Source organism: Dipteris shenzhenensis, chromosome 30 (assembly GCF_047967505.1).
Source record: "Dipteris shenzhenensis isolate YYH24624 ecotype China chromosome 30, Dip_SZ_1.0, whole genome shotgun sequence".
Classification (NCBI taxonomy): Eukaryota; Viridiplantae; Streptophyta; class Polypodiopsida; order Gleicheniales; family Dipteridaceae; genus Dipteris; species Dipteris shenzhenensis.
Window position 1 is genome coordinate 897,911 of NC_141625.1, and position 72,089 is coordinate 969,999.

Genomic DNA, 72,089 nt, shown 5'->3' on the forward strand with positions numbered 1-72,089 from the left:
TCAAGGATCCAAAGAAAGGGTATGAGGTTGTAGCAACATGCACATATGACAGAGGCTTATTCAAGCTTGATGCTCAGCCTTATGATTAGAAGGTATTGGCTGTAGCAAACACTTCCCACGCTGATTTATGGCATGCCAGGTTTGGACATGTCCATCACAGGGCATTGTCCTACTGTACAACAATAATATGACTCAAGGAATGCTAAAATTACAGCAACCAGCAAATGAAGTGTGTGAGGGGTGTGCACTTGGCAAATTGCATCGCTTGCCATTCAGTAAACAAGGCAAGAATTGGGTCAAGCAGAGTGTTGCAGATAGTGCACAGTGATGTATGTGGCCCCATGACTATTCCCATGCATAGAGGAGCAAGGTACTTTGTGACCTTTATAGATGACTTCTCCAGGTTCACATGGCTTTTCCTCATGAAGGAAAAATCTGAGGTGTTCTATTGGTTTCATGAGTTCAAAGCTATGGCTAAGAACCAAACCACTTCTAGAATTGGAACACTCAACTCGGATAGAGGGAGAGAGTACATGTCACATGCATTCCAGGGTATTTTGAAGCAGCATGGGATTAAACATCACTTGACATGCCCTTACACACCACGGAAGAATCCACCCCCTGAGAGGAAGAATTGTACTCTCATGGAAATGACGAGATGCATGCTAAAATTCAAGAGAGTCTCAAAGGCTTTTTGGGGAGAAGCAGTTGTGACAGCCACTCATATTTAGAACAGATGCCCTACCAAAGCTTTGGTTCATGTGAGTCCATTTGAGGCTTTGTATGGCTTTAAGCCAAAGGATAGTCGTTTCAGAATTTTTGGCTCAGTGGCATATGCTTTGGTTCCAGATGCACATCGGACAAAGCTTGATGACAAGATTGTAAAATGCATTTTCGTGGGGTATAGCACTAAAAGAAGGGGATTTAGGCTTTATAATCCCACTACCAGGAAAGTAATAATCAGCAGAGATGTTCTCTTTGATGAGAATGAGTGCATGCAGCCCGCTAGTGTAGACTTGCCACCATACGATGACACCTCTTTGGACATCATCCAGTTTGAGGATGATGAGACGGAGTCTCCTGATGCTTCCCCTTCTGCTTCTCATAGTTCAGATGGCTTGCCACATGTTGAGGATGGCTCTCCCTCAAATGTTTCAGATTTGCAGCCAATTAATGAGAATAGAAAGCCTCATGTTTGGAGGCATTATCAACATCGTGAGGCCACTAAATATGTTGATGCAGCCCCGAGTGGTACAGCAGAGAAATCTATTCCACGTTGGGCAAGGTTGACCATTCAAGATGCTAAGGATCAGCCTACTTTGGGGAAAACCAGGGCCAACACTCAGAAAAATCAGCAAAAGGTCAATTTTGCTTTGATGACCTCAATGATGGAAGCTGAAAATGAGCCTCAGAGCTTCAAGGATGCTCAGTATAATCCGGCATGGCAGAAAGCTATGGAAGCTGAGATTAAATCCATTGAGAAGAATGCCACATGGGACTTGGTTGGTGCGCCCATTGGGAAAAATGTGGTTGGCACGAAATGGTGTTATAAGGTGAAATACCATTCAGATGGCACAATTGAGAAATACAATGCCCGTTTGGTTGCCAAGGGGTATACACAAGAGGAGGGGATAGATTATGAGGAGACATTTGCTCCAGTGGCCAAGATGACCACCATTCGTTCCATCATCTCTCTTGCTACATTTTATGGTTGGTCAGTGTACCAGATGGATGTCAAGACTGCTTTCCTCAATGGAGATCTTAAAGAGGAGGTCTATGTACATCAGCCCCAAGGTTTTGAGGTGAAGAGACAAGAGCATAAGGTATGCAAGCTCAGGAAGGCTCTATATGGGCTGAAGCAAACACCTCGTGCATGGTATCAGAAGATACATCAGTTTTTGCTGTCCCAGGGCTTTGTAAACACTCATACAGAGCCAAATCTGTATGTTTTGCATCAAAAATCAGAATTGGTCATGTTGGTACTATATGTGGATGACATCATACTCACTGGTAGTGATTTGCAGCAAATTACAGCAGTGCAGTCCGCTTTATGTCACAACTTTGACATGACAGATTTGGGCCTATTGCATTATTGTCTTGGCATCGAGTTTTGGCAGACCCATGATGGGATTTCTATGTCACAGACAAAGTATTCGAAGGGGTTGTTGCAGAAATTTAAAATGGAGAACTGTAAGCCTGTGGCTACTCCATTGGAAAAGGGACTCAAGCTGAGTAAGCATGATACTGCTGAAAAGTTTGATGGCACTTCGTACATGCAGTTGGTTGGCAGTTTGATATATCTATGCTCCACACGGCTTGATATTGCCTACGCAATAGGGCTTTTGAGCCAGTTCATGCATTGTCCCACGATCACACATTGGAATGCAGCAAAGAGGGTTCTTAGATATGTCCATGGCACTCTCTCTTGGCTTGCATTATGCTTCAGATTGTGATCTAAAGCTGAGTGGTTTCACTGACTCACATTGGTCAGGGGACATTGACAACAGACGGTCCACTACTGGCTATTGCTTCTCATTGGGTTTAGCCTGTATCTCATGGCTCAGTAAGAAGCAAGAGCGAGTCTCTCTTTCCTCCAGTGAAGCAGAGTACAAAGCTGCAAATTCAGCCACTACGGAGTTAATGTGGTTATGGAAGCTTTTGCACAGGATGGCGAAGCAAACTCTATCTTCTGTGACAGCCAACAATCCTGTCTTTCATGCTCGCATAAAACACATTGAAAATCATTATCATTATGTACAAGATTGTATTTCTGATGGCTTCAGTGATCTCATCTATTGTCCATCTGAGGACAATGTGGTGGATATCTTCACCAAATCCCTGTCAACAGATCTTTTCTTATGACATCGACATGGCTTGGGGATCAAAGACATTCTCACGAGGTCAAGGGGGGTTGTGAAGTGATTCACAATGACATTGTTTTCATGTACTCCCATAGGTTGCATATCCATCTGGATGAATTTGTGCAACCATGGTACTTTAGGTACTGCAAGGTACACCTGAGATGTTTCCAGGGTACTTTCAGCCGTATCTTTGAGGGGGGATTTGTAAGAGATTACAACGATATGGTGCTGTAGGCATAAAGTCAACCCTATAGTTGACCAGTAGTACTTGGGTACTACATATACCATGTATGAACATTTCTATTGGAGCTTTCTTGTGTCTGCACTCTTGCTCACTTGTGTTCACAACCTGTCTCCACTTTGTTCCTACACATACCCCCTACTATTGTGAATGCTTCAAAGCCACTGATCCTTTCTAATATTCCATCTCCACTACTTCTTGATCCCCCTTTGCTTCAGGCTCCTACGTCCAATCAGGTTGGGGCCCCATATTATTATCCTCTAGCAATATTATAAACCATGCCAACCACCTACTCCACGAGGTGGATATGGACCATACTACCTACATGGTCGATGTGATGGTTTTAGAGAGGTCAGGGAGGATCACTTAGACGGACCAACCTTAGAAGACACATCATGTTCTATAGACGTGGAGAGTATGGCCTACCAAGATGATTGTACACATCCGTTTAAGGGACCATCTTGCAGACTGCAACACCAATGGTCACTACAACAGAGACTATCCCAATGACAGGGGGGAACCAACATTGCAAGTCAATATCGTAGACACATATAATGATATGGTGGTGTAGGGCTAGGACTTAGTCTATTTTGAGGGCCCTCTCTCGTTTGTTGAGCTAGTTGGGTTGTTGTTACAGGAAGAGGATAGGGCCTCTAATTTTGCCTATTCTTCTTATCAAGGTGAGCAAGTAGGGACCCTAGAGAGTGAGAATGGATTGTTGCAGGAACCAAGAGAGGAGTCTTCCTTTCTTTGGCTACACGGTCAGTAATGCTAGAGGGTTCTAGATCAGTTGTAGAGATTGGAGACCTTCCAGAGTCCCTCATTGGGAGGGCTATCAGGTTTCAGCTGACCTGCAGAGATGTTTTTGGAGAAGGCTCTTGAAATCCCAAAGAAATAGAAAGATTACTTTATTTTTTTGGCTTTCTATATATGGAGGGATTGCTGTGAACAGGTGGAGATCCAGATTTGGGGCAGATTCCACTTGTCTGAAGTGCTCGTCTGCAGATGAGTTGGTTCATCATTGCTTATGGGACTGCAGACATGCGAGAGCCATTTGGATAGGGGCTACAGGCAGGAGAGAGAAGGTCCTTTGTACCACCAAGAGAGAGAAGGTCCATTTGTAAGGCAGGAGAGAAAAGGTCCTTTGTACCACCACCAAGTGAGAAGGTGTTCTATAGGTAGGAGAGAGAAGGTCCTTTGTACCACCAGGAGAGAGAAGGTGTTTCTACAGGTAGGAGAGAGAAGGTCTTGCAACAGGAGAGAGAAGGTCCTTTGTACCACTAGGAGAGAGAAGGTTCTTTTGCAAGGTAGGAGAGAGAAGGTCCTTTGTACCACCAGGAGAGAGAAGGCGTTTCTACAGATAGGAGAGAGAAGGTCCTTCTGCAGCAGGAGACAGAAGATCCTTTGTACCACCAAGAGAGAGAAGGTTCTTTTGTAAGGCACAGGTAGGAGAGACAAGGTCCTTCTGCAGTAGGAGAGAGAAGGTCCTTTGTACCACCAGGAGAGAGAAGGTTCTTTTGCAAGGCAAGAGAGAGAAGGTCTTTTGTACCACCAAAAGAGAGAAGGTGTTCTACAGGTAGGAGAGAGAAGGTCCTTTGTACCACCTGGAGGGAGAAGGTGGTTGTGCACCGGGGGAGAGAAGGGGGTTCTCCAAGAGAGAGAAGAGGGTTGTTCACTAGGAGAGAGAAAGTATTTGTGCACAGGAGAGAGAAGGTGGTTGTGCACTAGGAGAGAGAAGGGGGTTGTTCTCCAGGAGAGAGAAGAGGGTTATTCACCAGAAGAGAGAACATGTTTCTATAGGTAGGAGGGAGAAGGTCCTTCTACAGTAGGAGAGAGAAGGTCCTTTTGCAAGGTAGGAGAGAGAAGGTCCTTCTACAGTAGGAGAGAGAAGGTCCTTTTGCAAGGTAGGAGAGAGAAGGTTCTTTGTACCACCAGGAGAGAGAAGGTCTATTTATAAGGCAAAAGAGAGAAGGTCCTTTGCACCACCAGGTGAGAGAAGGTGTTCTATAGGCAGGAGAGAGAAGGCCCTTTTGCAACAGGAGAGAGAAGGTCCTTTGTACCACCAAGAGAGAGAAGGTGTTTCTACAGGTAGGAGAGAGAAGAACCTTCTGCAATAGGAGAGAGAAGGTCCTTTGTACCACTAGGAGAGAGAAGGTTCTTTTGCAAGGCAGGAGAGAGAAGGTCCTTTGTACCACCAGAAGAGAGAAGGTATTTCTACAGGTATCAGAGAGAAGGTCCTTCTACAGCAAGAGAGAGAAGATCCTTTATACCACCAAGAGAGAGAAGGTTCTTTTGTAAGGCACAGGTAGGAGAGAGGTGGTCCTTCTGCAACAGGAGAGAGAAGGTCCTTTATACCACTAGGAGAGAGAAGGTTCTTTTGCAAGGCAGTAGAGAGAAGGTCTGTTGTACCACCAAGAGAGAGAAGGTGTTTCTACAGGTAGGAGAGAGAAGGTCCTTCTATAGCAGGAGAGAGAAAGTCGTTTGTATCACTAGGAGAGAGAAGGTGGTTGTGCACTAGTGAAGAGAAGGGGGTTGTTCTCTAGGAGAGAGAAGAGAGTTGTTCACCAGGAGAGAGAAAGTGTTTGTGCACATGAGAGAGAGTGGTTGTGCACTAGGAGAGAGAAGAGGGTTATTCACTAGGAGAGATAAGGTGTTTGTGCATCAAGGGGGTTGTTCTCCAGGAGAGAGAAGAGGATTGTTCACCAAGAGTGAGAAGGTGTTTGTGCATAGAAGAGAGAAGGTGTTTGTGCACTAGGAGAGAGAAGGAGGTTGTTCTCGGGAGAGAGAACAGGGTTATTTACCAGGAGAGAGAAGGTGTTTGTGCACAAGGGGGTTGTTCTCTAGGAGAGAGAAGGGGATTATTCACCAGGAGAGAGGTGTTTGTGCACAAGAGAGAGAAGGTGGTAGAAGGAGGTTGTTCTCCAGGAGAGAGAAGAGGGTTATTCACTAGGAGAGAGAAGATGTTTGTGCACAAGGGGGTTGTTCTCCAGGAGAGAGAAGAGGGTTATTCACCAGGAGAGAGAAGGTGTTTGTGCACAGGAGAGAGAAGGTGGCTGTGCACTAGGAGAGAGAAGGGGGTTATTCTCTAGGAGAGAGAGAAGAGGGTTATTCACCAGGAGAGAGAATGTGTTTATGCACAAGAGAGAGAAGGTGGTTGTGCACTAGGAGAGAGAAGGAGGTTGTTCTCCAGGAGAGAGAAAAAGGTTATTCACCAGGAGAGAGAAGGTGTTTGTGCACAAGGGGGTTGTTCTCCAGGAGAGAGAAGAGGGTTGTTCTTGAGAAAAGAGAAGATGTTTGTGCACAAGGGGGTTGTTCTCCAGGAGAGAGAAGAGGGTTGTTCACCAGGAGAGAGAAGGTGTTTGTGCACAGGATAGAGAAGGTGTTTGTGCACAGGATAGAGAAGGTGTTTGTGCACATGAGAGAGAAGGTGGTTGTGCATTAGGAGAGAGAAGGGGTTGTGCACCAGGAGAGAGAAGAGGGTTGTTCACTAGGAGAGAGAAGGTGGCTATTCTATTTGTGCACCAGGAGAGAGAAGAGGGTTGTTCACCAGGAGAGAGAATGGGCCTATGCACTAGGTTGGCTTGTGGAGAGAGGGTGAGTCTAGAGAGAGAGTGCATTTAGAGAGAGAAAGAGAGAAAAGAGCTCTAGATAAATCACGTCTAGAGAGAGTGTGTGCCTAGTTAGAAAAGTGAGAAAAAGAGCTCTAGAGAGAGTGTGTATCTAGAGAGAGAAGGTGTGTCTAGAGAGATAAAATTGGAAAATTTCTCTAGACAAAAGTGTGTCTAGAGAGAGTGTGTGTCGAGAGAGAGGAAGTGAGAAGAGAGTGTGCGTTGAGAGAGAGTGTGTGTCTAGAGAGAGAAAGTGAGAAAAGTGAGGAAGTGTTGATACTACCACGCCCGTGTCTCTTTGAGTGTAGATGCGAGACATTGCTTGACTCGCATCATGTTCCAAGTGATGCGTGTTCCAATTCTTGTAGCCTTGTCCCAAGGGATTGAGTCCTTGTCCCAAATCATGAATCCTTGTTTCAAGTGATTGAGTCATGGTATGACCTATGACCCAAGTCTTGTAAGCATGAAGCAAGTAAAACATGCCTTCACCTGCTACAGACCTCTTGTGAAGCGTGAAAGGGAACCCTCTGACACCCCATGACATTCCATGAAGGGAATAAATGCCTTAAAAAAATATAGTGAGAAGGCCAAAGTGAACAACCAAACTTGTTTTTGTTTTCTTTTTGAAAAAGGTATATACAAACTCCTCTAGAAGAGTTTACGAAGGCTGATATTTCTTCACCCTAGAACCGTTCATTGGGGCTTGGTAGCGCCATACTGGTCAAAGTGGCCAAATACACACCGCCACTAGGCAGAAGTTTGGAGATGAAGTAAGGTCCCGTCCACCCGCTAACAAATTTAGGTTTATGCTTCAAAAACTTGCTAGAATACAAGAGAACCAAATCACCCACTTTAAACTCATGACAACGGAACCATGCCCTTTGTCTATTCTGCCAAACTTCCTGTGCAAGGATGGCCTCTCGTCGGTGCTCTTCGAAAGCTTCAAGATCCCACAGCCATTCAAGGGTGCAGGCCTCCAAGTTGTCCTCCAAGTTGTCATCCATCCCCTTATGAAGGAAAGTGAGGGAGTATTGGTTCTGAAACGTAACCAAGAGCTGAACATGGTAGTGATGGAGTTGATGGAACCAAGAGCAGAACATGGTCATCTACAACATGATGGATTCGACGCATCTGTGCATCCCGAGTAGCATACAAGCATGGCTACTTGACCCAACAAATCGGTCTGGGAAATGCACCAGCATCTTGGAACTCGGCCAGGCTTGATAACTCGAAACATCTATCCATCAAGACCAATACATGGTTCATCTATCCATCAAGACCAATACACGGTTCCCCAATACATCCCCCCCTGGCTTCATATCGGGAAACCGGGATGAAGTCACACACCACTCATAAAAGAAATAACATCAGTTTAGGAGGACTATCCAAGGTTGAGTACCTTATAGACTCAATGAAAAACAAAATACTCAATACATATCATTTTAGGGGGACTATCCAGGGTAGAGGACCCCAAAATAACATCAAGCATGTAGTAATAAAAAATAGATCTCTTAGGATAAGAGATGTCCTCGAAGTAGCCACTACACGTGTGCACATCCCTCTGAGACGATCACGATGTCGATGAAGCGCTAGGCAGGAATGCCCCAAAAGATGTGTCGGTGAAGTCCATGGGGTAGCTAAATGGAGCACTCACATAGTGACTCTCAAAATGGCTAAGGGAGAGTCACCGACGTCGCAGTAGAGGCTGGAGGTGTCACAAGCACTCGAAGAGTCGGTCAAAAGTGGAGCTCGGGCACCAAGGACAATCGGGGCGATAATCGGAGAAGTCAGGAAGTGTTTGGAGCTCACATCAAGCTCGGAGCAGCTTCACTTGTTGTTGACGGGATGTGGAGCAAGTGACGGGCAGAGAAAAGGGTCTGTTGCAGGTTTTGAGAAGAGCTGGAGATAGGTGGAATTTGTAGGCAAAGCTTCAGGCAAAAATTGGGTAGTTTACGTGGCTGTTTGCAGGCAGAATTTTCAGGTGTGAAGAGGTGACTCTTTGGAGCAGAATGGTGGGCATAGGAGTAGCAGCTTGGCAGCAATCCCGGGGGCAGCGTGAGCAGCAGATCCAAGGCTGATGGCAAGGGCGAGGCGATGACAATCCCAAGGGCTGGATCTAGAACTGCGTTGGCAGCAAGAGCAGCTTTGGGACAGAAATTATCAGAGATCGACAGCAGGTGGCTTGGCAAGGGAGAGAGGTTCAGAGTAGCAAAAAAAAGTCCAAGATGCATCATATTTGGTGCATGACGGGCTCAAGTAGAAGTGCCTTGAGAGAGACAAGAAATTGCGCATAGATTTGATGGTGGCGTCTTCAGCTGGAGCAGATCTTAGGCAGCAGCGTTGAAGCTTTCAAGAGGAGAATACAAAGATGGCATGTTGAAGATGGGCAGCATTCAGCTCACATTGATGAGCCTTGGGTAGGAGGAGAAGAGAGCTCAAGGAAGGAGAGAAAAGGGCAGCCTTACAAGGAGGAGGAGGGAGAGTAGCTTCATTGGCCTCCCTCACCTCAACCTCTTGGAAGGGAAAGGGAAAGGGAAAGAGAGAGCAGGGCTAGGAACATGGCTCTGATACCGCATGAAGGAACATATGGAAGGAGGGAATGCCAAGCTAGCTAACTAGGAATGGAATGGAAAGATGGAAAGCATAATGAAAGGCAAAATGAAATGAAATGAAAGTAGAAGTGCAAGAGAGAACCAAAGTACTCACAATGTATTGATAACTTGATGTTGACAACTCTGAAAAGACTCAAGACTAGTACAAGACTATATAGTGTGAGCCTCTAGACTCTAGAAAGTCACAATGCATATGGGATAATCTCCCATATGACACGTGGCACTGTCTAGGACTCACTAGACTATAAAATAAGTCCTAGGGACCTAGGACACACAAATACACTCACTTTGACTTCATATTCCAACAGTATCTCTTGCTCAGTAAGAAGCAAGACTAAGTCTCTCTTTCCTCTAGTGAAGCATAGTATAAAGCAACAAATGCAGCCACTATGGAGTGCATGTGGTTAAGGAAGCTTTTGCATGACTTTCATGCACAGGATGGTGAATCAATCTCTCCTTTGTGACAACCAGAGTTGCATTGCCATTGGCAACAATCTTGTCTTTAATGCTTGCATGAAACACATTGAAAATCATCATCACTACATATGGGATTGTATTTCAGATGGCTTCATTTACCTTATCTATCGTTCCACTGAGGACAATGTGATAGATATCTTCACCAAAATCTAGTCAGCACCTCTTTTCACACATCATCGACATGGCTTGGGGATCAGAGACATTAAAACAATGTCAAGGGGGGTTGTAAAATGACATTGTTTCTTTTGTACTCCCATAGGTTGCTATATCCACACATCGATGAATTTATGAAACCATGGTACTCTAGGTATAGCAGGTACTTCTGAGATCATTCCAAAGTACTTCAACCATATCATTGAGGGGGGATTTGTAGACACATACAATGATATGGTGGTGTAGGATAGACTAGGACTTAGTCTATTTTGGTGTATAGTACTTGTGTACTATATATACCAAGTACTTGTACTTCGTTTTCATTGAGCATTCTATTAGAGTTTCTGTGTGACCACTGTTATGGATAAAATTGTCTAAGGAAAAAGGCATTAATATGTATGTGTGTTTGTATATGTGGCAATAGTATAATAAAATATGGTGTGCATAGGGCCCAAGGTTGAGGTGGCAGGGCATGACCATGTGCCACCCTTCCATGTAAGAGGACCCATAAGGTGTGTTGTACATAATCCATGATAGTAATATTATAAAATGTAAGGTGGCATGGCTCCTCCATGTGCCACCCCTCCACCTAGGCTGCATTTAGTGAGATATGGCTCAAAGTCCATGGGAGAAGCAATATAAAATAGGTGGAAATGGATATTATATTGAGATATTCCCTCCATATGGGATAGGCTCATGTGGGGGAGGTATAGAAGGTCCAAGAGAGCAAGTTAAATAATGGGAAAAGTAGGATGAGGTGGCAAGATTCCTTGTGCCAACCCTCCACTTGTCCTCCTAAAGATTTGAACATATTATAAAATTGAAAAGAGACCAAGGGAGTATCATAGACTTGAGATATGGGGCTTGATTTATGTGAAAAATTGAGGCAAAGGGTTGTCGCACACAATTGAGAGTGCGTAACCGCCTAGCCCACATGGGAGACTTTTCCACACACACCATGCATGTGGGAGGATACATTAATGGGGAGAGACCCCCTCTTTTGGCTATAAAAGGAAGGGGCTATTCCTTGATGAGACACGCTCATTCTTGTAAAGCCACCTAGCTAGTATTTTGATATTTCCCTCTCATCCCTTCTTTCAAATAAAGTATGGTTCTCTTCCCTTGATGTATCCATCTCTACATTCCTCCTCCTATCATGTACATGCTTCTCTTCCCCCTCTCCTTTTCCCCTTGTGTCATAGTCTCCCTTTTCCTTCCCTCACTTCTAATTCCTTTTTCCCTCCTATGTCAATCGTTCACCCTCATGATCTCCTTTTCACTATGGCCCTTGAGCGTCGCCATGATTAGCCTCTAGCCTCTAGTCTCGCTTTCTTTTCCGGCTAATAGATTTGGTGTGGCTGCTGGGATACGAATCTCCACGGCTAGTGGCGAATCTTCTACTCGTACGGGTCACATCTACAAAACTATACCATCTGTGCTCTTTCTAAGCTACTGCGCGTGCATTCGATTCGCGCGTCTACTGTGTTTGACCGTGCCATAGTTTTATTGGCTGCTGCAACTTCTGGTCGCGGACTGTTTTCTCATTTCGCCCATCTACTGCGTTCACTCGTGCGACAGTCTTCTGGGCTGCTGCAACTTCTGGTTGCGGACAGTTTTCTGCGTTCACCTGCGCGACAGTTCTCTGGACTGCTGCGGCTTCTAGTCGCGGACAGTTTCCTGAGCTCCTGCAAAACTGTAACAGCAGATCCCGCGCCCCCCTCTCTCTTCTCTTTCTCTTTCTCTTTCTCTTCTCCTTCTCCTCTCCTCTCCTCTCTTTTTATTAAAGAGTAGGATTTGAACCCAAGACCTCCCCCTTCACAAAAGAAAGACTTATCATTGGGCCAACAAGTTGGAAGTGGTAAAAATGTAATGATTTTTGTTCATATATTGAAATTGCGGGAACTGTAGCTCTCTAACCGTAGGGAGCTTGCTCTTGCTGTAAAAAGCAAAAATACTTCATTTTATGTGCTCAACCCACATCTCCTGCTAGATCGCCGAATCAGAACTTCTCCAAGCTTACTTCACGGACGCACGCCACACGAGGAGAGTGGACATTTATGTCACTTCTCGACGTGTTTAAGGAATTGGTGCCTGGTCCTCCGCACCTTACGGCTACCAATGCACGAGATGTCTTCCTTGATCTTCATGTCGACCTTCAACGGCTGATTGTCCACCAGTGCATTGTTGAAGGAGATGACGGGTGGAATGATACACCGTGGATGATTCATGGTGAAGAACTACTGATACGCTGGGAGGATTTTGATTTTACTTCTACTCATTGTGCAGTGATCGAACTACTTGTTGCTTCAGAGGTAATTAAAACGGTGTCCTTCATCGAAGGGTGGGATGCTCCCCAAGCTTGGGGGGAGATTTGGCGCATCTGCTTGTTGATTCCTGTGGATAAGCTCGTCCTGAATGGTTTATTCACAATCTCACTACAAAGGTTTCTAGGCCTCGGCTATGGTTGGTAATGTTTCGACCAAGAAATCCATTTGTACCTAATCAACCTTTTGTGCCTCATTTCGAGCTTCAAGTTGTAATTCTTTTTTGTCTTAACATAAACTATCAACAAAGGATTGCAAGTTTATTTGGTGCTGAATGTTTGGCTCAAGTGTTGAATTCTCCCCACCCTCTCCTCCTACCTATCTTGGACTACCGAGAAACTTGGGATGTCCGAATTTTAGTCTTGGTGTGATGACATCTTGGATTCTTCAATTTGATGGAGCTTACAAACCTTCGACCAAGGCGTCTGGCATGGGTGTGAAGCTCACTTCACCGGGTGGTGAGGAGTATTGTTACAGCAAGTCTTCACCCGCAAGTACTTCCAATCAAGCTGAGTACTCGGCGCTCATTTTTGGGCTACAAAAGGCACAAGAACATCATGCCAAGCAATTGGAGGTGCAAGGAGATTCTCAACTAGTGTGTGAACAAGTTAGTGGAAGGTGGAAGGTGCGGAGCAAAGGCTTGGTTCCACGACATCAACAAGCATTGGAACTTTGCAACCAATTTGAAGAGGTAAAAATTCAGCATATTCCTCGAGCTCGAAATCTTGTTGCTGATTTCTTGGCACGTGAAGCTTGTACTTCAATCACGCATGACGCGAGTGGAAGCGCCACCCCAACAAAGCCGCAAGCCACGAAGGAGGGTGATCATTTGTAAGGAATGCAATGGTTGTGGTCATCATGAAACTAAGTGTTGGGCATACTTGATACGAATTCACCGACTTCGGAAGATCATCAGGAGGGTTCTCAAGGACATTGCTCAAAAGAAGGATGCCAGACCTTAGCATGGCGACTACAAGAACTGGAAGAAGCTGAAGGTGATGTGCAAGCTCTCCAACTGTTGACATTTGTCATGGCATTCTTGTTTGCCTTGATGAACAACCTCATGCAACGCCGCGCCTCTAACCCTCGCTTGTAAAGATCGATTTGATATCATGAGGGTTGGTCCTTTTAAGATTGTCTATGTGCTATTCTATGCTGAAGATTCTTCTCGTGTAGTATTTCACACTACACCAATCACACCCTACCCTGCCTATGTGTGCTTTGTGGATGTATCTTCACCCGATTTTCAGTTCAAGCTTCCTCTTACTATTGTTCATCCATAGATAAGCCTCTCTTTCCATCTTCCAAGCATGGCTGACATTCCCGTGTTTTATGGACGGGTGGAAGAAAATCCAAATGAGTATCTTGTGGCCTTCAAGCGCCGTTGTGTTTCTCTCAACTTCCTTACTGAAGACAGATGGCTATTGGTTCTTCCCACATTTCTAGAGGGTTTGGCTCAAGTGTGGTATGAGAAGCAAGCCGAAGACGTTCGCCAAAGCTGGCCAAGGTTGACAACAGCGATGATTGAGTATTTCGGCAAAGAAGAGGAGCCCGAGAATGTGTACCTGCAGGTGGCAAACTTGAAGCAGTCAGAAGGTGAGACGGCACGTCGATATGTGGATCGAGTGGCCGTGCTCCTGGACCGTTTGATTGCCACACAGGAGGACAATGTCGGATTTCGAGCTGGAATGACTCGGCATGTGCTGGGCTACCTTGTAGCAGGAGCGAGTGATGAATTCCGCCTCAAGCTTAAATGGGAGAATCCAGAAACTATGGTGCTAGCACATGAGATTGCTCAAAAGTTTGATAAAGTTCAGTCTGACCCCGCTTCAAAGAAGACGATTGTCCCTCCGCAACCCCCTCAATTCCTCCAACAACAACCTGGGGGGTCTAACTCAGGGGCATACTCCCACCCCTCATCAGGGATGTATCCACCGCCTCCACCTCAATTGTATGGTCCTCCCTTAGATGCTTACCCTCAACAAGGCGTATATCCTCACCCTCCGCCTCGAAGATTTCCCCAGCCTCGCCCACGAGCCCCCCTCCTCTCTACTCCCGTGGCCCCTCCAACTAAAGAGGCCTCCCCTGCAACAGAACCTGGAGTCAATGACCTAGCCAAGGCCCTGAATGATCTTTCGCTTGAGATGGTGGGCATCAGAAATCAAGCCAACCGCCCTCCAAGAGACCGTGCTAATGTTGTATGCTACGAGTGCCACCAGAAGGGTCATTATCGCACATAATGCCCCAATATTCCAAGGGTGAATCTTCTAAGTGAGTCGGGCACTGAGGATTCTGATGTAGAGATCCTTGTCCTCGGGAAAAGAAGTCGTGCCACCTCGGACCCCTCTCCAAACCGTGGACCGGGCCGCCCCAGGAAAAAGGTGTCCTTCTCAGAGCCCTCAGATGCTGAGATGGCAGACCCACCAACAGAGAAAACTAAAAGATCTCGCAGGAGTAAGTGGTCACCCTCGGATTTTTCCATCGGCTCAGGGCAAGAGGACTATTCGGTCGTTCAGGACCTTGCTCATCGGTCTTTGAGCATCACACTCCCTCAACTAATCGCATTAAGCCCTAAGGTGAGACGTGAGCTACAGCAAGGTCTCTCAACAAGGAAGAGCAAGAAAAAGGAAAAGGTACGAGAGGTATCTTCTATCTCTGAAGAAATTGATCGACACCCACATACAGTAGATGTCATCATAGATAATTGCCGTGTCAAAAATGTGTGTGTTGATGGGGGAGCTGCATGTAATATCATGGTGCCCCGAATCATGAAGAAATTGAATTTGAAATGTACAAGGCGTTCCTCCACTCGAATCAAGGTAGCAGATGGTCGACGACTCGCCACCATGGGAGTCATTGAGGATTTGCCCATCACTGTCAATGGGTTGACCACCACTGTCAATTTCTATGTAGTGGACATTGAAGATACTGGCAGAAGTTACCCAGCCATACTCGGGAGACCATGGTTGAGAAAGAGTGATGCAGTCAGCTATTGGAAGACAGGACACATGTCTTTTGGTGCTTCCAAGGAGAAGATCCCGGTGCAACCTGGTGCCATGGAACCGGAAGAAGAAGAGGAGCATGACAGTGATACTCTCTCATCCTCAGCGTCTGAGTCCATGGAAGAATCAGACCGGGGGGAGGAATTCTCAGAGGAGGAAGTTTACATGATGGGGGTGTCTCCGACCCTGCCACCTGCTGAAAAGATAACAGCTAGTCCTCAACAGCTTGAATCTATGCTTTCCCCAGATCTCACTCCAAGTGAGAAAGATGAGTTTCTCGAAATGTTCAAAGATTTCCCTGACCTCTTTGCAACTAGCTACCACCACCTTCGCCATGTGACTGCCATAGAGCACAAGATAGAGCTGAAGCCTGATGCGAAGCCTGTGGCTCAAAAGTATCGGAGATTAGGACCCCTGCAGACCGATGCTTTGCGCTTAGAGTTGCAGAAGCTTGTAGAGGCTGGGTTTATTGTTCCGGTTCACAATACTGAATGGGTTTCACCAGTGGTAGTCATCCCAAAGAAAAACAACAAGTGGCGGGTCTGCATCGACTATAAGAAGCTCAATGCCGCCACCAAGAGGGATCATCATCCTCTGCCCTTTCAAGACTTCATTCTTGAGAAGGTAAGTGGTCATGAGATGTATACTTTCTGTGATGGTTACTCTGGGTTTTATCAAATCAGAATTGCCAAGGAAGATGTGCTTAAAACCACATTTGCTACACCCTGGGGGACATTTGCATTCAAAGTAATGCCATTTGGCCTCACCAATGCTCCTGCTACCTTTCAAAGATTTATGCAGATGGTGTTTGCTCCTTATTTGGGGGTTTTCTTGGAGGTGTTTTTAGATGATTCTGTATATTCTCGTCACGTAAGGAGCACATCATGAAGGTTAGATTGGCCTTCCAAAGGGTCAATGATGCAAATGGCAGTCTCAACCCTGAGAAATGCACCATTGGAGCCACTCAAGGGAGGTTATTGGGACATGTTGTCTCATCCGAGGGCATCAAGCCTGACCCCGAGAAGGTAGAAGCCATCCTCAAGCTCTCCCCGCCTACAACCAAACGTCAGGTACGCTCATTTGTCAATCTAGCAGGATACTATCGCCACTTCATTGATCAATATGCTGCTTTGACACGGCCCATGACTATGCTATTAAAAGATGGGGTTGATTTCTCTTGGGATGAGGATTGTGATCATGGGTTTGCACAAATCAAGAATGCTCTGGCTTCAGAACCCATTCTACGCAATCCAGACTGGTCAAAGACCTTCTATATCAATCCTGGGTTTGGTGAACACACTCTGGCAGGTATTCTTCTCCAGCAAGGGGAGAATCGGTTCATGTATCCCGTTCGATTTGTTTCTCGACAATTGCTCAACACTGAGCGACGCTATTCAGAGGCCGCCGACAAGCATGCCTTGTCTTTGGTGTTTTGCATTGAGAAATTTAAGCATTATGTGGCTGGAAAGTCCTTCTTTATACTCACTGGCACTGGTCTTGCAAAGCAGGTTCTTCAATCACCAAATCCCATGGGCCGGTTGGCCAAATGGTTGGCAGTTCTACAAGAATATGATTTTTCTTTCAAAATTGTAAAAGGGGGTTGTTCCAACTTGAAGAATGCTTTGATTGATTTAGAGGAGTGCCTTGATGTAACCCTTGTAGCAGCCATAGAAGTTGGGGATCCATGGTATGGTGGTATCTACAAGTTTTTGACTGCTTTCTCCTTTCCTTCAGAAAGTACTAGCTATGAGAGAAAGAAGATTCGCAGAGATAGTAGGCGCTACACCCTCCTTGATGGAGTGTTGTACCGTCAAGGCATGGATGGGGTACTAAGATGGGCCATTGATGCAGATGAAGTGCCTAAGGTATTGAAGCATTATCATGATGGATTTTGTGGAGGCCACTATGCCAGTGACTATACAGCTAAGAAGATTTTACATGCTGGATACTATTGGCCGACCTTGTTCAAGGATGTCACTTTGTATTGCAAAACCTGTGAACCATGTCAATTCTTTGGTAAGAAGGATTTACGTCCCGGGCAACATCACCCAGTGATGTCCATCCATCCGTTTCAGAAGTGGGGAATAGATTTTGTCGGGCCCTTGCCCATGACTGCCCGCAAAAAGAAGTATCTTTTGGTAGCCACTCAGTATGTCACTAAGTGGGCTGAAGCTATCGCCCTCCCTGCTGCAAATGGCAAGGCAGTTTCAAATTTCATATTTGAACGTATTTGCACAAGGTTTGGGACACCCATGGAGATAGTATTCCATGGGAGTCCATTCTTAAATGAAGCAGTGGAGTTACTCATGGATCGCATGGGTATTGATCATCACACTTCTAGCATCTATTATCCAGCATCCATGGGTCAAACAGAGCGGACCAATGGCCTCCTTTGTAAAACCATGGGAAAAATTGCCGCAGGGAACAGGAGCCAATGGGATCAGAAGGTCACTGAAGCAGTGCGGGCTTACAACATCACTCATAAAACATCTACAGGTCACACTCCTTTTGAGTTGGTGTATGGTACTGAAGCAGTTTTACCACTAGAGATAGAGATTCCGGCCTTGAGATTGGCACAAGAACAAAGGATGAACATGTAGAGGCCAGATTGGTACAACTTGAGAAGTTAGATGAAACCCGACGCCTTGCACTACACCAAACAGAGATCCAAAAGAATCGACAAAAGGCCCGATTGGATGCTAAGATTCGCAAGGGATGGGAAAGACACTTTGCTGAGGGGGATGTTGTGCTATGCTTTGATAATAGATTGGACCACCAAATGGATAAGAAGTTTCTACCACTGTGGACTGGTCCATACAAAGTCATCAAGGAACGTAGCAATGGGTCTGTACAAGTTCAGGAGCTGCATGAACCATATGGCAAGAAGGTGATCAACAAGCATTACCTCAAGCCTTTCTTTGTGCGTGATGGACCCACGCATGGAAATGTTGTGCATTCCTTGCCTGGGGGGGGAACTGTTATGGATAAAATTGTCTAAGGAAAAAGGCATTAATATGTATGTGTGTTTGTATATGTGGCAATAGTATAACATGCACACTCTAGTGAGCTTATGAAATGGATGTTTTGGTGACTCTAGGATTCCATTCATAAAAGGGATAACTTTCTTGTGGATCAAGGCATCCTCCTCCACTCTCAAAGGGTTGTCACAAGGCATTTTGCACCTCCAAATCAGGTCTTCATAGATTTTTTTTGGAAGAGAGACCAATCATTAGAGGCCCTTCTATCCGTTATACCATTTGATTCTAATATTACTAGGTTTGGGTTAAGTGACTTTGCAGTACACTTCTCACAGAATATATTGCAATGATTAAAAACGTGAGGAACAACTGCTTCTGAAGATACATAGATTCTATCATAGCCTTTTATAATGAATTTGCAACAAAATCTTCAAACGTGGGAGACTTATATCCTTCATGAGGACATGGGACTGCTCTTTATTTTTTCACTTGACCCCTTTTGGGATGTCGTGGCATTTTAGACCACCTCCATGACTTTTTTGCCACATTGTTGAGGCTAGGGATAGAGCACTTTCTCTCCCACCTGTTATATGATTTGTTTTGAATGGAATATATCACTCTTTTCTTTAAAAATCTTCAAACTGGAAGAAGTACTGATGCTTTTGAAAGTTGATGGAAGTAGCTCTAATTAAATTCTCTTTTATGTGTAACAGGTTCTGTATCAGCTAAGTATTCTAATGGATCGTGGTTCAATAATGTCAATAAATTTAAAGTAGGAGATAAAGCAGCTTTGAAGGTCCATCTAGTAGATTCCTTTGGTAATATAATCAGTGGATATAGAGGTTCAACTCAACTCCTTGATTTTTCCATTGTTTGCAATGATGACCAAAGGAGATCACCAGTAGAAGTACAATTAACTCCAGAGGAAAACTCGGGCTATACAAAGGTCAGCTTCACTGTCAGTCAAAGTGGATACTGTAGATTCCTTGTTTCAAACAGAACATCAGAAATCGGTGGTTCTCCTTTTCAATTTACTAGTGTCTCAGGTGTGTTCTATTGATCCTGAAAGAATAACGTGAAACTCAGATACAGAAATAGCAAGTACAGTTTAAATATTATAATGCAGACAAATACATGCTCATTTGTACATAAAAATTCTTTTAATTCTTATAGGAACAAACACTAATCTGGAATTTCATACTTGATGGAAGAATACTATAAATTTTGTGACAGTTTCAGGAACTTTAGTTCAAAAACTCACTACTGGAATAAGCACAGTTACCAGTACTTCACCAGGGTGCCAGGCTTTTTTAACATACTAGCACATTCCCTTCCTGATACTCCTTCTTCCCTCCTCTTCTTGATTACTCTCCCTTTCACTTACTTTGTGCAGTCTCTCTTTGCTAGGAAGGGTTCAGACACAAACTAATAGTCCACCGGTGTCACTAAGGATTATTCCTTTTTCTTTTGTCTTTTCCAATGAAAAAGACTTCTATTAAGTATGAAACGAACCAAGAGTACAAGAATATATGTACCAATACATCATGTCGAGCATGAAAACTCAAAAAGTCAATGCACCTCGCAAAACATGAAATAGCCAAGATTGTGGCTAAAATTGCCACAATAAACCAGAGGGAAATTTAGAGATGAAAATGGCTCATAAGTCCTCCATCAATACACCTACTCTTCTTCCATTAACAAATCTACTATGTTACATGTATAAAGTTACCCAAGGAGATGATCTTGATGAGAGGATAGAATCCAATGGACCGCTGACAGAGGTAAGATGGGGGACGGGAGATGGAGATCCTTTGACAGACTGAGAATGTTCTTATAGGTTGTGATTATATGGGAAAGTCCCTATAAAATACATGCAGGGGGATCAGGGGTAAGTGGAAGTGGATTCTAGCATGTAATCATTCCCACGAGGCTCCCACTTTCCCACTTAGCAATGCCGAGAAATTTCAGAGACAGAGAGACCTTCTAGAGCAGCACACTAGAAGAGATTTTTGATCAATTTCGAGTTGCAGAGGTGTTTTTGGAGGAGAATTTGGAGATCCCTCAAGAATATGAAGATAACTCTTTTCTATTGGGTTTATATTCATAGAGGAATTGCAGTAAATAAATGGAGGGAGACCTTTGGAGCAGATCGTTCTTGCCCCATGGTTTTTGCATGCTATTGAGTATATCGAGCATCACATCTAAGGGTGCAGACAAGCCAGGGTTATCTAGGTAGGGCTTGCATGGTTTATGGGGAGAATTGTAGAGGTGGTTTTCGAGGAGACTATGGAGATCCCTCATGAATAGGAAGATTACTCTTTTCTTTTGGCTTTCTATTCATGGGGGGATTGCAGTAAATAAATGGAGGGAGATGTTTGAGCATTCCTACCAATGGTGTTTGGATGATATTGAGTCTATCAAGCATTTCTAAGGGACCATATTTCCTAGAGTCCATATTTCATACTGGTTGTCATAAGAATTAAAATTCTAATAAGAACACATCCGTTCAGTTGCCACAAGCTTATTGGATGAAGATAAAGGGGAGAGGTCTCTTCAACTCTATAAGGACCCCTTTGCACCCCCCCCCCCCCCCTTATCATTTCATGAAGCAAGTCCCTCATGTGCCTCCGCATCCTCCCACCCTACTCTTGCTCACTCTTCACCCCAGTAATATACTCTCAAGCTACACAATGGCCGAGCAAAAGATCAGGAGGGGATCTGCACCAAGGACATTGCACATGAAATTGGCATCCCTAGCCCCAATCTTGGCAAAGCTATGGACTCTTAGCATCATTATTCCAATCTATGAGGCAGGGGATCCCATGAGCCTAGAAAACTATAGGACCGTCATGATTGGACATATCATGTCTAAGATTATGCATCAGCACTTTACATTCAGTTGGTTTGTAGAGTGTGAGGGATTCAGAGCTACAAGGCAAGCAAGTTTCTAGAAAGATCTTCACTGGAGGGATTCATAGCTACACTAGATCACATCTTCACACGCAGAGCTGTCATTGAGGAGTTGCAAGCACGGAAGCAAAGAGTTTACTGTTGCTTTATGGATTTCTGCAAAGGCTTCGATAGAGTACCACGAGAGCCCGACTAATCAAAAGAGTCCTTGATCTAGGGTACAGCCACAACACCATTTGGATGGTCCAAACACTTTGTGAGTAGTATCAGTCAGTCAAGCAGAGTCAGGATGCCGATTGGGTGGACAGAGGAGATCATGAGCATGAATAGGATCAAACAAGGTTTTATGTTATCACTGACCTTCTTTGGCCTATACATTGATGAGCCCGAGTCCTTTATCACAACACTTCAAGGAGTAGGTTCACCCTTGGTTGGTTTTCTAATCCTGAGATGATGTGGTTCTACTCTCCTCATCAACTAAGGGTCTCCAAGGGCACTTGGATGCACTCCGGACTTTCTATGAGACATGTTGTACAAAGATCATCCAGGACCACCAACTATCTAGTGGATTGAGGGACACGATCACTTGGTTGTCAGGCGATGACATGGTCACAAGGATGACATATTCGCCTGGCAATAACATGGTTACAAGGATGACACATTCACATGGAGGGGACATGGTCACAAGGATGACACAGTGAACCGAAGAGGAAATGGTCACCAGGAGGACATACACACATGGAGACATGGTCACGATGAAGACATGGCCACCTTTCACCCAAGAACATGGCCATGAGTCAAGGTTCTTCATGTCACATAGTCCACCTCTTCCAGATTGATAGTGACATAGATGCTTCATCCGATAGTGCCTTGTCAGATATGGCGGGCTGCAGGTGGTGCACATGGAGTAGTTACGACACACTGACTCGTGGCACAAGTTGGATGTTGTAGAGACATGAAGAGACTTAGTGGCGGGATGGCTAAGGACGAGGGGACAGCCCAATAGGAGGGAGGGAGGAGATTTCCTGCTGGGGAAGGCGAAGGCGAAGAGGGGAGACAAGGGGTATGGGGATTCATCACTGTACCAAGATTAAGAGGGGGAGAAGGAGAGGCTAGAGCTACGAGCTCGCCTGTTGCATTGCTATCCAAGATGAGTGATCTCTGCTTCACCTTTGAGGCGGATTGTATAAGAGGATCCATTTCCATTCTATGTTGTATCTTGTTCACATTGTGCCCTCTTCGTCTATTACTGTTTCCTCCATTGTGTGTCATCAAAATTGCTCTTCTTGTCTCCTTTCAAAATTAGTTATTTCTGTTCTGATTCACAGCAGTCCCTAGTGTCCTCCCTTGTCGCCACTCGCGATCCTTGTGTAGTGTAGTGTAGTGTCATAGGTCCATGCATCATGCCGTGTAGTGTAGTGTCATAGGTCCACACATCACCCATTCCATGCTTCTCACATTAGTGGCCTTAGGCCTCCAGTAACACCTCCGAAAGTGAGCAGACCTCCCCTTTAGACAATTTATGGTGATCACGATGGGACTTTGCTGGTGTTGAGTAGAAAAGAATGAAGTGGTGTTTTAGGGCCTTAGAAGGAAAGGAAATGCAAGCAATGGAAATGGAAACAACTGAAAGAGAAATGGAAGTACTAAATCAATGAAAGACTTACATTGATAGAGCTTGATGTTGACTTCTATGATGTTTCACACAACACAAGTACAGCTTATCTAGACATAAGAATACCAAAGTGTATATGGGATATCTCCCAATGTTACACGTGGCATCCATAAGATACACTAGACTAAAACATACATAAAGCTCACTCAACTCGACTCCATTTCCTAACATCCCCCCATGGAGGAAAAGGGGAGGGATGACTGGAATGGAACCAAGAACAAAACATGGCAATGATAGAATCTACTAATCTGTACAACCCATGTAACTCAGAGGCTAAATTCTAAGCATGATCCAAGCACTCTCATGGCTTGAGACTCAACATGACTCAGAGGCTCATGTCTTAGCATGCCATGAGATTATTACAATCATTTTTTGGGGACTACCCAAGGCAGAGTACCCGTGACTCAAAGACTCATGAACATATTCTAGAAAACATACTCATCATCCTCATCTACCTCTTGAGGGAGAGAGAGATGTCAGATTTCAGTAGTGAGGGTATGAGTTGGTGTTGGGGTGTCTTATCTGCATAAAGCCTTCTCTCCACTCTTCTCAAGTACCTTCTTGTTCTCTCACTGGCTCCCTCAAGGATATCAAAACTATTTAGTAAAAAATCTTTGGAGGCAAGGGTGTCCGAGGCATAGGCGAGGTCTATATCATCTCCTAGTAGAGTTGGAAGCTCTCTAGAAAAGTGACTCCCATATACTGGGTCGAGGGTGCGGTCAAAGTGGCTCTGTGGTAGGATCTCTCCTTGTGAGACTGGCGTAGTAGCAGCCATATGAAAGGCCAGTAGGAGTGATCAGCTCCGAATGGGGGAGGGGGTAATGTGAGGTCACATATCTGCGAAGCAAAATCTAATGGGCCTAGTAGGTAGTCCACTGTGCTTGTCTCACCGCCATGTGGGAAAGAAGTGAACCCCCCAGATGATGTCCATCTCTGAAGGCCATTGTAGATGATGAGGTTGTAGACTGCTCCCATCTCAAGTAAATGTTGCATGTATGCTTTCACATGTAAGGCATATGCAGAATGTCTGAGGATCCTGAGCTCTGCTGCATCTAGATCCGGAACCATGTGGGTATCTCTCTCATAAGCAAAGTCTAGTAGGCTCACTTGTCTATCGCCCTGTCTTTGCATTGAAGTCCTCCAAAAGTAGGGTGCCTCCTTGCCCAGAGAACTATGTGATATCATCATGTATTGTCTCAAATGGGTTGTGTCCCTCTGTAGTGATCTCACGTGCATATGATGATATGTCTGGGGGGAAGTAGCATGCTGTAAGAAAACAATACAACGTCTGTGCTCAACAAATAACAGAATCTCGTATGCAAGAGAGAAAAGTAGATAGTATGGAGAATCAAAATTTTGATTACTGTAAAACTGATACAATAGATGGCGCTGTGCCTCCCAGCCGTGCGCTCCTGTGTGAGAAGCTTCGATGGCATGCTGGAAACAATAGAAGACGGAGACTGGATGCTAAGGAATCAGGGTTGCTGTAGCCAGTCATGAATATGGGCTTCACAGGCTTGCTCTTATATAGCCACCAGTCGTAATCAGTTAGACCCAATTGGGTGACCGACCCAGTCTGCCCAAAACGGCCATCTGGAGGTCGGTCCCAAAATAGGCCACTGACCACACGATAGAACTGTGGTGCAGAATAGAGCAACTGAACCTATGGTCACCGTTCGGCCCAGAGCCATCCGGGATCATCTGGGGCTCCAAACGGGCCCTGCAACCCGAGAGTGTTGGGCTGCCTCGGGAAATGCTCCGTCTACCCTCAGTGCAGTCAGTCATGGGATGCCTACCCATACTTGCATGTAGCCTTGTTGGCAGTGTGCCAACTCTATCTGAAGCCATCCAGCCATCAGGCCACACATGGCCCCCACTGGTGTCCAAACCAGGACCTACCAGATAATCGAGCTACTCAAATTCCTTCTCCTCATATGGGGGGCTTACAAGTAGAGTTGGTTGGTTCCTGCCTAGTTACACGAGAGTGGAGCATTGATATCTAACACATGCCACAATGAAGAACGGTTGGGCATTTGGCAACTGGACTTATATCCGCATATGATGTGCATGCTCTTCCCTTTGTACCATAGATATAAGTGGTCTCAAGTGTGTTTTAAAAAGGACAGCCATGTCTCCAGATCCCCGTACCCCACTATCTCTCAATTCTCACCTAGGAGTTGACTCCCAAGTGTATCATGTCACTGTGGGCAGCCCTCTCTCTGGGCTCTCATGTGTCTCGGTGTAGAAAATAATGTCTCTGTCTGTTTGTCTCAGATAAACCACCTAGATCAGACAAGAGAGTGCCATTATAGTTCCAAACAACCATATTCAATATGCTTTGTGTCTTTGTCTCAGAGGCCTGATATCATCATGAGACCATCATGCACTATCTTTTCTCGAATGATTACCTTACCATCTTGGTATACATCCCATTTTCCTTCTTGTTTTGCAGCCATCTCTCAAGTCATCCCTTCCCTTCTGTGCTCTTGTTGTAAGAGCGTGAGATCATCATCCAACTATGTTCAAGCCCCAGTGCAAGGAGAAGAGGATCGGGGTCAAGATACCACTGTGAGTCCATGCCCCACTCCATGAAACCTGCAACCCTGACAGGCTGAAAGGCAACCTCCAAAAGAATATCCTTTGAAGATCTGGTAAGTCTGCCTCCTGACTGAACATCAAAGACTAGGGTATCCTCATGTGCACCCCGCAGGACAATAACCTGTAATGCCCGCCGTCCCTGAGAACGCTCCCCACCAAGTGGACTCTGTGATCGGCATGTCATCTGTGTCTATCCACTCTATCAGAATGGTTGTCTCTATTTGCTGTATCCTGAGTGCACTCCCTCTGAGGTGGCAAATTGCTAAGAGTCTATGATCCTCTGAAAGTCTCCTAAAGGCTTGCCAGGCACCTACTATAGAAGAAGGTCCCCTCTCCCATCTAGACCACTGCATATAGTGTGACACTCCAAGTGGCCTGCCATGGTCATCCAAAATCGAGTCATTCCACATGACTGGTTGCCTGTGAACTTCTTCACGAGAGGTGGGTGGAACTCTACGAAGTGTGTTTCTAAAGCTGCCCCAACCTTTCAGAATAGCAGCCATGAGAGGGGAAGGGGGAGATTTGAGATGGGCTGAAGTAAAGATCCATCTGATGCTGTCCATCCAATCTTGCCCATGAGATGGAGTACAAGATTGAATGTTGTGTGAGAAGAAATCTTTCACAGATCCTGTCCAGGCATCAATTCAAATACTACAAACTTGCACAGGAAGACCATACACTGGAAGTTTGGGTCAATAATATTGAGACCTCCTTCTCCTGTGGGGAGAATAAGGGTCTCCCAAGCCATCCTGGCTACAACATCTGAGGTGCCATCTAAACCGCTCCTCTTGTGAGCTGAGCGATACAACCTCTAGACTTGCACCAACAAGAGCAAACAAACCAAGCAGTGGCCAATAATACCGGGTTCACAACCACAACTCCGGATGCAAGGTCAAGTTTGGCAGAACTCCAAAAGATGAGTTTCCTCCTGATACTCTCCCACACGGGAGCAAACTGTTGTGCTGGAGAGATGCCCACCCCAACGTGGCATCCCAGATATTTGACAAAAATACCCCTCTGAATCCAAGTGAACCATTTGTCATTCCCCCAGTATGGAGTGTCCTCATCACTGATCCAAAAGCCATTGAATCTGTTCGAATTAATGTGTGCACCTGCCGCAATGCAAAACAAATCCAACGCCATCCTTGACTGAGGTCAATGTCTGCTATGGAGTGGCATCCAAAAAAACAGCCGTATCATCTGCCAACTCACTGTCTAAGAGGTCATCCTCCTACCTCAATGGAACCCTGAGCCCTACAATATCAGCTTGAGCTCTAATGTAATAGCTCATAGCTTCAGCCACAAATAAGAATAGAAAGGGGGCTAGAGGGCATCCCTTGCGAACTGATCTGGTAATCTCAAACATGTCCCCCCTGACTCCCATTTTCCCCTCTTGAATATTCTACTAGAATAAACTCTATGTAATCTGAATTTTTCAGTCCTTTGAAGATCTGAAAAGCTGAGGACTCACATCAAGTTCTTTTCCTGCTCTTCTAGCATTCAATATTTCACAAAAAAAAAAAGAATTTGAAATGTGATGAGCAGTCTACATATGCAGGTCACCATTTTGTAGATCGCTTTTCTTGGTGTCTTCTTGGTTCTTGCAGGTATGAGCAGTCTACATACGCAGGTCACCGTTTTGTGGATCGCTTTTCTTGGTGTCTTCTTGGTTCTTCTCAATTGCCGCAAAAGAGGGGCTGCTAGCAGAGGGGGAGAGTCGATGGCACAGGAGCAGAGTCGATGTAAGAGGACGGCTGTTCTTGGGGCCTTAGGCAAGGCGAAGGCTGCGATGGCAGCCGGCTTAGCCAAGCTAGAGGGCTGCCAAGGGCAGGCGCATAGACCAAGGTGTCTCCATGTTCATGGCGTGGGGTTGTGCAACACCCTCAACATAGCGGGAGGCTATGCTAGCCAGCCGCCTCAATCGGGCCAGGCGTCACTAGTAGTAGCAACGTGCCTCTAGCTCATAAAGGCAGCAAGATGCGTGAATAGAATGGGAGTAGGGCGAGGCTGTATGCGAGGCTACATGACTATGGGAGGGAGAAGAAATACGGGATGGGAGGATCAGTATGGGATGGAACAGGAGAAGCACGATGGGATGGGAGGGAGCAGCTGGACGGGATGGGAGGGAGCAACCGCATAGGATAGGAGGGAGCAGCAGGAGGGTCGGAAGAGAGAAAGAAAGAAAGAAAGAAAGTGTATTATTGTCCACTAAAGGCCAAAATGGCCCATGGGACATCAAGAACTCTGCATACAAGATAGCACAAAATCAACGTGCCACAAAGAAGAGGCATCGTCGAATATCCTCTAAGTGCTACGCAATACAATGCAAGTGAAAGTACATAATGTCAAATCTGAGCCTAAATACAAAGTAAACTAGATGCAAGAAAACCGCCCCTAGGTGCAAAATGGGGGGATGAGTACAATATGCCAATGCAAAGATACAAGTCCAGGTGTCACGGAGTCTGAGAACCAAAATAATACTGAAAATCTTGTCCATCGACTCTGCCTCCTGCTATGAGAGTACAAATCTGAGCAAAGGTGAGGTGAGCGGCTGGTGGGGCGAGATCTCCATGAGTAAGTCTCCTCCGAAAAGCTGCCATCATCCTGGATCGTCTGGAGATAAAGCGGCGAGTACGTCCCCTATGTAACAAGATCCTGCGGCGTCTACAAACCATCTCATATGTACATCCACAGGGTGGAGGCATGTGTCCTGTGTGAGCTCTGACCTCCTCATGCTCCTCCTGGTCTCTGTCCTCTGGTATAGCGTGTGCCTGAGCTCTATCAGGCTGGGCTCTATCACGCTCCGGTCTGTGCTGATGGTCTCTGAGGTAGTCTCATCGAAGCATAGTGGCCTCCCTGACATAAAGAGCTAGGCAATGCTGATCCTCGTAGTCCATCACTCGTGAGAGAGGTCCAAAGCCATCCGTGAAGAGACAGTGGAATCTACCTCTGAGCTCATAATATAGCGGGCATCTGAAAATGAAGTGCTCCTCTGAATCCACCTCTCCCATGGTGCAACAAGGGCAGATCCTGGTCTCTCGGCCTGGTCGCCGTCCATCCTCCATGCGTCGCATCCTACCAGCCTCTATCTCGAGCTGATGCGAAGAGACTCTAAGCTGGCCAAGGGCAATCCTCAGTGAGTGGGACATGTGGATACCTGTATAGCCTGGTGGAATGACAAACCCATCCTCTGAGATCCGAAGGAAGTGGTCACGATATGTGGCCATCTTCGTCGGAAGCTGCGTGGGATAAATCCAAGTGCGATACATATGAAGCTGCAGCAAGTCTGCTCTCGTGACCTGGCTAAGCTCGTGGCGAGTCAACTCGAGATGAGGGGCATCCATGCTGTATCGGAAGGGAGGCAGTCTATCCATGTCTAGTCCAAGAGATGTGAGCCACCTAGTGAGTCTGAAGTACCAACAGTATCGGGCCCCAAATCGTGCCAACTCCATAGAAGATGCAAGTGCTAACCATGGCAACTGAGCTCTGTGAGTCTCCAAACTCCCTAACCCTGTGCAAATACATGACCGACTGAAACGCTGCATCCAATGCAAGGGGAGTAGCTCCAAACTCTGCTAGCATGATCTCGTGCGGAACTGTAGCCTTGGCCCTAATGAGCCGAGAGAACATGATGATCTGTAACCTCTGTACTCGTCTCCAATCTGCAGCGCCGAGGTCTCTTGCCCAGAAAGGAGCTGCATACATCGCAGCTGGTCTCACCAATGTATCAAAAAGCAAGGATTTCGTATCGGGATGCTGAAAGTGGGACTGAAAACACTGACGCTCAAGATGAGCCAACGAAGCATACCCTTTACTAATCCTATCTCGTGCTGCATATGTCATGGTGAAGACCGGTCCCCTGAAAACTGCCCCCAAATAAGTGTACTCTCTAACAAGCTCAATGGGCTGTCCATCATAAGTGAAGCAAAACTCATCCGTGCTGTAAATACGATCAGAGGTGTTGGAAACCATAACCTTGGTCTTGCCAAGGTTTACGGTCAACCCCCTGTCGTGGCAAAACCTGTGGAGTGCCTCAATATGTGCCTGGAGGCCCTGAGCAGTAGAGGAAATGAGAACCACATCGTCCGCATACAGGAGGATAGGAATGGAGGATCCTGAGAGAGTAGAGCCCACACCGCCTGTCATCTGTACAAACATCTCTAGCTCATCAATATATAATCCAAAGAGAGTAGGAGAGAGCGGGCAACCCTGCTTCACCCCAATCGTGCTGCATACCTCCTCTGAGAGCCCCTCACGTGTCCGAACCCGACCAGTGACCCTCTCATACAAAGCCATGATAGCCCATTGTATCTCTCCACTGAAGCCCATCTGACGAATCCTCTATGAGAGAGAGAGAGAGAGGTGGCCTTGTGTGCCTACTATGAGACGAGTGTGATTGAGGCCAAGATGGGGCTCCCATCTTGCCTTTATCATGCTCATGCACACACTTTTTCTTCATGGTATGTTTGGGCTTAATATTAAAACCACATGATGGAAGAATTCAAAGCCACAAATGGTGAACACTTTAATACAAACCATGTATGTTCATCCTCCTCTTATCTACACATACAAGCTGCAAAGGGCTGACTAAGGCCCTTGCTGAAAGCTAAAGTGCTAAACTAGTGAATGAGCAAAATACCAAAGTAGCAAATAACAAAATAGTATCAGGTGTTCAAAGTTAATGCTCAGAGAACATGAACAGGGTCCACATATCTAGGTTTCATGGAGGTTCCTTGACAGGATGTGAGAAACTCTTGTATCTGTATCTATTGAGTTGTCTCTTGAGGTGGTGGAGGGCATGGTCTCCTCGATCTCTATATCCAATAGGCCATGTCAACGGTGATGCCTTGTATCTGGCGATCTCCTTTGAGAGGGATGACATAGATCGATGAACCTCGATCGTGCATGCTCTAGTCACTCTTTGTGCCACATATGGAGTGTGCCCCTCCCGTCTGGAAGCATCGTGGCGGTGACTCTCATTGTTAATACATGATGCTCTCATCTCATCAAGTTCCTCTCCCTTAGCCTCCCCAAGAGCTGACTCAAATGCATAGAAGTCTGTGACACGTGTATGCTCGATCAATCTCGGTGATTTGTGGCATTGCAAATTGCTGCTCTCTGGTCTATTGCATCAGTATATCTTTGTGTCATCGCATATCTTAACTAGATAGAGCCCAACACAAACTTGGTCAAGAAAATGGATCAGCTGTGTAAGTGGACCAAAGACAAGCCCCTCCTAAAAGAGACAATGATATTGCCCTTGGAATTCATAGTAGACTGGGTAGACCCATAGAAAGTGCTCCTCTATCTTGACCGCCCCCATTAGGCATAGTCTGCAGATCCTCTACTCTATGGGTATGCCTATAGCTCTCCTAGCCTCATTCCTCCGTGTCCGATGGTGTGCCTCTAGCTCATAAAGGCAGCAGGATGCGCGAACAGAATGGGAGTAGGGGGAGGCTGTATGTGAGGCTACATGACCCATAGAAAGTGCTCCTCTATCTTGACCTCCCCCATTAGGCATAGTCTGCAGATCCTCTACTCTATGGGTATGCATGTAGCTGTCCTAGCTTCAATCCTCCATTGATGTGACAAGACTCGCAACTATCTGATGGCGTGCCTCTAGCTCATAAAGACAGCAAGATGCGTGGATAGAATGGGAGTAGGGCGAGGCTATATGCGAGGCTACATGACGATATGGGAGGGAGAAGCAAGATGGGATGGGGGGATCAGTATGGGATGGAACGGGAGGATCAGTATGGGATGGAACAGGAGAAGCACGATGGGACGAGAGGGAGCACCCGGACGGGATGGAAGGGAGCAGCAGCACGGGCTGGGAGGGAGTAGCAAGACGGCGGGAGGAGAGACAGAGAGAGAAAGAAAGAAAGAAAGAAAGAAAGTGTATTATTGTCCACTAAAGGCCAAAATGGGCCCATGGGACATCAAGAACTCTGCATACAAGATAGCACAAAATCAACGTGCCACAAAGAAGAGGCATCGTCAAATATCATCTAAGTGCTACGCAATACAATGCAAGTGAAAGTACATAATGTCAAATCTGAGCCTAAATACAAAGTAAACTAGATGCAAGAAAACCGCCCCTAGGTGCAAAACCGCCCTTGAGAGAGAGAGAAAGAAAGAAAGAAAGTGTATTATTGTCCACTAAAGGCCAAAATGGGCCCATGGGACATCAAGAACTCTGCGTACAAGATAGCACAAAATCAACGTGCCACAAAGAAGAGGCATCGTCGAATATCATCTAAGTGCTACGCAATACAATGCAAGTGAAAGTACATAATGTCAAATCCGAGCCTAAATACAAAGTAAGCTAGGTGCAAGGAAACTGCCCCTGGGTGCAAAATGGGGGGATGAGTACAATATGTCAATGCAAAGATACAAGTCCAGGTGTCACGGAGTCTGAGAACCAAAATAATACTGGAAATCCTGTCCATCGACTCTGCCTCCTGCTATGAGAGTACAAATCTGAGCAAAAGTGAGGTGAGCGGCTGGTGGGACGAGATCTCCATGAGTAAGTCTCCTCCGAAAAGCTGCCATCATCCTGGATTGAAGCGGCGAGTACGTCCCCTATGTAACAAGATCCTGCGGCATCTACAAACCATCTCATATGTACATCCACAGGGTGGAGGCATGTGTCCTGTGTGAGCTCTGACCTCCTCGTGCTCCTCCTGATACCTGTCATCTGGTATAGCGTGTGTCTGAGCTCTATCGGGCTGGGCTCTATCACGCTCCGGTCTGTGCTGATGGTCTCTGAGGTAGTGTTGTCGAAGCATAGTGGCCTCCCTGACATAAAGAGCTAGGCAATGCTGATCCTCATAATCCATCACTCGTGAGAGAGGTCCAAAGCCATCCGTGAAGAGATAGTGGAATCTCCCTCTGATCTCATAATATAGCGGGCATCTGCAAATGAAGTGCTCCTCTGACTCCACCTCTCCCATGGTGCAACAAGGGCAGATCTTGGTCTCTCGGCCTGGACGCCGTCCATCCTCCATGCGTCGCATCCTACCAGCCTCTATCTCGAGCTGATGCGAAGAGACTCTAAGCTGGCCAAGGGCAATCCTCAGTGAGTGGGACATGTGGATACTTGTGTAGCCTGATGGAATGACAAATCCATCCTCTGAGATCCGAAGGAAGTGGTCACGATATGTGTCCATCTTCGTCGGAAGCTACGTGGGATAAATCCAAGTGCGGTACGTATGAAGCTACAGCAAGTCTGCTCTCGTGACCTGACTAAGCTCATGGCGAGTCAACTCGAGATGAGGGGCATCTATGCTGTATCGGAAGGGAGGCAGTCTATCCATGTCTAGTCCAAGAGATGTGAGCCACCTAGTGAGTCTGAAGTACCAGCAATATCGGGCCCCATATCGTGCCAACTCCATAGAAGATGCAAGTGCTAACCATGGCAACCGAGCTCTGCCTGCTGCTGAGTCTCCAAACTCCCTAACCCTGTGCAAATACATGACCGACTGAAACGCTGCATCCAATGCAAGGGGAGTAGCTCCAAACTCTGCTAGCATGATCTCGTGCGGAACTGTAGCCTTGGCCCTAATGAGCCGAGAGAACATGATGATCTGTAACCTCTCTACTCGTCTCCAATCTGCAGCACCAAGGTCTCCTGCCCAGAAAGGAGATGCATACATCGCAGCTGGTCTCACCAATGTGTCAAATAGCAGGGATTTCGTATCGGGATGCTGAAAGTGGGACTGAAAACACTGATGCTCAAGATGAGCCAACGAAGCATACCCTTTACTAATCCTATCTCGTGCTGCATATGTCATGGTAAAGATCGGTCCCCTGAAAACTGCCCCCAAATAAGTGTACTCTCTAACAAGCTCAATGGGCTGTCCGTCATAAGTGAAGCAAAACTCATCCGAGAGAGAGAGAGAGAGAGAGAGAGAGAGACATGTGCAAAAGGCCTCACGTGCGTATGACAAAGGTACAAAACCAAAATTAACTCATACAAGTTGCAAAGGGCTGACTAAGGCCCTTGCTGAAAGCTAAAGTGCTAAACTAGTGAATGAGAAAAATAGAAAAGTAGCAAATAACAAAATAGTATCAATGCTCAGAGAACACGCACAGGGTCCACATATCTAGGTGCCAAGGTGGTTCTTTTACGGGATGTGAGGAGCTCTTGTATTTGTGTCTATTGAGTTTTCTCTTGAGGTGGTGGAGGGCATGGTCTCCTCGATCTCTATATCCAATGGGCCACGTCAAGGGTGACACCTCGTCTGTGGTGGTCTCCTTTGAGGAGGGATGGCATAGACTGAACCTCGATCGTACGTGGTCTAGTCACTCTCTGTGCCACATATGGAGTGTGCCCCTCCCATCTGGAAGCATCGTGGCGGTGACTCTCATTGTTAATACATGATGCTCTCATCTCATCAAGTTCCTCTCCCTTAGCCTCCCTGAGAGATGACTCAGATGCATAGAAGTCTGTCACACGTGTATGCTCGATCAATCTCGGTGATTTGTGGCATTGCCAATTGCTGCTCTCTCGTCTATTGCATTAGTATTTCTTTGTGTAGTCGCATCTTAATTAGATAGAGCCCAGCACAAACCTGGTCAAGAAAATGGATCAGTTGTGTAAGTGGACCAAAGCCAAGCCCCTCCTGAAAGAGACAATGATATTGCCCTTGGATCTCATAGTAGACCGGGCAGACCCATAGAAAGTGCTCCTCTATCTTGACCTCCCCCATTAGGCATAGTCTGCACATCCTCTACTCTATGGGTATGCTTGCAACTCTCCCAGCCTCAATCCTCCGTTGATGTGATGAGACTCGCAACTGTCCCGATGGCGATCCTCAGTGCATGTGAGACTCTCCTATCCTTGAGATACTAAGATCTAATGATGAGACCATACTTTGAGACCCTTAGGAAGTGGTCGTGGTAGAATGGGATCTTCGTGGGGAACTCTTGGTCTCCCCTCCATGCCCAAGATGTATGAAGCTAAAGGAGGTCCAACCGTATGATACGGTGGATGGACAAAATGATAGAGCAGCAATGGCCTTTATAGCTACCTATATCCACCTCACCATACCCAGAACTACACAAGAAGTATCAACACAAGATCTTTATACACACAGCATGCCACTCTTGCAGTCACTAGGCATCTCCCTCTTCATAGAATTCAATATGCATTATGCTTTCAGGGATATCTTGGGGAATAGCTACTCCTTCCCATTCTTCTTCAGTATAACTGACCAATAAGATTCATGTTCCACTGACAACACTATTTCTGCATTAAAGCCTTCATATGAGAAACTCTCTACCTCTGGACCAAACTAAATTGACAAATACATTTCAACATATTGACCCTACTTAGAATCTGAAGCTCGAGATCTCTGAAGGATCAGTAGCTATGTGGGCTTCTGATGAATGTTTTTACACCGGCACCCAAAGCATATGTCCAACACAGGAAAACATCAGACTTTTACATGTAAGTCATCATTCCCAACATGTAAGCTGTAATCATCAAGACACACAAAAAAAACAGACATAAGGATCCCAAGATAATAAACAAGTGCCCAACATAGAAGCCTCAGGTCTTCAGTTTGCCATCATCTTTGCACCTGTAGTTTGTCTCCATACACTCATCAAATGTATTTCAACACTCTCAGCCAAGTCATTTATGGTCAACCAAGCACTCTATTTCTGCCTGGAAAGTATCCCAACATAAGTGAGCATTCTCCAGTGATCAAAAGGAATGAACAGCCACCTGATTGGTTAAGTAAGTTCAGCCAACAAACTGTCAGCTTCTTCCTTAGGTTCTTCTTCTTTCCTTTCCAGACAGGTTCCAAATGTAAGCTTTGCTGCAGCAGACTGTCCAGCTTCAGAATCTTGCTTTTCCTGTTCAATGGCACTTCCTACCCAGAAAAGACACCTCTTCTGCCAACTCCATACCAAAATCTCCAAAACAGTTCTGATTTTTGCTATTTCCAGCAAGTTTATAGGCACCCAACACCTCTATAGACTCCCACAACATAAATACAGCATCAGCCCTCAACCTACTGATAAACTCCATGTACTGGGCCACTTTTATGGGAAAAAAACAGCTCCAAACCTCTATATATGAATTCGCCTATTTCAAGACAGCAAAACTAGCTCGCCAATGCTCAAAATTGGAACAGTCCATCCTCTATGCACTGCCAGATCTTCAAATTTCCAACTAGACAACCCTATGGCACATTCTCTCTACTTCCCACACTGAAAGGCTCCAAACAACACCTCAAAACAGGTCGCCTATCTTAGAACAGCTTCTCCAGCTTGCCAATGGCACACATATGCCAGTAGAGCCTCTCCTGACAAACTGCAGCCCAAAAACAGGTCGCCTACCTCTGTAGCACCTCGTGGCATGCAATTTCCAGGTCTTCAACAGGTCACCCTACCCTGGAGCACACTTGGACACTAGCTCTTGCCTTTTGAGGTCCTGGCTCCGTGGGATCACCTCCAGGCACATTCTCCTGCTGTTGGAATATCTGAGCTACTCTCAAGTCTCTTTTGGCTTGTTTGTTTGGGTTTCTACAGTTCTTTCTCATCGAGAACACCACCTCTGAGCGTTCCAATTTTACTATGTTACTAGTGACCTACTATTGATTGTAGGTCTATCCGTCAACCTGCGTGATGATCAGCCAGCCCATATTCTTACTGCACCACCCCCGTCGCCTGTCACCTTCACGTGATGATACACCTTCGTATCTTCTCTCTGATACTCTCAGTGTATTCCCTTTGTCATCCCCGGTACTTCCAACCTCCTGCAGAGATGCTCCCCAGAAGCTCATCAATTGCCTCTTGTAGATATTACCTCCCCCACTTCTCCTGTGAACACCGGAGTTCTCATCCATCCTACGTGAAATAGCATGCGTCCCCCTTCCCCTCTCTTCCAGGACGATCTTCCAGCCGCCTTCTCCACGTACTTTGCCACTTCATCGTCCAGAAGATTCAACCTGCCATCACATAGCCTACCCTTGCGTGCATGGATTATCTTACTTCAAAAGAAGCCATGTCATCCATGCTTTTTAGTCCTCTTAAAGGTTTTCTTGAACCTTAGGTCCATTAATCCCCAACCTTAGGCTTTAAGTACACCCTTATACACAACCTAAACCTTCAGTGCTTGATTGCCACGCTTGATTGCCACATATAACCACACATACATGACGCCCACACTGAGTCAATGAGTGCTCCCATGACTTTACCACAATACGGAACATCAGTCATGTACACATGTACAAGTTGAGTTTGGGGTTTTCAAAAATCTTCACATACCTTTTGTTACGCTCTAGCCAAGGTAGCATGACCTCGGAAGAATCAGTCGACATTTCCCTTAAAGGATCTATGTTTGTAATATATTTGTTTGCGCTTCATGTAAATGATCGAGAGGGAATTAATGTCAAGGTCTTAGGTGAGGGTTGATAGCACCAGACTAGGTGGATCTAAGGCTAAGGGCCTAATGCAAGAAATGTGCCTAGGGGCAATTGGAATTAAACTATCCCAAGAGAGGGCTGAAAAGGCCCTATGATGATGACATGTGGCATCTAGATCCATCTAGGGAGATGGGGCTTGTTGGAGTTAGTGAGAGAAAGGAGAATGAGCTTTTAATGTGATCGACGATCGGGACAGCGTGACGCAGTCGAATTGACGAGATCGCTATCAAAGTTACGCAATTAATTTTGGAGGTGTTGCTGCCCGTGATCTGCTGTGGTTAGTAGAAAGTACTTGATATTTGGTATCAGAGCTCTCTGAGAGTCGAAATCCAAAAAAAATCACACCCATTAACCTGAATGGAAGCAGAAGAAGTAGCTTCCTGGAGGGACCCTAGTGAGTCAGGAGTCCGGCGACCCAGCAAGTGTCGCGCCCAGTAGCTCACACCTTATCTGGTAGGATCGCATTACTTGAGGATGCCTTGCAGCAGTTATTAGCGCAACAATTACAGGCCAATGTAGGGCAGTCTGAACTTAGAAGAGTGATACACAGTATGTCTGCTAGACCTTCTTGAGATGAGAAAGGAAAGGCTCCAATGGAACCGGAGTCTAGTGTCCATACGGTTGAGCCTAGAAAGGCTAAAGTACCTAATGTTTCCAATTATAGGCCAGAAAAGTATTCTGGTCGGATGAATGACCGTAGTTCTGATGTCATTGAGACCTGCTTACACAAATGGGATGAGGCGTTCGCCATTTGTGGAATTAGAAATGATATCAAGAAGATCCGCGAGGCCACCCACATGTTTAGTGAGGCAGCGGATCGGTGGTGGATTAAACAACAAAAAGATGGTATTGCATCCCTTAACTAGGAGGGGTTTAAAAGAGAATTCAGGAAACACTTCTTACCTCCTGACGAAGCATCCCGAGCTTGGGATCAGTATAGAAACCTTCGTCAAAGAAATTTGTCAGTGGCAGAATACACTGATAAGTTTTGAGAGAGCGTAATGAAGGTTGATGAACCCCTACCTCAATCAATCCAAGTGAAAGATTTCATATTTGGATTGAATGATCGAATTAAAATGGAAGTTCAGGCTAAGTATGCGAACACGTTGGATGATGCAATAGCCATAGCCTTGAACTATGAAGATGCCAAGGGCAATAGGCCAAGCGGGTTTGCATAGGTCGGAACCCAGTATGGGTACCAGAAGAAATTTGGGTTTAAGAAGAAGCGGATTAGTAAAGGGAGTGGCAGCCGAGTGGTCAAGCCAAGCAGGCGAAACCAGCTAAAACTCCCAAATCAAGTACCACCATTGGAGTGAAGAGGAAAGTAACACCAATGGCAACCCGGGCTTGGTCAAAGTCTCCCTTAAACCCAGAGCAAAGAGAAAAAGCGAGGAGAGTGTTGAGATATCGAGCTCCACTCGTGATATGCCAGGGTGACCGTTGTGCATTTATGTCACCGACTTGTTAGCTGCAGATGCGGTTGGTACACCACCCATGAATAATAGCTGGATGACAGCTATCCTTATGTACTCTAGTTCGTGGCTTAGTTAGTATGCCACCTTAGTTAGCTGAGTTTGGTTTGAGACCCACATATAGGATTCTTCTATTTCTTTGTACGCGAGTTCTTTTGGCTTTCACAACTAAGAAGAGGAAAACTGTTTTCAGCCTCCACCTTTGTGTGTATTTCCCCATTGTGTATGTAGGAAAGCCGCAAGTGAGACTCCTTCCTTCTCTCCCACTATCTTCACATGGTATCAGAGCCTGGTTCGTGGTAAGGAGCTCAAGAAAGCAAACCAAGTTCGCGGCATCCTGATAAGAGAACCAGTGTTGCTTTCCTTTTTCGAATTTGGGAGCAAATCTCTGCAGGTAGCACAGCCGGATTGAGACGCCCTTCACGGTGTGGCGAGAAGCCATTTCGGGGCCCATTTTGGAGGCAGAAGTTCTCCGCAAGCACTGAGAAAAAGGTTCTATTTTTGCTGTGCGACCATTGCTCTGCAGGTCGATGAAAAGTTGCCGCAGAAATTGCATCGTATGCCTATACGTAGAGATACTGGGAGTTACAAAATCATCCTTATTGCATGTTGATGCAAAATCGTCACTAGGAAGTGACTCTGTGAGCAAATACCACTTTCGTCAGTTTTACAGATTTGCCCGTGTGAGATAGAAGCTGTGTTTTTTTGCAGTGACAGAATATTTTGCAGTGTTTTGTAATGGCGTCTGATTCTCTTTCACAGATTGTCACTGAAAAGCTTGACAAGAACAACTTCCAAGCATGGAAGTTTAGAATGACGAATTTCCTTATGGGAAAAGGCTATTGGGAGTTCATTACAGGAAATGAAGAAGAACCAGTTCTTCCTAATGTTCCCAATCAATAGGAAATGTAGGCATTTAAAGGATGGCATGAGAGAGCCAGAAAAGTTATGTACTAGCTGTCTATCAGTATTTCGGATTCTATGATTGTGCATATTCAGGATGCAAGTACGCCAAAGGAGGCATGGGATACTTTGGCAAAAATGTACAGCACAAATACGCAAGCCAGGACAATGCAGCTCAAGCAGGAGTTGCACAATGTGCAGAGAGAAAATATGAGCATCAATGACTACCACATGAAGGTGAAGAAAATTGCAGATGCACTTGCTTCCATTGGGTCACTAGTGGAAGATGATGATCTAGTTTCTGTGACCTTGAATTGTCTAGGAAAGGATTATGTACAATTTCGGACATCCATTGCCGTCCGTGAAAATTTCCTGATTTTGAGGAGTTGTTTGCTCTTCTAATTTCTGAAGAGCAGAGAAATGGTGGTGCATCTTCTTCAGGAGGAACTTCAAAAGAAACTGTCTTCTACTCAAATGTTGGAAGAGGTAGAGGCAGAGGTAGAGGAGGCCGATCTGGAGGCTGTGGTAGAAATCAAAATATGCAGCAAACTCAAGAAAACCAGTCCTTTGGAGGAGGACATGGTAACTCTAGAGGCAGGGGGAGCCAAAGAGGTCGTGGTGGATGGCAAAGAGGCCAAAATGCAAACAGCAATGTTGAATGCTACTATTGTGGTAAAATGGGTCATATGGCTAAAGACTGCTACAAAAAGCAGAATGACATTATGAATGGAAAATTGCAGCAAGGCAATTATGCATCCTCTAGTAGACAGGGTGATGACAAAAATGAGCATTTGTTTATGGTGCAACACATGACCAATTCTGTGACAAGTGCAGAAGAAAGTAATGATGTGTGGTATGTTGACTCAGGTGCGTCAAACCACATGACAGGTCATGCAGAATGGATGCAGGATGCAAGGAAAATGGAAAGACCAGGATTTGTGGAGACTGGTGATGATACTGCACATCCTATTGTGCAGATTGGTAAAATTCCTTTGTCTATGCAGGATGGGAAAAAGAAATACCTGTCTGATGTATTTCATGTCCCGAATATCACCAAGAACCTGGTTTCTGTTGGTCAAATGGTTGAGCAGGGCTTGCAAGTCAGATTTAATCCTCATGGATGCTTTGTTGAGGATATGAAAAATAACGGTCGCTTGATAGCAAAAGGAAAGAAGAAGGGCAGGATGTTTACGTTGGATGTGGACATGCCTGAATTGAGTGCAACAATGTTTGCACATGGGATCGGTGTGGTTGCAGATATTGATATCTGGCATAAACGCATTGGTCATGTTAATGTACAGCGACTTAAATCAATGCAGGCCCAAAATATTATTGCAGGATTGCCTAAATTCAAGGTTGCAGAAATGCATAAGGTATGTGAAGCCTGTCAATTTGGAAAACAGGCAAGGAAACCATTTCCTAGACATGTTCAAGAGAGTAATAAGCCATTGGAATTAATCCACTCTGATGTGTGGACTACTAAAGTTGCATCTATTGGAGGCTGTCATTATTTTGTCACTTTTATTGATGACTACAGCAGAAAGGTTTGGGTGTATTTTATGAAAAAGAAAAGTGAAGTGTTTGGGCATTTCAAAGCTTTTAAAGCCATGGTTGAAAAAGAAACAGGCCTACAAATAAAATGCCTAAGGTCAGATGGAGGAGGAGAGTACCTCTCAAATGAGTTTGCAAGGTTCTTGCAGGAGCATGGCATAAAGCAGCAATATTCATGCAGTCATACCCCACAGCAAAATGGACTTGCAAAAAGGAAAAACAGGCATATTGGAGAGGTATCTCGGGCCATGCTACATGAAAAAGACCTACTAGATTATTATTGGGCTGAAGCAGTTGCTACAGCAGTTTACATAATGAACAGGACTCCCACTACAGCAATACATGGCATGACGCCAGAGGAGATGTATACTGGTAGGAAACCAGATATTTCTCATTTGAAAATTTTTGGTTGCATTGCCTATGTTCATGTGCCAGATCAGTTGAGGTTCAAGTTGGATCCAAAAGCCGAGAAGTGCATCTTTATTGGTTATTCTCTACAGCAGAAAGGGTATAGATGCTATAACCCTTATACTCGTAAGTTTACAGTGAGCAGAGATGTTTTTGATGAGATGAGCAGTTGGTATAAAACAGTAAATGTGATTGATGATGTAGATGCACAAAATGGTAATGCTGCACAGAATTCACAGCAGCAATCACAAAATATTAGTGGACCTGCAGTGTCCTCTAGCAGTGGTTCACATACTTCGCCATGGACAGGCAGATTAAGATCAGGAGAATCTTCTCAAAGCAATGCAGATAGTGCTATGCAAGTATCACGAAAAGGAAAAGAGAAGGTAGATCAGCCCATGTTTGATGTGAATGCAAGTCACTCTTATGTGGATGGTGAATCCAGTGGCTCAGAACAGAGCATTGATGATGAGTTGGGTATTCCTTCTATTGTTACACCTGGAGTAAGGAAGACCAGGGATGTTTTGAGAGCACCTAGAAGTGAGCCTATTTTGCACAGGTCTACCAGAACTAGGTATCCTATGGATAGGCTGAAATATGATGGATTTACAGCCATTCACTATGCCTATATGGTCAAAGTGATACAGGAACCAGAACCCACTTCTTTTGAGCAAGCCATGGGAAAAGAAAAATGGGAGAAAGCCATGGATGAAGAAATGGATGCCTTGGAAGCAAATGCTACATGGCAATTGGTGCCTTTGCCTAAAGACAAGAATGCAATTGGCTGTAAGTGGGTTTATAAGGTGAAGCACAATGCAGATGGTTCTGTGAACAGATACAAGGCAAGATTAGTTGTCAAGGGGTATGCACAGACATATGGCATTGATTATGAAGAAACATTCAGTCCGGTTGCAAGGATGGCAACCGTAAGAGCAGTCATTTCTATGGCTCTATCAAAGGGATGGTCTTTACATCAGATGGATGTAAAGAATGTCTTCTTGCATGGTGATTTGCAAGAAGAGGTCTTTATGGAGCAACCACCAGGTTATGTTCATGCTGTTCATCCTGAGTTTGTTTGTAGGTTGAAGGAAGCCTTGTATGGCTTGAAGCAAGCACCTAGAGCATGGTCTGACAAGATAGGACAGTATCTTGTCACTATTGGCTTTCAGATTTCCAAGGCAGATTTCTCACTTTATGTGAGAAAAACAGAGAAAGGTATTATGCTGCTTGTCATTTATGTTGATGATTTGATCATCACAGTGATAGTGATGAAGATATCCTTCATGTGAAAATGCTATTGAAGCAGAAGTTTGAGATAAAGGATTTGGGAGAGCTGCGTTATTTCTTGGGCATTGAGGTGATTAGATCACCAAGTGGGATACGGCTCTTGCAGAGGCAGTATGGATTGGACATGCTGTCCAAATATGGGATGATAGGCTGTAAGCCTATTTCAGCTCCTTTGGAGTAGAATGTGAAGCTGAGTGCAAATGCAGGTGAGCTTCTAAAAGACCCTACTATGTACAGGCGCATAGTAGGAAGTTTGATTTATATGACTATTACTAGGCCAGATTTGAGCTATGCTGTTGGATTGGTAAGTCAGTTTATGTAGGCTCCAAGGAAATTGCATTTGGATGCGGCTAGATGCATACTCAGGTATGTGAAGTCCACATTGCAGTATGGACTATTTTATGAGGCAGGGATTCAGATACAGTTGCATGGATACACTGATGCTGATTAGGCTGGTAGTATTTCTGATAGACGATCTACGAATGGATATGTGTTCTCTTTTGGGAGTGCTGCAGTCACTTGGAGCAGCAGGAAACAGCCTACAGTTGCCTTGTCGAGCACAGAGGCTGAGTACAGGGGTGTAGCAATGGCTGCATGTGAGGTAGCTTGGTTGCATAAGCTACTTTATGATATTCATCAGTCTACAGATGGGCCAGTTGTCATTTATTGTGACAACATGAGCAGTATACACTTGGCAAATAACCCAATCTATCATGCTAGAACAAAGCACATTGAGGTGCATTATCACTATGTGTCGGAAAAGGTTTTACTAGGTCTTATTGATCTAGTTTATGTCAGCACAGAGGATCAGGTATTTGACATATTCACGAAGGCATTGGGCGCAGAAAAGCTGCGCAAGTTCAGAGACCTACTTGGTATGCAGGAATTGGGATTGAGCTCGAAGAGAAGTGTTGAGATATCGAGCTCCACTCGTGATATGCCAAGGTGACCGTTGTGCATTTATGTCACCGACTTGTTAGCACCGACTTGTTAGCTGCAGATGCGGTTGGTACAGCGCCCATGAATAATAGCTGGATGATAGCTATCCTTATGTACTCTAGTTCGTGGCTTAGTTAGTATGCCACCTTAGTTAGCTGAATTTGGTTTGAGACCCACATATAGGGTTCTTCTATTTCTTTGTACCAGAGTTCTTTTGGCTTTCACAACTAAGAATAGGAAAATTGTTTTCAGCCTCCACCTTTGTGTGTATTCCCCCATTGTGTATGTGAGAATGCCGCAAGTGAGACTCCTTCCTTCTCTCCCACTATCTTCACAGAGAGAAGGCTTGTGTTTTGGTTGCCTTCAGCCTCATCAGTGGAAGGATTGTCCATGAAATAAGGATCGTCGGATGGCTGAGATGGTAGTCTCAGAATGCGATGTGGAAATGGAGGGAAGTCCCAGAGCGGAACAGATGCAGATTCAGCTAGCGGGATCTTCTCAGAGGTTAGTACCTTGTTTGTTATGTGTGTCTGTTGCTAAGCTAGTAACGAGTGCACCTGATAACATCCTATCTAGGCCCGTAGCAACGGGGTATACAGCCTTTAATGATACGGAGTTAATTAAGATGAAAGGGCAAGTGGCCAATCGTGATGTCATTGTGTTGTTTGACTCGGTGTCAACGCACAACGTGATTAACTCCAAGCTCGTGAAAAGGCTGAAGTTAAAGACTGACCTATCTAACTATGCGTATACAGTCAGGATGGCAGATGGAAGTTCAACTGAAGTATGGGACCAAAGGGTTACCCAGTTGGAGCTTCGTATTCAGGACTATGCTGAGAAGCTTGATTTTGAAATGACTAAGCTTGCTCATGCAGATATAGCCCTGGGTATGGCGTGGCATTCTAGGAAGAATCCATCCATGGAAAAAGCACGTATATCAATTCAAGATGAATGATGTGCTTTATGTCTTATGAGGTGAGAAAGATGTACCTCAGGGACCGTTGGTTTCCGTGATGGAAATCCGAAAAGCTCAATAAGAGTTTTTATTCCTTTGTACAGCATCGGTAGAGCCGGTTGATGATTCTTCGGCTAGCACTGATGTTGCGCAAAGTGGTGAGATGGCCAAGCTGGCTAATCTTAGAGCAGAGGAGTTCTCTGACTATTTTAGGGATGAACTACCTTATGGGTTACCTCTAGAGCAGAATGTTCAGCATAAGATTGAACTGATCCCAAGGGCAGAACCTGTAAATAGACCTCCTTATAGAATGAGTTTTACTGAAGAGACGGAGGTGTGTAGACAACTGGAAGAATACCTCAAGTTGGGGCAGATTCAACCAAGTTTCTCACCCTTTGCTTCACCAGTGATATTAAAGAAGAAAAAGGATGATACATTTCACCTCTGTATAGATTACAGAGCATTGAATAATATCACTGTTAAGCACAAGTATCCGATGGCTCAGATTGATGATTTGCTAGATGCATTACATGGAGCAGTGATTTTCAGCAAGATAGATCTTAAGTGTGGCTACCATAAGATCCGGATTAGAGCCGAGGATGTGCATAAAACCGCTTCAGAAGCAGGTTTGGTCATTATGAGTTTTTGGTAATGCCCTTCGGACTTACCAATGCTCTAGCTACATTCGTCATGCTTATGAACAATTTACTACGTCCGTATATCGAAAAGTTTGTAGTACATTTTATTGACAATATTTTAGTGTTCAGTAAAAGCATTACTAAGCATCGTGAACACTTAAGAATAGTGTTCAGTACTTTGAGGAAAGCTAGTCTTCATGTAAATAAGAAGAAAACTATATTGTGTATGGTTAGGCTTGAATATTTAGGATTCATAATTACTCCAGAGGAGGTAGAAATGGATCCAAAGAAAGTGGCTGCAATACTGACTTGGCCAATCCCTCAGAGTCTGACCGCTTTTTGCGATCATTCTTGGGATTTGTCCAATTTTATAGAAGGCATATCAAAGGATATTCCGAAATAGTATCGCCATTTTTTTTTTTCCATGAAAAAGACTTCTATTAAGTAAGAACAAAAACCCGCGAGAGCAAGCTCAAAGCGGAATACATCATGAAATCATGAGGATAAATTAAAAAACCCCTCAGAGTGAGGTGGAAAAAAGCCAAGGCTGAGGCTGAAAGTGCCATCTCAACCCTATAGTAATTTCAGAGAAGAAAGGAGAATCCTTCCATTCCTTGAAGAAAGAAGCCCTCCTAGCTGAGGCTGCACGGGAGTCCCCCTGCATACCCGTCCATACGGCCATCAGAGTGTGTACGATGTCTGTCCAGATACTAGCCAATGTGTGCAAGGGATGAACCTGAGTACCCTCCATAGCCTCTGTGTATCTGGCTCTCCAGATATGCCAGGCTGCTATGCTCGCTAGAATCTCCCAAGAAGTATCCACAGAGGCATGTACAGCTGTAAAAGGACGGTGTGGTACCACATCCAACGAACAGAACTCAATCCGATGACGTCGAACCGAAATGGCCCGAGAGGAGTCGACTCCCTCATAGAAAACCTGAGGTCCTGTAAGAGAAAGCCAAGCCACCGAGCCCCAAGTCATAAAAAGTGGGGAATGGGCAAAGTGACTGAAAATCCTGGCTATCCCCATCCAAATCAATCTCACCTGTGTGCAATCCCATAAGCAATGCTGAATAGACTCCGAAGCAGAAAGGCAACGAGGGCAAGTAGGGTCGGCTCCGAATCTGGACCTCCAAAGCTTCACTGCAATCCCTCCATGGATAGAAAGCCAAAAGAAGATAGTGATCTTTCTATTCTTGTGGGATTTCCAGAGCCTCCTCCAGAAGTACCTCTACTGATCCGCAGTAATACCAAAAGTCTCCCAATGAGGAACTCTGGAGGGTCTCCAACCTCTACTACTGAGCTGAAATCTCCTGGCATTACTGACCGTGTAACGAAAGAAGGGGATGCTCTTCTCTCGATGCCCCGCGTCAATCCACTCCCACTCTCCGGGGTCCCATTGTAAATACCTGATGGGAACTCCTCCATAGAGCCAGAGCCTCCAAGACCACCCGGTTTGTGTCATCAGCCAACTCACTGTCAAGTAGCTCCTCTTCTCTTCTGATGGGAAGTCTCAGCCCAAAGATGTCAGCTTGAGATCTAACATAGATACTCATAGCTTCGGCCACGAACAAAAAAAGGAAAGGAGCAAGGGGGCATCCCTGACGGACTGATCTCGAAATCTGAAATCCCTCACCCCTTACCCCACCAATAAGTACCTAGCTATGGGCTGATCTGTACAGAGAGGAAACACCTCTGATCCAAACATCAGTGAATCCAAAGCGTAGAAGGGTGCCCTCCAAAAAACCCCAATCTACTCTGTCATAAGCTTTTTCAAAATCCAATAGTAGAATGGCAAGATTCTGGCCACTCTGCATGGCCCACTCTGAAGCTTCCCAGAAAGAAAAAATGTTATAAAAAATACTTCTACCATGCACAAATCCCGTCTGAGTGTCATGAATAAGATCAGGGAGAAGTGGCTGCAATCGGAGGCTGATAGCCTTGGCCAAAATCTTGTAACAAGTCCCCAGAAGTGTGATAGGCCTCCACTGGGACAATAAATTTCTGCTACCTCCTTTTGGGATAAGGTGGATGAGACCCTCTGTAAGCGACCCAAGCATCTCGCCAGAGTCCCAAATGGCCTGCATGGCTGAAGTAATATAGTCTCCAATCATATCCCAAAATGCAATGAAAAAAGACGGGGTGAGGCCATCTAAACCTGGGCACTTGCCCTTGTGCAGGGCTGAAAGTGCAGTCTTGAACTCTGTGTTGGTGAAAGGTGCGTCGAGTAGAACATGCATATCCGGATTCACCAACACAGGGATACTCTGCCAAATAGCCTGTCTAGCATCCTCTCTATCGTGTGTCTCAGGATCAGCAGTAAGGAGGGTGGCATAGAAATATGAAGCTATGCGTAAGACGTCATCAGGCTCTGTCTGTAAAACCCCATGTGAGTCAATAAGCTGGGATACACTCTCTCTACTATGTCTAGGGCCAAGAGTAGAGAAAAAGTGTTTATTGACTCTACCACCCATCTGAATCCAGAAGGACTCCCGTGCATGAAAGGCATACTCTGCTCTCTGATCAAGCCTCTGATCAAGCAATAACTGCAGATGAGCCCTTGCTGCAGCAAGGCGCTCCTGAATCCAAGCCTCTGAAGGCCGTTTCTGCTCTTCCCTCTGCAAAGCTGCCAACTGCTGGCGAACACCAATCTCACGTCTGAGAATATCTCGTCTCCTGGTACAAGCAACTGAGCAGTAGAAGTCGCTAATACCAGAAAGGGCAGCGGCTACATGTGATGGATGTGGCTGCCCACCTTGGACATGAGCAAACCATATCTGCAGGGCTGCCTCTGTAAGGTCCTCCTCTGTGTAAAAGGCATCTGGAATCCTGATGCTGGCAGAGCGGCCTCTCAAGTGAGGCTCTGAGATAGCCAGCACAACAGGGAAGTGGTCTGAAGTGGAAACCCCCGCAGCAATGCATACCGATCCACCTCTGTCTAGTGCCCAGTCATCTACATAGAATCTGTCAATGCGTGCATGAATAGGCATCTGTTGCCTCCTGTTCGACCAAGAGAACAGGAGGGACTGTGGCTGAATAAGAAAGGCATCATCACACCAAGTATCTCTGCCACAGAAATGGAAAAGGAAGGCATCCCAAGCTGCTCTCTCCAAAGAGTGAAGTCCGCCTTCTCTACGCCCTTTTTTTTCTGACGGTAACTCGACCATGTTAAAGTCACCTCCAATCACCCATGAATCCACAATGGGGGCCCAGGAGAGCAAAGTCTTCCACATAAGGACACGTTCCCCTCTAATGTTGGAGGCATATAGGTTAAGGAAGCCAACCTTACGCCCTCCAATCAAAAGAATAATCCACTGAGCTCTAGAGGGCATAATGACTCCGTGCCCAACAACTAAGGGGAGAACCGATTGCGAAACTGAAATAGAAGTGCCTCCCCTGGTGCCCAAGGTAGGCGACCAAAAAGTATGGCCAGAAAGCAACTTGCCTGACTTGGCACAATCTCTAGAATCCAGCTTGTGCTCTTGAATAAATAATATATCAATGGAACCCCCAGTAACATCTGGATGAAGCTGATCCCGGATCAGCTGTCTTCGGCGGCGATGTGGGACGCCACCTAGGCCCTATATGTTCCAACTGATAATCCTCATCGACGGGAGGATGTAGAGTGAAACACCTTACCCGACCTAGTGGCGGAAACAAACCCCTCAATAGGGGAAGACCTCCTGCTCGAGGGGGGAGGGATGGAACCAAGTGGTGGAAAATCAACAGGGGAAAGAATCCTGGCACCTGAAGAAGAAGCCCTCTCAATAGGAAACCCAACCACTGGCTCCCCAAAAGTAGCGGGCACAAACTCCTCCTCTGGGAAATCTGAACTCTCTGCCAAGGCTGAAAACGAGTTCCTATGGAGCAAGCCAGACACCGGAGTGCGAAGGATCCCTTGTGAGGGAAGAGGATCAATAGTGTAAGCTATCCCCTTCCCCCTATCCAAGGGAGGAAGTGAGGAATGCTCTCTATCCTGTGTCTGCCCAGCCGCGGAGATCTCTCCTGCCTCAAGAAGAGCATCTAGCATTGCTGGATCTAAGGAAGAAGCTGCAACTGGGGAGGAGGTCGAAGCTTCAGCGTCTCGGACTGTGCATGGTGAGACAGGAGGGACAGCTCGAGGTGAAGCAGAGTCCACTAAGGTACCCTCGTGAACTGAAGGAGGGACCTGCACACGTACTGGAACCCACTATAGAGCGTCGCATGTACCTGAGGGAGGTGGGGGTTGAGGAGCAGGTGAAGAACCTGTACCACCCCCCTGTCGAGGTCGAGGAATAGGTGCTGGACCTGTACCACCACCTAACTGAGGAGGACCGCCATGCGAAGGACGAGGAGCAGGAGCTGGACCTGTACCACCCCTCTGTCGAGGTCGAGGAGGAAGTGCTGGGTCTAAACCACCCCCCTGTCCCCCCTGTCGATGCCCTGGGGCGGTAGCTGTACTAGAGGGCTTCTTGGGCCTTTTCTTCTTCCTGGGGCAATCCCTGGCAAAGTGTCCAGAGGTCCTACAAATCCTGCACTGGTCCTGTCTGCCTGAAATCTCTACTCTCTGGCGAAAAATGGAACCATCCGGGCGTTGGATCATAACGTGATCCATCTTAAGGTTAGGATCCTTGCAAAGGACCCTAACTCTAGGAACCCCATCAGCCTTGGTTGCCTCTGCTGCAATCAATGGCAACACAGGGAGGGGTGGGATCTCAGCAACTGCGCCAAAATGCTACCCAATAACAGAAAGAAGTTGATGGTAAACCTGGGGAAGCCCGGGGAACCTGATGAAGAGCGAGAAGATTTTCTTATCTGCCTCTACTGGGTCGAAACCAATATGAAAGGCTTCAAAGAAGATCTTCCTGTGTCCCAGGTGTAAAAACTCAGCCTTGAGCACAGTGCTCGCAGCCTCTAGAGTGCCAAAAACAACCTGGAAAAAACCTCGTCCCAGAAGACGGACATCTAACAAACGTGGAGTGAGGTCTGGGGGGAGAGCCGCAAGCATCCAGTCTCTGGCTTGGGATCTGGAGGGGTGAGACCCGAAGATGCATGCTAGCAACGTGGTAGAGCATTCAATCTCTACATCCTTCTTGAGCTGCTGCAACTCGTCTTTAGAAAAAGTGATAGTTTTTACGGCCGGTGGAGGTGGAGTAGGATTGGCTGATGGAGTATCCATCGCCAATCGGGGTGAGGAGGAGAGGGGGGGGGAGGGGGCGGAGAAGCAGGGAGGAGGCGGGGGGGGCAGGGGAGCAGGCTGAGAGGTAGGGAGAGGGCTGAAAGGCAGAGAGGGGGTGGGGGAGCAGGCAGGGAGGGGACGAAACAGCAGGGAGGGGGCGGAACAGCAGGGGGGAGGTGAGGGGCAAGCAGGGAGAGGGGGCGGAATGAGGGGGCGGAATAGGGGGAGGGGGCGGAAAGGCAGGGAGAGGGGGCGGAACAGCAGGGAGGGGACGAGGGACAGGCAGGGGGAGGAGGCGGAGCAGCAGGGAGGGGGAGGGGGCGGAGCAGCAGGATAGTATCGCCATTGACTGATCTGACCTCAGATAAAGTACCTTTTATATGGGGACAGAATCAACAAGAAAGTTTTAGCACCATAAAACAAGATGTGGTCACATGACCGATGTTCAAAATAGTTAATCCCTAGAAACCGTTGTTCCTGAAAACTAATGCACGTGGCATGGCAGTAGGAGGAGTTCTCCTTCAAGAGGGAAGGCCAGTAGCCTTTGAAAGCAAGAAGCTTTCTCCCTCTCAAAGGAATTGGCCAACTCATGAATTAGAGTTGTATGCTGTTATCCATGCTTTGAAAACATGGAGGCATTATTTGTATGGTTCAGAGTTTTATGTGGATGTGGATCATGATACTCTGAAACATTTTTGTAAATAGCCTGACTTGAGGGGCCGCCAAGCTAGGTGGGCAGAGCTCATGCAGGAGTTTAATTTGACAATTCGGTACTGAAGAGGGAAGGATAATAAGGTTGCTGATGCGTTGTCTCGCATTATGCACAATATGAGTTTTACAGTATTAGAGAGTGCTCTAATGAACGAGATTAGAGAAACTCAAAAGGTGGACGAGTTTGTCCAGAGCTTATGGCCTAAAGCTCATGTGTTTAGACCCGAGGAAGAAAAGGATGACCTGGCATCCAGAAAAGGCCAAACATATTCAAGATATACCACAAGGGATGGTATGTTGAAAAGAAATGGCAAGGTTGTAGTACCTAGTCAGAATGATCTCAGGCAGAGAGTCATTCGACAGTGCCATGATAGCCCGTGTGCGGGACATCCAGGAGTCGAGAAGACATATGATCTCGTGAAGCGAGATTTCTTTTGGCCAAAGATGAAAAAGCATATTCATGAATCAACCAAGCACTCTATTTCTGCTTGGAAAGTATCCCAACATAAGTGAGCATTCTCCAGTGATCAAAAGGAATGAACAGCCACCTGATTGGTTCAGCAAGTTCAGCCAACAAACTGTCAGCTTCTTCCTTAGGTTCTTCTTCTTTCCTTTCTAGATAGGTTCCAAATGTAAGCTTTGCTGCAGCAGACTGTCCAGCTTCAGAATCTTGCTTTTCCTGTTCAATGGCACTTCCTACCCAGAAAAGACACCTCTTCTGCCAACTCCATACCAAAATCTCCAAAATAGTTCTGATTTTTGCTATTTCCAGCAAGTTTATAGGCACCAAACACCTCTACAGACTCCCACAAACATAAATACAGCATCAGCCCTCAACCTACTGATAAACTCCATGTATTGGGCCACTTTTATGGCAAAAAAACAGCTCCAAACCTCTACATATGAATTCGCCTATTTCAAGACAGCAAAACTAGCTCGCCAATGCTCAAAATTGGAACAGTCCGTCCTCTATGCACTGCTAGATCTTCAAATTTCCAACCAGACAGCCCTATGGCGCATTCTCTCTACTTCTCACACTGAAAGCAGTCAAAATTCAGCTCCAAACAACACCTCAAAACAGGTCGCCTATCTTAGAACAACTTCTCCAGCTTGCCAACAGCACACATATGCCAGTAGAGCCTCTCCTGACAAACTGCAGCCCAAAAACAGGTCGCCTACCTCTTAGCACCTCCTGGCATGCAATTTCTAGGTCTTCAACAGGTCACCGTACCCTGGAGCACACTTGGACACTAGCTCTTGCCTTTTGAGGTCCTGGCTCCATGGGATCACCTCCTGGCACACATCTCCTGCTGTTGGAATATCTGAGCTACTCTCAAGTCTCTTTTGGCTTGTTTGTTTGGGTTTCTATAGTTCTTTCTCATCGAGAACACCACCTCTAAGCGTTCCAATTTTACTATGTTACTAGTGACCTACTATTGCTTGTAGTTCTATCATCAGCTTGCGTGATGACCAGCCAGCCCATATTCTTACTGCACCACCCCCATCGCCTGTCACCTTCACGTGATGATACACCTTCGCATCTTCTTTGATACTCTCAGTGTATGCCCTTCGTCATCCCCGGTACTCCCAACCTCCTGCAGAGATGCTCCCCAAAAGCTCATCAACCGCCTCGTGTAGATACTACCTCCCCCACTTCTCCTGTGAACACCGGAGTTCTCATCCATCCTATGTGAAATAACATGTGTCCCCCTTCCCCTCTCTTCCAGGATGATCTTCCAGCCACCTTCTCCATGTACTTTGCCACTTCATCCTCCAGAAGATTCGACCTGCCATCATGTAGCCTACCCTTGCATGCATGGATTATCTTACTTCAAAAGAAGCCACGTCATCCATGCTTTTTACTCCTCTCAAAGGTTTTCTTGAACCTTAGGTCCATTAATCCCCAACCTTAGGCTTTAAGTACACCCTTATACACAACCTAAACCTTCAGTGCTTGATTGCCACATATAACCACACATCCATGACACCCACACTGAGTCAATGAGTGCTCCCATGACTTTACCACAATACGGAACATCACTCATGTACACATGTACAAGTTGAGTTTGGGGTTTTCAAAAATCTTCACATGATGGTTGATCTGATCTTGTGGGATCATCTCAGGTGGTGCATCCATGCTGTACTGAAAGGGGGAAAGTCTGTCCATCTGAATGCGTGTTTGTCGAGCCATGTGGATACTCGTGCGTACCACGCTGTATCAACACCACTGTCTGCCAACCGCTTGGAAGACTCCAATGCTAGTCTTGGTAATCTCCACTTAGGTAAGGCCCAAACTTTGTGGAGGAATGTCACTGTCTTAAAGATGGCATCAAGCTAGAGGGGGGTTGTTACGCTCAAGTCGAGGTAACATGACCCTGGAAGGGTCAGTCCACATTTTCCTTTAAAGGATCAATGTTGGTATATTATTTGTTTGGGCTTCATGTAAATGATAAAAAAGGAATCAAGGTCAAGGTCCTTGGTGAGGGTGACATGGCACTAGACTAGGTGGATATAAGGCTAAAGGGACCTAAATGCATTAAATGTGCCTAGGGGCAAATGGTTTCAATGATATCCCAAGAGAGGGGTAAATGATGCATTAAGGAGGGACCCTAGAATGAAGACACGTGGCATACTAGATCCATCTAGGGAATTTTGGGACTTGGTGGAATTTTGTAAGCAAGAGCTTTCACGTAACAGTTGATTTTTTTCTGAGAGCTTGCAACCAGGATAATCAATGTGCCTATGCCCGTGATTGGAGAAAAACAGAGACGTACCAGATTTTCGCGTATCATTTGGTATTAGAGCGACATGTGATTGGAAAAGTGGGATTACAGACTAGTGATTGCGAGAGGTCTGGCTGGGCGTATGACGACGGACAATACGGAGCCCAAATTCTACACATATCGTAATTTGGCAGTTCGTCACTTTGGGTAGCGTTGATGAGCAGCGCACGACGAGAGCTACTGTGTGGTCACGGAACTAGCTGTTGTGATATTTAGGGCATTAATAGTTCACGGACGTCATCGCAATTCAAAGAACCAGGGAGAACGTTGTTAAGCTCCAAGCTCGAATAATTAATTCGCAGGATATCAGGGTGGCGCACGTGCTGATCACGGTTTGGTGCTCCTTGGCATCGCGTGAGGAATTTGGTTAGCACTGAAGACTGGGACGGTGATCGGACAAAATCTGTATCAAGTTTCTTAGCACTGTATATAGCTGTGGGTAGGCACATAGTTGTACACATCTAGAGTAGGTGTGGGCTTTTGGCATTTGTGGATTTTTCTTTCACAAGCATGATGGACTGATGTATATTTTTTTGAGATAATAAAGTATGTTTTGCAAGGACTTCATGGAAAATGATGAAATGCAATGTGGTTGTACCAGACTTCCAAAGCAAGGGTGTCCACTGTGTGGTCAAATAGAATGTTTTTAGGGTCATGTAAAGTCAAGTCATGAAGGGTTTTTTAATGTTTTACTGAGTCAATGTGCACTTGCATGTTACAGGAATTTGATATGTTATGATGTCCATGTCAAGGGGTTTTCATGTGTGTGCACGGGGGTGCATGCAAGCTTTAATGTGCATGCTAATGTGTGTGGGAATTGTGTGACTAAAGGTCCAACATGTGCATTTAATGTGATTTGGGGGAAATGTCTTGAGAGTGGTAAAATGTCACTGATGAGGTGGCAAATTAGGCTGAGGTGGCTGGACTGATTAGGAAGGGATCCTTCTCATGCAAAGGTGGCTACATGATGGATGAAGGGATGCTTCTAGTCTACGAGCTGGATGTAGATGAAGGTGACAACTTGCAGGAGGATTTGGGAAGGAGTTCGTGGGCACACGAAGGATGATCACGTAAAGAAGGGGAGGAGAACGGGAAAGTTCAGGGGGAGTGGCTGAGGTGAGCAGGATCGTGCAAGAAAGAATGCTTGCTGGAGGGCTGGAGGATGCGCTGAGGGTAATGAAGGACGAGTACGCGAGCTCGGGGGTTGAAGGAGATGAAGGGCGCCGAATGCCCACGAGCTGTTGAGCAGGGAAGGATTGCGCAGTAGAAGCCAGATGATGGCTGGATGAAGATGAGCTTGTGGAGGAGAGCATGCTTGCTGGGAGGATCGCGACTGCAGGAAGCTGATCACCAGAGCTGCTCACATTTGTGTTTTTCACACTGTGGCCAAGAAGCTGATCGATCCAAAGCTAAAGTCATACGTGCCGGATTTCAAGAGGACCTTCGACCATTTGTACATCCACGCAAGTGGCAGAGCTGTGATAGATGAGCTGGAGAAGAGTCTACGGCTACACCCAGAGCACGTAGAAGCGTCGAGGATGACATTGCATTGGTTGACGGTGTGCCTTGGCATAGAAGTGTGGTTGAAGGAGAAGTGAGGTGACAGATTCTAGGAGTCTGAGCGTCTCAGTTCGTTGTGTGTGATGAAGAGAGCTTGTGAGTAAAGGAAGCTACGGTGATGATTATGTGTACGTGACGGGTGTGAGGAGCTTCTAAGAGCAGTTGATGATGACTAGGAGGCCATCGCGACTGTAGACCTTGGGCGTAAGAGCGAGAGAGGCTATGATGGGATTTCGATCATCCACCGTGTTACCAGTTTTGCTATTGATGAAGACTTAGGGAATTTGCCCGGGAATGCTTGCTAGGGGGACGTGGACTTGCATGAGATTAAGAGGCCGAAGTATTTGCTTGAGGTGTCTTCTATGTGGGCTTGTAGGTGATTGATTATGAGCTATTGCTTAGTAAAAGCTTGAGGAATAGCTATGGTATGATTTTCTGCTGGAGGACTGTTGGCGACATGAAGCTATGAGTGTGGAGTACTCTACGAGCAAGAGAAAGATACAGACGTTGGATGTAGTTGTGTAAGAGCAGAGATGATTGATGCGACCTGCTAGCTAGTCCCTTTCACTTTTTGGTTGTTGACTGCAGCTTTGGGGAGAGTTAAGGAATGTTGGAGCTCGGTGTTTGAGAAGGAGATGGTGAGGAGCAGTTATGATCATGTCAAGAGTTACAAGCTGTTGCTCTTAATGGAGGCTTATGAGTCATGGCTGTGGAATTTTAATCGTGGGTTGATATCTTGAAAAGTCTCAAAGATAACCTTCATGTGGGCTGTGGGTTCTTAGTATTGTGAGGCTGACTGTTTTCTGAGTTTTTTGGGGGGAAGTTCAGTTCTAAGTTCAGTCTGTTTCGGGCTGTGTAGTCTTTCCCCTCTTTCAAAGAGTCTATGTGTGTTCTAGTCAGATTGTGTGGGAGATTGTCTTGTTATTTGTGTGCTCTGGATATCTGCTCTGGAACGTGGTTCATAAGCTCATCATCTACGAGCCCACATTGCAGCTGATCCCTATGAAGTCTCACCTATCTGACGTGGTGAAGTACATAATTCCTGGTTGTCTTTCCATTTTTTCCTTATCATCTTTTTTGGCGATCCTGTTGGGGATAGGAGGAGTTTTGAATTGAGATTGGGTACTCAAGACAAAATGGGCCAGAAGAATTGGCTGGGGAATGTTGCTTGAATTTCTGTGTGGTTAGGGATTGAAACTATGAAGACAAACCCTCGCATGAGAGTGATTCATTGTGAGTTATGTGGGGAGTGTGGACACGAGAGAGATAGATGCCTTGATGTTGAACTTCGGGTGATACGTCTCCGTGCTAAGGTTCAAAAGGCTTTGAAAGTGATTGCTCTTAGGAAGAAGAATGCCAGTCAGATGCAGGTAAGCTTTCTTCAGTAGAGTGATTATTTTTGCTTTTTCCTAGAAGAGGTTGGGTGGTATTTCTGGTTGGAAGTGTGTTTGAGATAAGTCAGTTAAGAGGAGAGATAGCTCATGAATTTCCTCGATTTCATGGATTGCCCAATGAAGACCTAGAGAGATTTTTAGAGTGCTTGGAGTTCACAGCTCTTATTAAAGACAGGAATGCTCCAGAAGTCCTTCTTCAGATTATATCCTTTTGTCTATTGGGAGAAGCGAGAACTTGGCTGCAGACTTTCTCTGCAAGGATGCGTGATGATCAGGGTGCTCACAGAAACCCGACTTATCCAGAGGTGAGGACAGCTTTCCTGAACAGGTTTATGTGTGTTAGAGATCCTGATGGCATTTGGAGAGAGCTATGTTTATTGCAGCAACAGCCGACTCAGTTAGTGGATGAGTATGTCGGTAAGTTCACTGTGATGTGGAATAAATGGCAGGTGGCCTTATTACCTGAAGTTCCTCCCAGAGTCATAAAAAAGGATAGGTTTGTTGCTTGAAGCCGGAGATTAGGATAAAGGTTGAGTGTAAAGAGCTGGTCACTTATGAGGATGCTCTCAGGGTAGCAGAAGAGAAGGAGAGGAAGCAGATAAGATTGTCACAAATGATGTAAGAGATGCCAATGGTTCAGCATGTGCTTGAAATTATCTCTCATGTGAAGCCAGAAATACGGAAGCCTAAAGTCAAGGAGGAGGAGAATATGAAAGAAGAAATTCATGAAATGTCGGAGCTTATGAAGAGTTTGAGTTTGAACTTGATGAATGGTAGGGGAAGAGGTAGATCATCAGGTGGTTATGGTAGAGGCAGTATGCCTTCTTCAAATAATTTAGGCCCGTGGCAGGCAGGATGAGGTCAAGGGTCATTTGCACCTTGTGTCTAGTGCTTTAATTGTGGAGAGTGGGGACATTACAGCACACACTGTGATAAGCCTCCTCGTGCTGGAGGTGATGTTTATCAATTGCCAACAGGGTTAAATAATAGGATGAATGATCATAGTGTAGAAGTGAAAGATGCAGGTCAGCCTAGTACCTCTAGAATCTGTAAAGCCACTGCAAAAGAGAAAGGGAAAGGTAAGGCAGTTACATTTGGCTTGTTGGAGTTGGAGGAAGTTAAAGATGTTATGCCATTAGGGAAGAGAGATAGAGAAGAGGAGGTTGGTCTGAGTGCAAAGAAGGGGAAGTTGTCTAAGGAGATGATGACCTACCAAAAGAAGAAGAGCAGGAAGCCCAGAAGGAAGTATAGAACTGCAAATTATCCCATGGGGAAGGAGCAGGGAGATTATGATTTGGTGGAAGATCTTTCAGCGAGGAAACAGAACATTACATTTGCTCAAATGATTGGTCTACGCCCAAAGCTTAAAAAAGAATGGAGGCGGGCTGTAAATCCAGCAAAGAAGAACTCTCATAAAGGTACAATTAAGCTGATGTCTGTCTCAGAGTTGCGGGATCTTTTACCTGCTGTAGAAGCTTGGCATAAAGGAAAGGGTTTTGGAGAGGCCTATATAGATGGAGGTGCACAGATTTGTGTGATTACCCAGGCTTTGTTGAGAGTTCACGCTCAACATCATGTGATCATGTGTGCATAGCACCATCACGTGATCATATGTGCATAGCACTAACCTTATAGAGTGCTATAAAGGAAAGGGTTAGATCCCCTAACCCTAACCCTAAAAGGGTTTGTATATATTCTATTTTTTCAACTACATCTAGTGTACAGTTAGTAATTTGTGGTGTGCTGTCTAGCTGTGCCCTCTCTCCTCATCTCCACTCTTCTCCTCTCCCCTCTTCATATTTTGTCATGGTATCAGAGCTCCCTTGCCTTCCGCTGAGGCATTGTGATTCTTGAGAGTGTGAGAGAGATTGTGAGATTGAGAGTTCCATTCACTTCCGTAGAGTGATAGAGAATTTCCGTTCATTGGAATAGATTTCCGTCCATTTTCGTTCATAGTTCTACTCTGAGTTTGAGAGAAAGAAAGAGAGTTCTACTTGTGGTCTTCTTTGTGAGATATTCTCCTTCTTCAGGTGAAAGATCTACTGAGAGGGAGAGAATATTGTTCTACTCCTATTTGCTTGCGAAAGAGATAGAGAGAAAGATTTCTCTCTTGAGGGATAGAGAGAGCGCTCAAGCTCTCTTTGCAAGAGCACACGAGCAACTAGCGGACCATCTATAGCAAACAGCCCTACGCATTGCCTCCTCCAAACGGCTTCCAGTAGCTCCCAAGCTTCTGAGAGCTTCTACAGCACAAGATCTAGGCTGCTCCAGCAGCGACACCCAGGAGCTCTCGGCAGTTCTAACTACACCACCATCGCCACATAGTATCCATCGGCCTCCGACTGTGTAACGAAGAGAGTACTTGGTGATGATTCCAGCCACCACGGGTACTCCGAGAAACATCAGCACACTTCTGGCAATCTCCCATGTAGTCACGTTGATGCCCTTGCCTCTCGAGACAATTTTGAGATAGAACAGAGAAAGGGGAGTGTAGAGCACGAGCTGCATGACCAAATTGACAGCCACCAGGATTGCACAGAGCTGCGCGTCACCTTTCACCAAGTCGTTCCATATAAGAACCATAGCTACAACCTTCAACGGTTCCTACGGCCAACCCACACGCCTCCAGCTACGAACTCTACAGCCAACCGGACTGCGACTCCAAGAACAGCCAACGGGCCGCTCCATCGACAACCAGCGCCAAAAGCCAGCACTCGGCCCAACGAACTCTGCAGAGCTCACCTAATGCGCCGCTCCTACGACATCGGCTCCTCCCTGCACAGCCAAGGCTTCATAGCCCGCGGGGCTCACAGAAGACCTCGGACCTCTCCAACAAGCGGCTTTCTCGTCCATCCACGAAGCCACGGCCCTCCTACAAAATCGACACGAGCAAGTAGAACTCCCGCGGACCAACGACTCCATCGACGGAATCTTCAAAGATTCCGGAGCATCTCCAAAGATTCCGGCTACCCACGCCTTGACACGTGGAGGATAAGACACACACCCACTTCCAACACAAGGCAGTTACCCTGGTCAACTTATCCTCAAGCTCATCACCCAAAGGTTTGGTCACATTTGTGACACGTGGCACCTTATCTCCAAGTGCCACATCATCTTATCTGACACGTCATCAGTCCCATGAGGCTGTCACGTCACCGATTGCCACATCATCACCGACAGCCACATTAGCAGGCCACGTCACCTATGCCTCGTCAGTAATCCACATCATTAGTGACACATCATCAGGCCACGTCATCACTGCCACGTCACCTGTGCCACCTCAGCAGTGCCACATCAGCAGTGCCACATCAGCAATGTCACCTCAGCAGTGCCACCTCAGCAGTCCAATCAGCACTGACCTCTGCAGTCACACACAGTGCTCCACAGGCACTTCATATGACCAGTCCTGCCACCTCAGTACAGGGCTCCACTGGCACACCTCTTGCTAGGCACAGTGCCACATCATCACTGCATGTGACTCACAGTGACACATCATCAATGAGCACATTTGCACTCCTTTTGTCCCTCCACCTAGATCAAGTCGTATCTCTTGATCCAGGAAGTCTCACCTACGAGGTCATCGTCGCTTGTTTTTTCGTGCTCTACGCGCTCGTCACATCATGCGCACATTTCGGCGCAAGTTACATTCACATTTGAGCCTCGCCGACAAAACTACTTCACGCACTTTTGCCTCTACATCGACGCATCTGACCCAGCACTTAAAAAGAACAAAAGAAAAGGAATTATTTGCTGTTCTTTCATCGATCGACGGTTGGTTTAGATCTAGATCAGAGTAGACTAGATCGCCATAGAGGGGATGCTTTGAATTTCCCCAAGTTGCCAATCTAAGCCATGCCCGAAATTTCCGACTAGTACCTACTCGGAGTCAATCCATACGCTCACATACGGTTTCACATCATTACATTACTTGAAACCTTACGTTCATCAGTTCAGTGAGCAGACTTCAGAGAGTTCAGAGGCATTGCAGATTGATTCAGTGGGCAGATAGCATTTGATTTCACACACACATGTCACCATTGTAAAGCCTATTCGGCTATCTCACGGCATCGCGCACATCATTTCAGCCTTGTAAAGCCTCTTGGCTATTCCCGACATCATTGCCACAAGCCTTGTAATACAAATCAGATTTTATATACTGCAGTTCTATCTTCACCGACGGCTCAAAGATTTCACTTGGCATATTCAGTGTATTTGCAGTTGATTCATACAGAGATTTTCACGACACTTTTGAGCACATTTCTTGCACCATGTCGACTAGCAACCTCAATCTGGAGGCATCTGCTAAGTTAGACAACTCCAATTACGGTACATGGAAATACCGAATGGAGACCATTCTTGTGCTTCAGGATAAATGGGAGTATGTCGATGAGTCTACACCTAGACCATTGGCTGATTTAGCCACCAGTAGCTCTACTCCATCTGTTGTCACAGCACCAGCAACGGAATCTACATCGGGATTTACATCTACACAAACAGTTTTCGCACCAGTAGTAGATCCTGCCATTGCCCGAGCTCAAGCAGAATGAGATAAGAAAGACAAGTATGCCTATCACCTGATCAAGCAGAATGTGCAAGATGTCATGCTAGGACAACTCAACACAGTCAAGACATCAAAAGAAGCATGGGATATGTTCGCAGCTCTCTACGAGTCCAAGAACACATCCAGGATTCTCACCCTGAGAAACTAGACCAACCAGAGTTTCCGCAACAGTAGTGAAACCGGTCATGCTTATGTACTCCGCATTAAAGACTACAACAATCAACTTGCAGCAGCAGGAGAGACTATGAATCCCGCAGAAATGGTTCAAGTAATCCTGAATGGACTAGGAGAGGGATACAAGAATCTAGTCCAGAGTATTGCCATCCAACGGCAAATTCCAACATTGGAAGAACTTCAATCAGTTCTACTTGGTGAAGAACTCAGGACTCAGGCCATTCAAGCACGTAAAGGTCATTCTAATGATCAGGCATTCACAGCTTCAGACAAAAGCAGAGGCAAAGGCAGAAGCAAAGGTAGATCATACCAAAAAAGTGGTCATCATCATCAACAAAATCAAAGTCAGAATCAACATTAGCATCAGCAACATCAAAATCAGCAAAGAGGAAATCATTTCAACCGAGGAAGATTTCAAGGACGAGGGAATGCATCCACCAATGTGTCAAACATTTAGTGCAACTACTGTCACAAGTTTAGACACTATGAGAGAGATTGCCGCAAGAAGCAGTACGACCAAGGCGGTCAATCCAGCTGTAATTGAGGGAATTCCCGAGGAAGAGGAAATAATCGTGGTGCACATTCTAGTCACAGTCATTTTGCAAATGAACATGGGAATATGTTTCTTGCAAGCAAGGAATTGCATCAGACTGATACAATGCACCTAGACACCGATTTCAATCCCAAAGAGGATTTCATCTATCAAGTCGACCAAGTGGAACAGGATCCTTGGTACATCGATAGCGGTGCATCATCTCATATGACAAATCATCAAGAATGGTTCACAGAAATGAAGCCATTAGAAGGACAGAAAAATGTCATCTACACAGCAGACAATACACCGAATCCAGTTCAAGGGACAGGTGTGATCCCTATGAACAATTTCACTAGTACAAAAGGATTAGTCAAAGATGTGCTCTATGTTCCGAAGCTCAGCAAGAACCTTTTGTCAGTAGGTCAAATGACGGAACACAATTACAAAGTCATCTTCGACGGTGATGAATGCATTATCAGAGACAAATCCAAAAGATGTCAGCTAGTAGCAAAAGGTGTCAAGGAAGGACGTTTATACAGAATGCTAGCTACAGTACCAGATAAGCATGCCATGTCAGCTCAAATGCAACAAATGCCACTATGTGCAAAATGGCACAAGAGATATGGTCATGTCAATTTCAAGTACTTGTTAGACCTCAGGAATCAGAATATGGCAATTGGGATTCCGAAGCTACAGTTTCTTGGAAAAGTTTGTGAAGCATGCTGCTTCGGCAAACAAAAGCAAACCAACTTTGTCAGAAGTATCTCTCGTGCACGAGATATTCTTGATTTGATACATACAGATGTATGGGGTTATGCCCAAACTCGCAGCATCAATGGTTCACTTTACTATTTGACCTTCATTGACAACTACAGTAGATATTGTTGGGTCTACTTTCTGAAAGAGAAATCTGAAGCGTTGTCTAGATTTCAAGAATTCAAGGCCATGATTCAAGGCCATGGTAGAAAACCAAATAGGTAGAAAGATCAAGGTCATGAGATCAGATAGAGGAGGTGAATACATGTCTTCAGCATTCATGAACTTTTGTAGAAGTCACGGCATTCGAAGACAATTCACATGTGCAGATATTCCTCAGCAGAATGCAAGAGCTGAAAGGAAGAATGGAACTTTAGCAGACAGTGCTAGAGCAATGCTTAGTGAAAAGCATCTTCCAAATCAGTATTGGACAGAAGCAATAGCTACAACTAACTACTTGCTTAATCGGCTTCCTACCGAACCGATACAAGGTATGACTCCATCTCCGCATATTTGGTTGCATAGCATATGCCCACATACATGATGATCATCGCAGGAAATTGGATGCGAAGTCACGCAAATGCATCATGGTTGGCTACAATGAAGAAAGCAAAGCATACAAATTGTATGATCCCATCAACCGCAAAGTCATTATCTCCAGGTATGTAATATTTGATGAGGAATCAAAATGGAAAACCTCACCTACACAGGAGATAGAAGCCTCGACTTCACAATCATCTTTAGAACAGGTTGATGAAGAAGAGCAAGAATTGCCAGCAACACCCCAAGCAGAGCCACATCAGCTCAGACGGTCTACTAGAGAAAGCAGACCTCCAGCCAGATTGACATATGCTCAGAAAGGTAAAGCAATTCAGGTGGAAACCACCAACTATGCTCTTATGACTACCATCATGGCTACAGAAGAGCCAGTGTACTTCGAAGACGCAGTAGACAAGCTAGAATGTCAAACTGCTATGAATGAAGAAATGGATGCTTTGTATAAGAATAATACTTGGGACTTATGCGACCTTCCACCAGGAAAGAAGGCCATAGCCAACAAATGGGTATACAAAGTGAAGTACAATCCAGATGGAAGTATTCAGAGATATAAAGCCAGACTAGTTGCAAAAGGATTTGCACAACAATATGGTCAGGACTATGATAAGACTTATGCTCCAGTAGCAAAGATGGATTCCATACGGTTCTTGATATCACTAGCGACACTCAGCAAATGGAATGTGTATCAACTTGATGTCAAGAATGCATTTCTCAATGGTTACCTAGATGAGGAAGTCTACATGCAACAACCAGCAGGTTATGTTTGAGCCAGGAAAAGAGAATAAGGTTTGCCATCTCAAGAAAAGTCTCTACGGCTTAAAGCAAGCACCCAGAAGTTGGTACAACAGAATTGACAAGTATTTTGTTGATCTGGGATACATGAAGTCCAATGCAGATCATACTCTCTACTACAAAGTTCAAGGGGAAGACATTACTATTGCACTTTTGTACGTAGATGATCTGATTGTGACAGGAAGCAAGGATAGCTTCATTAGAAAATTGAAACAAGACATATCTGCAGAGTTCGACATGAAAGATCTTGGACTTATGCACTATTGTCTTGGAATTGAGTTCTGAAGAGATTCAGATAGCACATTCATGAGTCAGCTCAAATATGTTGACAGTCTCCTAAAGAAGTTTCATATGGCAGATTGCAAGAATGCAGCCACTCCCATGGAACAGAGTTTGAAACTTACTAAAGATTCAAAAAAGCCTATATTCAATGACAGATACTACAAGCAACTCATCGAATCTGTTATATATCTGACAATCACACAGCCAGATATTTGTTATGTAATAAGCTCACTAGCACAGTTTATGGCAAATCCAAAACAGTCTCACTAGAATGCAGCCAAAAGAGTCTTGAGATACATCAGAGGTACAAGACAGTTTGGGATAGAATACAGAGGAAGTCATCCACGGTTGCATGGATACTGTGATAGTGACTATGTCGGAGATCATGAGACTAGGAGATCGACACAGGGATATTCATTTTTCCTTGGTCAAGGTACTATATCATGGTTGTCAAACAAACAGCCAACTGTTTCTTTGTCTTCGACTAAAGCAGAATATAGAGCACTCACTACAGGTGCATGTGAGGCTATATGGCTCAGAAGACTATTGTCAGAAACAGATTACTTTGATGAGTCGAAGCCAACAACAATATACTGTGATAATCAATCGGCTCAAGCATTGGCCAAAAATCCAGTATATCACTCCAGGACAAAGCACATTGATGTCAGAGAGCACTTCATCAGAGAAAGAGTGTTACTTGGTGACATCACATTGCAGCATTGTGATAGCAAAGAAAATGTTGCAGACATCTTTACCAAACCACTCAGTAAAGAGCTATTTGAGAAACACCGATTAGCTCTTGGTTTGACGTAGAGGAAGGACATTCCCATTAAAGGGGTGTGATGGAATGTAATGCTCATTCCTTCTTCGATTCCCCAGAATCATCATCTTGAGAGAAGGCCTACTTCATGATGTTGATCTTAAGGGAAGGTGTTGAGAGTTCATACTCAACCTCATGTGATCATGTGTAGCACATGATCACATGATGTTGAGCGTGAACTCTCAACACCTTCCGCTACACATGATCACATGATGTTGAGCGTGAACTCTCAACACCTTCCCTCAAGATCAACATCATGAAGTAGGCCTTCCCTCAAGATGATGATTCTGGGGAATTGAAGAAGGACTGAGCATTACATTCCATCACACCCCTTTAATGGGAATGTCCTTCCTCTGCGTCAAACCAAGAGCTAATCGGTGTTTCTCGAATAGCTCTTTACCGAGTGGTTTGGTAAAGATGTCTGCACCATCACGTGATCATATGTGCATAGAACTAACCTTATAGAGTGCTATAAAGAAAAGGGTTAGATCCCCTAACCCTAACCCTAAAAGGGTTTGTATATATTCTATTTTTTCAACTAAATCTAGTGTACAGTTAGTCATTTGTGGTGTGCTCTCTAGCTGTGCCCTCTCTCCTCATCTCCACTCTTCTCCTCTCCCCTCTTCATATTTTGTCAGGCTTGTGTGGAAAGATTAGGATTGAAGATATCCCACTCCTCTAGTTATCGCATCAGAATGGCATTTAGTGTTTCATGTTGAGTGGATTGTCATGTAATGCCTGCAGGGTTGGGAGCCTATCCTTTGATTCTTGGAAGGCTGTGGTTGAGGAAGGTAGGTGCAATTGAGAATTGGCAGAAAGGAATCTTTTCAGTACATACGAATGGGAAGAAATTGAATTTCGATATGTAAGCAGGGCTGAAGTTTCAAATTCAGCAAGTGAAGAGGAAGAGAGAAGTGAAACCAGAAGTGAGGATGAGAGTTCGGTGACTTCAGAAAGTGATGAAGGAACAATAGCATTGGTGGATTTGATAGATGGGGAATCACAGGTGGATTTTGTGGGAGCAACAGGGTTCAGTGAGGAAGAAGTGGATAGGTTTGAGGTTATCGAGCATTTAATGCAGCCCAAATGTTCTCAAGAATCAACCCAGTTGTTGATTGAGCAATCATTGAATCTTGATCTCAATGTTGAGGAGAAAGAGTAATATTTGAAGATGTTGCAGAAATACCTTAATTTGTTTATCACTTCTTATGAGGAGATCAGGGGATTTAAAGGGAAGCCTCTGAGGATTGAGCTGAAGGAAGGTGCCAAACCTGTTTTTCAGAAAATAAGGAGATTAAGCCCGGAACAGAGAGATGTGCAAAAAACAAAGAATCCATGCTCTTTACATCAGACACTGAAGAGGCTCTTGCCTCCACCAGCAAACGGAAAACCCTTAAGAACATCACGTTCAGACATTGTAAACACAAGGGCCATATGGAAGCAAATTGCTACACAAAGAAAGAAAAAGAACAACACCAGCATCATGCCAAATTGGTTGCAACATAGATCCCAGAGGAGATTCTAGACCTTGACCACACACTCACTGCCCATGTCACCCTCATTGAGGATGACAATCCATTTGTATTCTGATTTCTCTTATGAGTCAATAAAGGTCCTCTGCCTTGAGCAATCACTCTAAAATGATGTATGCTTTTGTGGCTTTGGAGTCAATAAGGGTACTTTGCCCTAGATAGTCCCCCAAAAAGTGATTGTATTGGGTGTTTACTCTTATGGCTATGCAAGATTCCTACCCAGTTTAGAGTAAGGGGAGATGACGAGTGATGGTCCTCACACTGGTAGTCACAGCTAACTGAGAACTTACTATCACACGGGAGGTATTGGATAGTTGGGAACTTCCCGTGGACTAGATCAGAGGTTCGGGTTCCGTGGGAAGAAGATTGTACTAGATCTTTGCAGTATTGCAGTGGAGGGGGGGTCGGTTTACTCCTTGTGTGTTGGGTCTCACACTCTTTTCTCTAAGGGGGGATGTTGGAGAAATCATAACAAAGAGTGTGTTATAGTGTGTACTAGAAACTAGTTTTATGAGTCTTTGTGTGGGAGAGGGCCATGTGGCATATTATCTCATATACATATGGTACTTGAGTGTGTGTCTCCACTCTATATGAGTGTTGTACCTTCACTTGTCACATCAATCAACTTAGTGGAGCTTTTGGTCATGTAACTAATTTCATTTTGGTTCTTGGCTTTCCATCCTTTTCATTTCATTTCCAGTTCAAGTTATGATTCCTTCCTTATAGCTCCCTTGTGTCCTTTCCTCCTAGTTCCTTCAACTATGAGGCCTATGGGGCTTGAATCAACAGGACCAAATCGATTGGTTTCTTCATGGATGTAGAGGAGGTCCAGGAGGTTCGAGACTGGGGTTTGGCTTTTGGCTTTCGATGGATTCATGGGGGCAGACTGTGAGATACCTTGGTTGCCAGGTTGGGATTGATATCTTGGTGGAGCAATAGTTCACCCTAGTGCTGGAGAGTGTACGGAAAAAGCTCTTGTACTGGAGCTCAGCCAAACTCTCTCTTGCAGGAAGAGCGTTGGTGGTCAACCGGGTCCTTCTTGCTACATCTTGGTACATAGCCTCTTGTTGGTGCTTCCACCAGGGATGCATGGGGCAGCTGAGACACCTGGAATAAAATTTCCTTTGCGCACGATCGGATGGCACATGGAACACTACAGCAAGAGTCACTTGGCGGATGAAGATTCAGCCTCAATCTCAGGGAGGACTAGGCATCATTGAACCAAAGATGCAGAGTAGAGCCCTCTTGGGCAAGTTGGTGGTACGTGGTCTCACCCAAGGCGAGGATCCGAGGATCCCCGAAAGCTCCTCCTTCAGCGGGTGCTTCTGAGGAGCACTCCCCACATAGGAGGGCTGGCATCAGTCACACAGATGGATCTTTTCAGAGGCCCCCCTCACAAGGAAGGGCTCCCCCTTGATGAGGAGTCTCTTTAGAGTCTGGCAGCAGCTCTCCAGCAGACTTATTCGGGCCAGCCCAACATGCAGGAAGTAGTTTGAGCATCAACCACTTATTTGGCATCCAAAGGTTTGGGATGGAGAGGGATGCATGTTAGGACAGAGGACGCACATTGGGACAGTAGGACAATGGCCCAATGAGGTCGTTCGGAGCCAGCCCTCGGGAGGGATTACTACATATGTAGGATATGTTCCGACTTGTACTCCTAACCTACCCTATGAAATCTTGATGCATGTTTTACCCCTCCATTTCCTCAAGGATTGCAGGCACAAGTGAATGGAAAGATTGGCGATCCTCTTATCTTGTATAGGCTCATCCAGGGACTTGATGTATTCTCAACAGAAAAAAGTCTTTTGTTGACCCCAACAACTCTTGTAGCCAGCTCTTTAAACAGTTTACCAAATATATACATGCATAGATATACATTAAAAATTACAAATCCCATATTCTTCTCATTGCACAACCATCCCAAGTTACACTGGACACAAATGGGTAACTGTTTTTAAGAATCAATTGCTTGATATGGAAATTTTGGCCATAACTTTTTTCCCCTTTTAAAATTAGATTAAAGCATTGATTATAAGCAGCATGAAAGTTTGTATTCTTCTCATATTCTTTTCATTGAGAAATCATCCCAAGCTACACTTTACAAAAATGGGTGACTGCTTCTAAGAATCAATGGCTTGATACGGAAACTTGACCATAACTTTTTTCCCTTAAAAAAGTATATTAAAAATTTGATTATAAGAAACAGGAAAGTTTGTATTAGGTTATGCATCAAGACCTAAACTATATTTTATTCACTTTAGGGACTATATCTATTTCTGATTGCAATGGTTCATGGATCAATGCAACAAATACATTTAAGGCAGGCGAACAAGTGTTTTTTTCAGTTACCACTAGAGACAAGAAAAAGAAATATGTTGAATCATTGTTTCCTTTGCAAGATTTTTCAATACTTATTACCACTGCTAGAAAAACTGCATATAAGACAGAGATTAAAGTTTTGCATGGAGAACCACTTTGGTACATTATCATTACATTCAATATCACTTCTTTGGGAAATTATTTATTATATATTGGAGATAAAAAGAGGCAGATCCAAAATTCGCCCTTTCCTTTTACAGTATCGACAGGTGCACCCTTGAATAATGTATCAGCACTATAAAATATATTTTCTCCTCAGTTTGTTGTACAGTGTGTACTAATGCAATCATTAGGGTTCAATGTACAAACAAGGGCAAAAAGTGTTTCGAGAGCATCAAAGGAAAAAGTATGCAAGACACAGCTATAAATAGAGTAAAGTTAGTGAAAAGATATCTTGAAAACCCCATCCAACTTGAGAGTTCGTGCCTTGGAATAGGTGTATGACTAGATCAGGTGTTGACTTAGAAAGGTGAGTGAGAGATAGCTCCAAAATAGTTTACAGTAGAACAGGTTTTAATTGTAGTGATGTGGTCTGGCTCATATGAACTCCCATATTTTATCTTATCTGACCCGCCGGTAGTTACTGCACTGGAGTAAATACATGCTAAGAAGAATTTATTTTATATTGATAAAGCTTGTTATATTTGTAATGTATTTTGTGATAAAAAATAGAATATATGGCTGAGAACACCTCCTTCAAATTGGGCCCTGCTGATCTCCTCAAGTTCCTGCAGCATCCTCTTCCTCTCATCTTCTTTACTGCATCCTCCTGCGGAATCCTTGTCCTCCCATCTTGCTGCATCATTTTCCCTCATGTTGCTGCCCATGTGCTTTGACAGCCCAATCATGGGGGGCTGTTCTGGGTGCATTCAGCCATCTTTCCAGCGACTTGCCATCAGCAACCTCTTTGTCTGTTTTCCTCTCCGCTTCTTCTCTTCCTCTCACACCAAATCAATCCACATCTGGCTGATTTCACCTTTCTTCATCAGCAAAACCCCCTCTCCATCAGCTCTCCTGCTCCTGCTGCCTTGCCATCTCTCTGGTGCTTCTTTCTTTGCTCCTTTCCTGCCCTATTCACCTGCATTCTTGTTTCATCAGCACCAGACTCTTCTTTGTATCCTTCCCTTACCTGCTGTTCATCTTTAGCAACCCACAATTGGACTACAGACTTCCCTTTCTCAGACACACAAATACTCTCACACCTATGCACACTCTCACATATCGCTGCGTAACACCTGCTTGTCCCTCTCATTCTCACACACACTAACTCCACAATGGATCAGTTGATTACTCTCAAGGCTATAAAAGAGGGATTTAAGGGCAAAGATAAATCAGTGTACTGTTGCTTTTTTCTTTTTTTGCAAAAAGAGACTTCTATTAAGTATCAAAGAAAACTGTTAGAGCAAGCTCCATACGGGATACATTATGCAATGCATGAAAAGCTCAAGAGCCAAAAAGAAAGGATTGGGGCTGATAGTGCCATCTCAATCCGGTAGAAACCTCCAAGAAAAAGGGAGAACCCCTCCGAACTCGAAGAAATACAGTCCTCCTAGAAGAGGCTGCCCATGAAGGGCCCTGCATGCTAGCCCATATGGCTATCAAAGTGTGAACCGTGTCACTCCAAATACTCGTGAACACCTGTGATGGGTGTATCTGGGTGCCATCCAAGGCCTCTGTACATCTGGCTCTCCAAATGTGCCAAGAGGAAATGCTAGCCAAAATCTCCCAAGAGGTGTCCACTGAAGCATGTGAAGCTCTGAAAGGAATATGTGGTACACCCTGAAGAGAGCAGCGCTCTATCACCTATTGGCGGATCGAGAGTGCCCAAGAAGAAGGCTCACCCTCATAAAACACCTGGGGCCCAGTAAGGGATAACCATGCAACTGAGCCCCAAGTCATGAAAAAAGGGGAAGTATGAAAAATGCTCAGTATCCGAGCAATTCCTTTCCAAACAATTCTCGCTTGATTGTAGTCCCAAAGGCAATGTCGCACTGGCTCCTCTGCAAAATGACAGCGAGGGCAAGTGGGATCAGCCCCAAATCGTGATCTCCACAGGTTCACTGCAATCCCTCCATGAATAGAAAGCCAAAAGAAAAGAGTGATCTTTCTATTCTTGAGGGATTTCCAGGGCCTCCTCCAGAAATTCCTATGCAAATCTGCGGTGATGAAGAAGCTATCCCAATGGGGGGCTTTGGAGGGAATCCAACCTCTACTGCTCAGCTAAAATCTCTTGGCATTACCAACCGTGAAACAAAAGAAGGGAATCCCCTTCTCTCGGCGCCCATGATCTATCCACTCCCACTCTCTTGGGTCCCACTGCAAGCACCTGATAGGTGCACCTCCATATAACCACAGCCTTTAGGATCCCAGGGCCAAGAGTAGAGGGTCGGGGTCTAAGTACCACTGCAAGTCCGCTCCATGGTTCACAAAACCAACAATCCTGACAATCTGAAAGGCAACCTCTAGAAGAATATCATCCGTGGATCTAGAGAGTATACCTCCATTCCCAACATCAAAGACCAAAGCATCTTCCCCGAAACCTCGAAGAGCAATCACCTGTAGAGGAACTGCTGTCCTCGAAAAAGCTTCCATCCAAGTGGTGGAAGTAATAGGCACCTCAACTGTCCATTCCATCGGGATGGCTGCATCTATTTGCTGAATCCTGCGTGCTACCCCTCTGAGGTGACTCACGGACTGTAGTCTCTAATCCTTAGGTAGCCTGATAAAAGCCTTCCAAGTGCCTACTGTGTAGGCGGGGCCTCTCTCCCATCCAGACCAATGCATATAACGGGAAGTGCCCAAAGGTCTTCCAAGGGTAGAGGGCGGAACCCTTCGAAGAGTGTTCCTAAAGCTCCCCCGAGCTTTGAGGATGGCAGTCATGAGAGGAGAGGTAGGAGACCTAAGAGAGGCGAAAGAAAACATCTAGCGAGGGCTGTCCACCCAATCATCTCCTAAGGTAGGTGTGCAAGCATGAATGCGTCCAAAAAAGAAATCCTTCCAAGGTTCCTGCGTAGGCATGAGTCCCCTCACCACCACCTTACAAAGCAATGCCCTGCACTGCAAG